This window comes from Cajanus cajan, chromosome 10 (genome assembly GCF_000230855.2).
Source record: "Cajanus cajan strain Asha chromosome 10, NIPB_CcT2T_4, whole genome shotgun sequence".
In the NCBI taxonomy this organism is placed as follows: domain Eukaryota; kingdom Viridiplantae; phylum Streptophyta; class Magnoliopsida; order Fabales; family Fabaceae; genus Cajanus; species Cajanus cajan.
The window spans coordinates 3,980,142-4,052,230 of record NC_138526.1 but is presented as its reverse complement, the minus strand read 5'-3'; the positions used below and the strand labels follow the sequence as shown (position 1 = coordinate 4,052,230).

The following is a 72,089-nucleotide window of genomic DNA, read 5'->3' as shown; positions in this document are numbered from 1 at the left end:
ATAAAAGGGAAACCAAGAAAAAAAAGGGGGGGCATCACGAACAAGAGCGAGAAACAAGATTGAGACCTCAGAGAAGAGAGAAACAGAGCAAGAACGAAGACTTGGGTAGCTGGGTCATTTGGGAACGAAGCCCAACCCCTTGTTTTCATCTCCCACTTTGTAATCTCTTCTTTTACTTCTTATATCTTGTAATGGCCATGTGTGGCTAAACTCATTAAGGATTGGTTGGATGTAACTACTAACTCTTCTTCTTCTTAAATATATGTATTTTGATCTCATTATTTGTGCTTGATTCTTTACTTAATGCTTCTATCGGTTTGATCACCCGTGGTATGATTTTGGTTTTTGAATCTAGTTGGAAAACGTTTTTGAAAACCCGAACTGAATCTTGCACCTAATCATTTCTCGTTCTAGGAATAGACTTGATTTGGTTAGTCACATTGTTCAAGTCACTATTCTTAATGCGAAGTGTTAAACTCAAAACATAGAGGAGTCATGTTTTGAGATTAATGACTTTAGGATTCAACCTTGAGGAATCTTGTTGGATTACTAAATGAACGTGAAAATAATGAAATTAGAATCGCATTTATTTTAAGAAGATCTACGAGTTAGCAAGTACTTCTGAACCAATCCTTGTTTCTTAACCATTGTTTTTACTACTTTCATTTTAATATGTTGTTTTACTCTATCTTTACTCATTTGCAATTATAACAACATTCTCTTTTAAATCATTAGAGCAAGAATTACTAAACTCTCAAATCCCTGAGGACGATACTTAATTACTACATCGAAACTTGGTCCGCTTGCCAAGTGGAGAGATTGCGAAAATCTTCATCAGTGAAGGTTGAAGACCAGTTAGCAGATTTATTTACCAAACCTCTTCCTTTACCTTTATTCAAAAAGTTCAACAACAAGTTGGCATCTATCAATATATATTTGCCAACTTGAGGGGGGTATTAGACTATATTAAGTCTTCATTTTGCTGAGCTGTAAATTAGTTAATTTTTTATAGTTTGTTAAGTTGTAACCTTTAATATTTTTCTATAGCCTCTTATTTCTCATATCTATATATATGAGATGTATTTTATTTCATTGAAATATAACAGAGTATTATCTCTTCTCCTTTCATCAATTTTGCTTCTATATTGTCAATACTTAATAACTCATTTTTAATGAAAAAAATTAAAAATAATAAAAATGATATGACATGAGTAACGTTGTGTTTACTAGGTTACTCTCGTTTGACTACTTCAAAGTGGAGATTAAATTAATAATTTTGTTTTGGAAACTACCCTAATATAGTCAATAAACCTAAATTTCCGGAATATGAATTTAACGAATCAAAATCTGAATTTAATGAATCAAAAACTTATATTACAGAATTTACATATTTGAAGAAGTTACAAATTTCGACATACTTCTCTGCAGCTATAGGAATTTTCAAGAAAAATTATCTAGCTTAGTAGACTATTCCCTATATTTGATAAAAATAAAAAAATGTAATACTCTTGTATATGACATACAACATTGTAGAATGAATATTATTTGTTTAATATTAACCAACTTTAGCAGAGCTAACCCTCAATCTTTTATGTCTTAACCAAATAAATATTAGAATATTATTTATGACTCTACCTTCTAAACCAAAATTGTAAACATCCAAATACTTATAGAATCCTTAGAAGGTGGTCCACCAATCCGTACTCACTAGTGAACTTTAGTTGGCGGTGACAAGATGCCTATATATAGGATGCTATGAAATAAACATACATTCAGCACTTTGAATCAAAGCAATACCAGCAATATCTTCTTCTATTCAACTATATATTCAACTACTTTGCTTTTTATCTTTCTATTTATTTTAAAATTATATTTATTACTAAAATCGTTTTGCATGGTATATATGATTGTCACATTGTTTGTGGGGGATTTCGTTCGTAGGTTCTTTTTGTTCGAACTAGCACGAGTTCACGTTTCAATTTGTGGTGTTCGTGACATGACAGAATCGAAGACTTTCAGTGAAAGAAAATAAAATCGTACAAGCAGCGAATAGAGTTAATTTAGGGTGTTGTTTCAGCACGTCAGAAGATCTATGCTCATTGTTTCGAGCACTTCAGAAGATCTATGCTGGTTTGGCACATCAGAAGATCTATGCTGGTTTGGCACATCAGAAGATCTATGCTCACTATTTCGAGCACGTCAGAAGATCTATGCCAATTTTAGCACTTCAGAAGATCTATGCTTGTTTCAGCACATTAGAAGATCTATGCTAATTGTAAAATCAATTTCATGCATATAATAATTAACGTGAATCGAACAGATGACATGTATATTGACTGCAGAAATCATATCCTTCATTAAATGGTAACAGAATTACAATTCGTAAGGATAACGAAACATGTTTAGAGTGACTACACTACACTAGACTAGATTATGCTATGCTACGCTACTCCTAAAAAAGGAAAAGAAAAGTGGTCGAGAAATCGTACCCAAAGCTATCTCGTATGCACAGTATGCCTTATGCGCGGGCTGCGGAGTGCGTGTGAGAATTGTGGGAATTAGATTTCTGACCCTTTGCTACGAGCAATGCTCGTTTAATTTACAGACAATTATAGATAAAGATTCAGGAAAGTTAACTGTTTCTGACGTGCCCCGGAAGTACATAATCGTTCTAAACTTCCACATCGTGGCTTATTCCCGGGCACGTCTTTGGATAATTCATGAAACTGCTCATTAACTTCCCTAAACCGTTCTGCAGCCTTTGACCCTTATCCCATGCTACTTCGACCACTCTTAGATCGTGTCTCATTTAAGTTCTTCATTTTGAGAGGTTACGAAGTGTATTCGTGTATGTCCTGATTCTTGGGATTTCGAGCAACCAACGAAAACTATACTTGAATGTTCCATGATTTTGCCTGTACTTTTGAGAGGTTGCGGGGGCTGTGAGCCTTTATCCCGAGCAGCGTCCTTCCTGGTTCCATGATTTCGAGAGCTTTACGAAAAGTGTCTTCGTGTGTCTCTTGATTCTCTTGAGGCTTTGTATATCTTCTTCAGAAAACTCCTTTGCCATTTTTTCGATCACTTAAGATTTCGAGCACCCCTGTATTTCGAGTATCTCCGAATTCATTTTCCGGTACTAACAAATGCCCCCTGGAAAACATTTGCTTCGAAGTAACTGAGAACGAATGTTTTTCATGATAAGGCCTTATAGCCACGTGCATCTCTTGAGAATTAAATGCCCCTGGCAATATTAATTTCAAATCTCTCCTTTTCGTACCTACTGCAGTGATTTTGGCGGCACTGATTTCGCTTCTCTGGGATACGCTGATGCAATTTTCAAATTTATCCGTTAGCGAATATTTTCGGTTACCCAAAAATTTGAATTCCCCCTTTTTTGAATTTCACCGCGGGCTTTTACTGCACTTTCGGCCCATTCTGCTCTTTCATATAGCCTTTTACTTCGTTCATTTAAGTACGTTTTATTGTTTTCTAACCCTTACTCATTCATCTCCCTTCGACCTCTTCACCTTCGTCCTGTTCCATGGCCACTTCTGCTGCGTCCGCGTCCACGGCTACACCCGCTACTTCGACGGTTTCCCCTACTTCCTTCGTTCCTTTGCTGACGGAGAATGCAACTATTTCCCATCTGAGTGAAGGGGCTGACCCATTCGTTCCTATTCCTGGCATGGAGGAAGCCAGTCTCAAAATCTTCCAATCACATGTACTTCTCCCTTTTTCGCTTTCTAACGGATCAATGCATGCTTTTCTAGGCCCCTTTTCGAATCCGAGCAGGAAGAAACCTCATAATGATTTGCTTCCGGAAGATGATTCTACTCTCCCTTTCGTCTATTCTCCAACCATCAATCTGTCCCTTTTTTCGGACGTTGCGCGAATGTTTCGGGTTTTTCCTCCTCCTAAGGACAAACACATTCAGTGGTTGGAACGTGTTGAGGCCTCGAAGCAATCTATTTGGAAAGAAGCTGGAATTTTTGATTTCGTTCAACTATCGAAGTACGATCTGAACGTTTTCGATCCTCAGATGTTGTTATTTGTCGTTTTCTTCTAGAACAGGGAAACCCGTGCTTTCGAATTTCCTTGTGGTTTTGTCTGCCCAACTCTCTTGGACATTGCTGCCATCACGGGATTAAAACCCTTAGGGGATCGCTATCTTCCTGATATTCTCGAAGAAGAGATTCCGATGACAGAAACTTCAATTGTTTGGGACAAAAAGACGTATTCTGCCTTCGTCAGTGCACATCACGGCGAAGAAGGTACCCTTGTTACTGATTCTGAACACATTGCCTTCTTGCTCTACTGGCTGTTTGCTTGTGTCTTTTGTACCCCTTCTCTGCAAGTTCCCAAATATTACTACACACTCGCCCAGGCTTTGCATTTGAAGAAAAAGATTTGCTTGAGCAAGTTGTTACTTGCTTATTTTTATAACTGTCTCGACGAAGCGTCGAAAAGCTTGTTTCGAGAAACTGGCCCTCAAAACCTCACAGGGCCACTTTGGCTTTTGCAATTATGGCTTAATGCCATTTTCGAGAAGAAACTGAAACTTCTCCCTCTTCAAGCCTCCATTCGATATTCTCTCGAAGGTGCTCGCTTGACTGCTTTGACTCCCAAGAAACGATCTGTTGATGGCTTTGCCCGTTATGTCCAAGCAATCCTTGAATTCGAGGAGTTCTCGAATGATTTAGCTCCTTTCATCCGTCCTGATTTGGCAGGGCCTTCCTGGTTGATTGGCAACAATCGGGTAGGGCAGATTTCCCCGGAGATGATCGAGGTCTGGATGGGGTTTCTATCTTGGGATCTCATCTTTACTGGCATGAAACAACGGGACGTGAGGGTTTATCCCTATCAACCTCAAATCTTTGCCCATCAATTCGGGCTTTGTCAACTTAGACCAACACCTCTTTTTCCCAAGGACAAAATTGACTATGATGTTTGTGTAGAAGATGTTGATTATGAGGGGTTTCTGAAGTTCATCCTGACGCCTTCTACTCAATTGAACCTTACCCCTTGTTCTTTCCTTCCTGCATGCTTGGTGTCCAAATGCTACCTTCGATGGTGGTGTGATTATTACACCGACAGGATGTTTTCTTTTGAGGACTTTTCTCGGAGACTTACGAATTCTCCCTTTTCTCTGCAGGGCCCAAAGATTTCAGGTATTTATGATAATCGCAACATTATTTCCCAGTTCGAACTATATTACAGAGTTTGTTACCGCCCCGAAAATATGTTTCGAACTATTTTTGATGCTACTTTATCCCTGACTAGAATGGTACAACGGAATATCCGTCAAAATAAAGTCATTGATCCTCAGGGTCAAACTCTTTTTGAAAAGTTTTGTCCTAAGGACATACCTCCTCTTCCTAATTCCCTTTTTGGCCTTGCGAAATGTCTTGATTATCCTCCTTGGGTGAAAACCCTTGATCCCTCGTATGAGGATAATAAGAACATTCCTGTTAAGGATCGAGTGACAAGTACGAGATGTTCTGTGTATGATTTTCCCAGGGATAAATAATGGCCTTTATGCTGGGTTGACAATACTGTTGTCTATCCTGGTAATTAAGCTTTGCCTTTTCTTTTTATGTCAGCTTCGAATTTCACATCTCTACTCATTTTCCTTTTTCTTCTTGTTTAGCTGCCGTTGTCCAAAAGTTCCTCAGCATCCCGAGGATACTCAACAACGAGAGACAGCTTCAGAGGATGACGAAGATGATACTTCGTTGAAACCTCAAAAATGAAAGACCCTCTCTGACCGCCTTCGGTCTCGCTCGAAGGAAATATGTTCCTTCTTCCAGAATTGTACTGAATTTATGGCCGCTCATAAATTTGCATTTTGTTTTTTGTAGGAGGTTGAAGTTCCTAAGAAAAAACTTCGTTCGGATTCTCAAAGTGGGCAATCTGTAAGTTATCTTTCTGAGCGCACTCGAAATATCCATTCGAATGTCATACTGACCCTTTCACTTTTTACATTTTTCAGGTTTCCACTACTCGAAGATCCTCTCGAGACAAAGGGAAACAAAAGGCAATTTCGACTAGGTCTATCCCCAGACCTAAAATTCCCACTAAGAAGCTTATGAAGGATGCAATGAAATCCCCTGTCCAGGTAATGCGCTAATTTTATGGACCTTCCTTACTTTTCTTTTTGCCTTGATTTTATCCTCTGTAATGTTTTTCCCTTTTTTTTTCAGAAAAAGGTGAATTCAGAGGCATCCAAATCTTCCTCTGAGAGCCCTCGAAGTGCCCCACTTCTCCTACTGCTACTCCATCTTCTCGAGATGTTATCGAGATTCGCGAATCAGCCTCTCCTCCTGGACATCATGAGGTATGTTCTGTTGACTCTCGATTTCGCATTTTTCTGATTGCTCTCGAACTGGTGCAATGTCACAATACTTTTTCATGATAGGTGGTTTCATCCAATGTTCTTACAGCCACCATTCCTGTCACTGTGTCAACTATTGCACCTCCCCCTCCTGGTCCTGTGCAAGGTGATGCACCTTCCTTTAATTTTGACACAAGGGTTTCCTCTGGACAAGGTAGGTGATTCTCGAACGTTCTGGTACTCCACCAAAAAATATTTTCTCACTAACATATCCTTTTCGTGCAGGTCTAGAGGTAACTTCTGAGGACCAACAAATTCCTCCTTCCGGTCAACCTGCGAGTTTGACTAACGCTGCCCCTTCCGTTACTCTGCTAGCTTCCATTCCCCCTGACGACATAGACCTCATAAGCTTCTTTGATGACGAAACTGCTCAAGATGACATTTTCGAGGTCTTGGAGAATTGGACTAGTGGGACTTCGGCTTCGGGGAAGACCCAAGAAACCGTGGCGAGTTTCCAGCCTTTATTATCCTCCTTTCGTTCGAAGGCTTACGTGGATCATCTTGACCAAGCTCTCATGGTCCCTCAGTTCAAACTGGAGATCGAGCGGATGGTTGATGATCTCAATTCGTATCCCGATCTTCCTCCGGAGGTAACCGCCGAGCTGAATGAATATGTGCATACCTTTGCTGCAGCCTCCGAATTGCACATCAAGTGGTCTACTTTGAATCAGGAGATGGTCCAGCTCGAGGCTGATACGGAAGAGGATCGAACAAAATTGGAAAATCTCAAGACTAAACTTCTTTCGATCAAGGAATCCACTTCTTGGATAGTTCCTGAACTGATGAAGCTCAAGCAATCTGAGGAAGATACGGAGCGTACCCTTGCTGCCCTGGAACGAGAACTTGACTCGATCAAGTCCAAACATGCTGCTTTGAAGCTTCAAAGCCAAGAGATTATGATGAAGCAAAAAGGTTTGCGGGATGAAGGGAAAGGCATCTCTCTTCGACTTTCGAAGTCGTTGGATCAAAAGAGAAGATTGGAGGCATTGTGTGCTTCGCGGGAAGCAAAGTCTCGACCAAGCCTACCAGGCATATGAAGCACTCACATCCAAATTCTGCAAGTGATCGAAAACCTGATGCCTATTTACAATTTAATGTTTATCCGCTTGTACCTTTATTGCTTATCTCTTTGAACATTCTTCTCAGTACATGCTACTTTCATGGAATTTCTTCAAATATTTTTCGTTGATCATTTTACTTGCATTTCTCGAATTTAACTCTTTGATCAAGTATGCATTGTTCGAGTAGAGTCTTTCGATGATGAACGGTCCTTCCCAATTATAGGTCTATTTACCCCGATCTCGAGATTTTTGGTCCATTGGGAGGATGAATTTTAGGACTAAGTCTCCACTCGAAAATTGTTTGCTCTTAACCTTTTTGTTATAAACTCGAGCTATTTTTTCTTTCTGGTGAATGACATTTTGCATGGCTGTCATTCTTTCGTCATCCAGTCGAATTAGTTCATCATACATTAAATTCCAGTAATCCTCGACTGGCAACTCGTTTTGCCTTTGCACATGAATGGATTGCAAATTGATATCAATAGGCAAAATTGCTTCTTGACCATACACCAACTTGTATGGCGTAGTTTGGGTGGCATTCCTGGGTGAATTTCTGTAAGCCCACAATATTTGTAGCAATGTTTCATGCCAATTTCGAGGTTTCCCCGAAATATGTTTTTTTGATCAACGCTATGATCACTTTGTTAGCAGCCTCGACTTGGCCGTTAGCTTGTGCATAGTAGGGTGTCAAAGTAATCATTTTGATTCCTCTCGACTGGGCATACTGGACCACTTTTCGACCTGTGAACACCGTTCCTTGATCGGTAGTTAATGTCTGGGGTATTCCAAATCGAAATATAATATGGTCTTCAATAAAATTTATCACTTCTTTCTGGTCAACCTCTTTTACAGGAATGGCTTCGACCCATTTCGTAAAATAATCGATGACCACGATTATGTACTTATGGTTTTTTGCTGACGGAGGATGAATCTGGCCAATTACATCAATTGCCCAACCTCGAAAAGGCCATGGTTTAACAATCGCATGCAACTCGGTTGCTGGTACTCTATGTATTGGGCCATGTTTCTGGCACTCTTCGCAACCTTTTGCAAATTTGATACAATCTTTGAACATGCTTGGCCAAAAATATCCTTTTCTGGACAAAGTCCATTTCATTTTCTCCCCCGCTTGATGGGCACCACAAATCCCTTCATGTACCTCTGCCATGGCTATGTAGCTCTCATGATTTCTGAGGCACTTAAAAAGAACTCCATCGAAACCTCTCTTGAACAGTTCATCATTCAATATCACATAATTGAGAGCTCGATATTTAACTTTTCTTTCAGTTTGCGAATTTGGACTTTGCAAATATTCGATTAGCTCTTTCCTCCAGTCCTGAATGGTTGAGGTGTCAATGGTGAGGCATTCGTTCTCGTCACTAACTCATTCCTTATACAAACAAGAGATTCGAGACATTCCCTGCTTATCTTGTACCCAGATGCAATCTGAGCTAGTTCATTCGCAATTTCGTTCTCGTTACGAGAAATATGTTCTAATTGGACCTCATCGAATGAATTTAACAAAGCTGTAGCTCGAGAATTGCATTCGAGTGACTTTTCATTCATGCATTTATATTCTCGAGTTAACTGTTTAATCACGAGTTGCGAGTCACCTCGAATGATTATGTTCCTTGCCCCCAAGTCCTTAAGCAATTTTAGCCCAGTAATCAATGCTTCGTATTCGGTTTCATTATTCGAGCATTCGGATTTCGTTCTCAATAAGAATTTGGTGGGAATCCCACCCGGTGAAATAATCAGTAATCTGATTCCTGCTCCTAAGTCGTGTTTCGATCCATCGAAAAATAATTCCCATGATTTCGTGGTTAAACAATTAACCTGTTCATTTAAATTCGAGTGATCCACGAGAAAATCAGCGATTACTTGCCCTTTTGTGGCTTTGAGGGGAACAAACGTTAACGAATACTCGGTCAATGCAAGAGTCCATTTCCCAACTCGAGAGTGCAGGATAGGTTTAGATAACATATATTTAATCACATTATTTCGACAGAACACGAATACATCATAAGGTTTAATATAATGCTTCAGCTTTGTACAAGCATAATACAAACTCATACATAACTTCTCCAAAGGAGTGTATCTGATTTCTGCCTCGACTAACATCCTACTGATGTAATAAATGGCTCTCTCGATGCCATTTTCGTCATCTTGCGACAGCATGCCCGCAATAGTCGAATCATTGGCCGAGACATACAATTTTAGCTTTCCTCCTTCAGAGGGTGGCACCATCACTGGAGGGTTGATCAAATAATTCTTGATCTCCTCGAATGCCTTTTGATGATTTTCGTCCCATCGAAATTCTTCCTCCTTTTTCAATCGTAACAAAGGGGAAAACACCTTAGTCTTTCCTGATAAATTTGAAATAAATCTTCGAAGGAAATTTATCTTACCTAACACAGACTGCAACTCCTTCTTATTCGAAGGAGGCTTAGTTTCCATGATGGCTCGAGTCTTGTTGTTATCTATTTCACTACCTTTCTGGTGTACGACGAACCCTAGGAAATCCCCGCTGAAACACCGAAAGCACATTTCAATGGATTCATTTTCAGCCCGTTTCCTCATTCTCTCGAAAGACAATTTCAGGTGTTGTATGTGATCTATTTTTTCGTTTCGATCCAATCACTATGTCATCAATATAAACCTGCATGAATTTTTCGATCAAGTCATGAAAAATTAAGTTCATTGCTCTTTGATATGTTGCACCAACATTTTTCAAGCCAAAAGGCATTACTACCTGATAGACTATGGCCAAGGCCAAGGAATCCAAGAGGTGATATCTTAAAAGAACCAAGAGGAATGGGATGATCTTAAAGACCTTTTCATTTGTTTGTACATATAGTAGTCTCTTGTATAGGTTATTTTTGCCTTTGTATTTGTGAGGCACTTTACTTGCTTTTTCTAAGTGTTTGTATATTGATTTTAAGGTAGGTTACTTGGAGAGTTTAACTCCATTTAACCTCCCTAGTTGATACTTTCATTTTCTATTTTTTCAGTAGGAAAAAGGGGGTGACATTTAGCAATGCTTGAGGGTGTGCTTAGAAGTTGGGCCTGAGTTGGGCCTAGGAAAAATTTTGCATATTGGACTCATTTTGCTCCTAATTTTTAATAGATTTGATTTAGCTAGGTTTCATCATCATATGATGAACCTAACTAAACCAAATCAAAGATTTTCAAATTAATTCAAGGAGCATTTTGAACCATGGGCCGCCTAGCTCATTCTTTCTCTTTGGCTAAATTTCTTAAGTAAACCTTCTTGAGTTTTGAAGCTTGTCTTGCAAGCTTCTAAACTCAAGTAAGGTTAGCTTACCTTACCATGGTTCTTAAGTGAACCATGGTCAAGGATTAGCTTCTCCTACAAGCTAGCTAAACCGTGGGAGTTTAATTAACCCTACCATGGTTCCTAGTGAACCATGGTTAAGGTTAGCTTCTCCTACAAGCTATCTTCCCCTATATATTTGATTTTCCTACACTTGTACTCACTTTTGAACATATTTTGAGAATGAAATCATATTTTCCTCTCAACTCAAGAGTCATAAAACCGTAGAGAGTTCTCTCCTAGGTTTTCTAGCAAAGTTTCTCAACTTTGCCTTGGTTCCTCAAGCTTCCTTCACAAGCTTTAGGAAGTGGCCGAACCTCCTCTAGGACTTCTCCTCCATTGAAGGTTCTTCAAAGGAGTTTTCAGAGGTCTCAAGGTGTCAACCTCAAGAAGCATCACGGTCCTTGCATGGAGACTTGAAGAAACAACATTCTTCTCCAAGTAGCTCCATCATTTTTGGTATCTAGAGCCTAGTGCTCTTGAGGTTTTGTTTCCAAACTTCTTCTAATTGAATCCGTCATGTATCTTCCTTTTCTATGTCTCAAATTTGTGTTTGCTGTATGGATCTAGGTTTAATAAATTTTTGATGGATCCTTATGTCACATATGGAATAATTGATTCATGATTTTTGCTTGTTCCTAATTCCTTGAATCAATTCGGTTTGTGCTTTAGGTTCATGTACTTGTGCTTTTGATTTTTGTTTGAGTCTTCTCTATTCCTATACATGAGTCCGTGATTGGACATTGATTTTGTTTAGTGTATGTTTTTGTTTTTGAATCATATGTTTTGTCTAGAGTCATGTGTAGTCCTTTGAATGTCATTGATTCCTAGACTAGCTTGTTTTAACCTAGTTTTTGTGTTGTGTTGATTGAGTCCGAAATTTTTGTGGAATTTTCTTATTGAATCTGTACCTCACCATATGTGCTTTTGTTTTACATCATTGAGTTCTTAATTTGCTATTAGTCCTAGCAAATTTCCTAGAGTTAGGTTTCTATTATGTCTTGTTAAAAGTTTGTCAAAAAAAAAAAATTGTTAAACACTACTCCTATTAGGTTTCTTGTGTCTTGTTGAGTGGCTGAAACTTATTGAAATTTTTGAACATTAAAACAGAACCAAAACAGAGGTGTGAGTGTCTTAAATGCATTAGAAAAACAAGAGAAAGAGTGCTTAAAAATTTGACAAAAAAATAGTACAAAATTGTGTAGCACTAGTTGAAAATTGCATGTGAACACCTCTTGTTTTGTGTCAAATTTTGCTGCAGTTTTTCTACCTTAAAACCGAGACTCCTAAGTGATCAAAAGGCATTTAAAACTCCTGAACATTGAAAGAAAAATAAGAGAAAAATATTTTACTAAAAAGAAAAGAAAGAAAAAGCAAAAGAAAAAGCCAAAAGGAGTGAAAATTTTGCTTAAAATTGCTCTCGGTTTTGATGAATTTTTGCTTACATTTTTAGTTGGTCCAGCCACCTATTTGTGTCTTGTTTTTGTTCATAATCTTAGCTTTTAATTTTGTAATCCATTCTAGTGCCTTTCCTAGGATACTCTTGTGTGTGCTAGCTTCCAAATTTGCCTTAATTTTTGCTTGTCAATTTGTGGAACTCTTTCTAGTCTTGTCTCATTTTCTTCTACCACTTGGTGTAGCCATTCTAAATTGTTCATTTTCAGTTTTAGCACTAATATTCTAGTCTTGAAGGTGGTTGAGTGCTTCTTAAAAGGTGTAGGAGGCCAAGGCAAGGGATATCTACTTGAAGGCTTTGGTGGTTGCTTAGGGAGTTTGTTCTCTCTTGGTGGCAAGGTTCTTGAATACACCTAGAAGTGACTAACCTCAAGGTTACTTCTAAAAAAGGAGTGAAACACCTTTGTGAGGCTGCAGTTGGTGGCTGAATTGGAGCAAGAAAGAACAAAGCTAATTGTGAAATTTTTTTGTGAAAATTTAGAACAAATTTTAGTGACGGAAATTTTTGATTCTAAAACCTACTTCTCCTTACAAAATCCGTGACTAACATTTGCTTCTAATTAGTGGCTAATTTGTTTTTCTTAAAATTAGGTGCAGCCACTAATTTCATTTGAGTGTGAATTTACATTTCATTTAGAGTGTGAATTTGCATTTCATTTGAAGAAAAAAGTGAATTTCATTTTCTTTGTAATTTTGCTTTCTAAATTTTTGTACAAGGCCTTTGTTAAGGAGTGTCTTGGAGTGCCTTTGGTGTATCTCCATCTCTCCTTAAGAACTCTTATAGCTAATCACGTGTAGTACTTGTGAGAGTGGTCCTTGAAGGTCTTTGGTACCTTTCAAGCTCTCACTTAGGTTTACTTGCTTTCAACGTCTAGTTTATGTTTTCTTGTCTTTAAGTTTTCAAGCAATTTATGTTTTAAGCAATTTATGTTTTCAGTCATTTAAGTTTTCAAGCAATTTATGTTTTCATGCTCTTTATGTTTTCAAGCATTTTATAAATTGTACACATAGGCACTTGCTTGTTATTTTCTTTAGAAAAGTTCTTTGTGAAAATTGTTTTGTGCAAGACAAAAGTACAAGGGGGTTTAGAGATTTTTACTTGAAGAGGCTTGGTTATTAAGTGGCTCTTTAGTAGCTCACCTCCCTCCAAAGTTCAATTTGTACTCTTAGACCTCTAAGTGCCAAGTCTAAAGCACTCCAAAACCTTATTTTCATAAAAACTATTTTTGTGTGAAAAATATCTCTTGAATTAAAATGTCTCAAAATTTCTCCAATAGTGAAAGTGATGGCTCTCCAAAAAGTCTTTCTTATATCACTAAAGAGCTCAAATCACTTAAACTATGGAAAAAGCAAGAATCCATTGAAAGAGAGAAGGAAAGAATTGAAAGAGAAGGACATCTTGCTTATCTTGAGGAAGAGTTGAGAATTTTAAAGCAAGAGGAAGAAAAATTGAAAGAAGATATGAGAAAACATAGGAAAAAGAGTAGGAGTTCACATTCACAATACACATCTCCTAATGAAAGCCTTAATGTAGGTAACCATTATCAACCTTCCCCAAGAAGAACTATTAAACCTAGGGAATCCAAGGTGGATCTCCCTCAATTTTTTGGGAAGGATGATGTGGAGGCCTACCTTGATTGGGAGATGAAGGTAGAACAACTCTTTGCTTGCCATAGGGTAAGTGAAGAAAGAAAAGTCCTTCTTGCAACCCTTAGCTTTCAAGGGCATGCAATGTATTGGTGGACTTCTTTGGAAAGAGAAAGACGTCTCCACAATGATCCTCCTATCCAATATTGGAATGATCTTAGGAGTGCATTGAGGAGGAGACACATTCCCTCTTACTATGGTAGGGAGCTTATGAATAAGCTCCAAAGGCTTCAACAAAGAGATATGTCTGTAGAACTCTATAGACAACAAATGGAGCTTTTAATGATGAGGGCTTGTATAAGGGAAGAGGAAGCCACTACAGTAGCCAGATTCATGAGTGGTCTTAACTTAGAGATTAGAGACCAAGTGGAGCTACTACCCTACAGGGACCTAAATGACTTGGTCCAACTTTGTGTAAGGGTAGAACAACAAATATTGAGAAAATCTTCTAAAAAAGAAATCTCCCTCTCTAGATCTCTTAGGAAAGACTACTTGGAGGAGGAAAACCCTTTTGAAAAGAAAATTATTTCAGAACCCTCCAAAGAATTGGCTAAAAGGAAAGAGAAAAATAAAGATAAGGATAAAGATCTCATCACTCCACACACTAGCACAAAGACTAGTGATATTAAATGTTTCAAGTGTCTAGGGAGAGGCCACATTGCTTCTCAATGCCCTACAAAGAAAGTCATGATATTAAGGGGGCATGACACTTATAGTAGTCAAGAAGAAACTACTACTTCCTCTTCTAGTGAGAGTGAGGTTGAAACAATGCTTCAAAGATCCAAAGTGGAGCCAATTTATCCTTATGAAGGAGAGCTCCTAATGCTTAGGAGAATCCTTCATAATCAACCTAGTGGTATCCTATCACAAAGAGAGAACATCTTTCATACAAGATGTAATGTTTTAAATAATGATTGTTCTCTCATTGTTGATAGTGGTTCATGGTGCAACTGTTGTAGCACTAGGTTGGTTAAAAAGTTGAGTTTAATTACTATGCCACATCCTCAACCTTATCATTTGCAATGGCTTAATAAGGATGGTGACATAGTAGTTGACCAACAAGTGAAGGTCAAGTTTTCCATTGGGAAGTATGAGGACCAAGTTTTATGTGATATAGTACCAATGGAAGCTTGTCATATTTTGTTAGGAAGACCATGGCAATTTGAAAAGAAAACTGTACATGATGGTCTTACTAATGAAATTACCTTCACTCACAAGGAAAAGAAATTTGTACTTTATCCTCTCTCACCTCAACAAGTGGCGGAGGATCAAACACAAATGAAAAACAAAAGAAAAAGAGAAAAGGTAGGGAAGAGTAAAGAGGAAGAAATATCCTCTAAGGGAATTATGTCTAAAGAGAATTGCTTTATCACTAAAGAATCTATGAAAACTATTCTCTTTATTCATAAAGACCTTAACTCTTATCCTCATGCTGCCACTAGTCTTGAAGAAGAGATTCACAAATCCATTATTTGTAAAGAAAAAGAATCTCAATTTCAAGATTTTGTGAAGGAGAAGTGGACTTCATTTAGTTCTACTTCTCATGCTACTTCCTTGGTGGTGCCCAAGGTAGATAGTCTTCCTACCTTAGTTGTGTCAATAATGCACCCAATTTATGGAATATATTATTTGTTGGATATAACATATGAACCTTCAAGGTTCCTTGTGACAAATTCTTTTCATGACTATCCAACAAATAATATAATCCAAAATTGTTTAGGAAATTTCTTAGTAGTATTTTCATTATTTTCTAGGAAATGCCTTGGCTACCACATAGGGTACTTTAGGCAAGATATTTTAGTTTTTAGGGTTAAGTCTTTAGTGTGCTATAGTTTTAGTTTTAGCACATTTTTAGGATTTAGAAATATACCTAGTCTATGTTTAGGAGAGGATCCTATTCATTATATTAGTAGGTCTAGTATCATGGATTTCATTAGGTTCAGTGAAAGGATTCCTACTAGGATATACCTTTCACATTTATTTGTTGAGAATATCACCTCTAATGAATTTTATTATATATTTGTAGCTGTGGCCAATAATCATGAAGACACTCGAGATTTGAGGTCAAATCCTCTTCAAGAGGGAGGGGATGATAGACTATGGCCAAGGCCAAGGAATCCAAGAGGTGATATCTTAAAAGAACCAAGAGGAATGGGATGATCTTAAAGACCTTTTCATTTGTTTGTACATATAGTAGTCTCTTGTATAGGTTATTTTTGCCTTTGTATTTGTGAGGCACTTTACTTGCTTTTTCTAAGTGTTTGTATATTGATTTTAAGGTAGGTTACTTGGAGAGTTTAACTCCATTTAACCTCCCTAGTTGATACTTTCATTTTCTATTTTTTCAGTAGGAAAAAGGGGGTGACATTTAGCAATGCTTGAGGGTGTGCTTAGAAATTGGGCCTGAGTTGGGCCTAGGAAAAATTTTGCATATTGGACTCATTTTGCTCCTAATTTTTAATAGATTTGATTTAGCTAGGTTTCATCATCATATGATGAACCTAACTAAACCAAATCAAAGATTTTCAAATTAATTCAAGGAGCATTTTGAACTATGGGCCGCCTAGCTCATTCTTTCTCTTTGGCCAAATTTCTTAAGTAAACCTTCTTGAGTTTTGAAGCTTGTCTTGCAAGCTTCTAAACTCAAGTAAGGTTAGCTTACCTTACCATGGTTCTTAAGTGAACCATGGTCAAGGATTAGCTTCTCCTACAAGCTAGCTAAACCGTGGGAGTTTAATTAACCCTACCATGGTTCCTAGTGAACCATGGTTAAGGTCACTACAACATTTGTTATCTATGGCAACAATAAAAAATCGTTGTTGAAAGTCAAAAAACCGTTCCTAAAAGTTTCGGGAACGGTTTGGCAACGATTTTTCAAGCGTGGATTTATCAACCGTTGCCTATTTCAATATGCAACGGTTTTTTTGGCCTGTGCCCACGATGTCAAAAAAACCGTTACCTAAATTTCCAAGAACGGTTTTCATGATCTTCATTGGCAACGGTTTTTTTTTATTTAAGGCAACACTATTAATTTTTAAAGAACGGTTTTATAAATGTAGTCTATTTTTATAGGAAACACTTTTATGACCGTTGCTAGTGACATCAGGGAACATTTTTTTCAGGTTGTCTATGAGATAATATAGGTAACAATTTAGACTAAATTTAAGCTACAATTTTGTAAATATTGTCTAAATAAACGCCCAACGGTTATTTTTATATTGACTTATAATATTGGTAATAACACATCATTATTTAAGCAATAATCTTCACCATATACTATTTTTAAATGGTTGCAAATGTAATATATATATATATATTAAATTTTACTTTATCCTGTGAAATCATATATATGTAATACGTACCTATAATTATAATACAAATAGTATATTAAACAATTTATATTAATAAAAAGAACTATACATTATTTTGGATTGATAATCCTCTTGTACATCCTCTTCTTCAAGAAGACGTTTCTCATGTGCTCAATAAAGAATTGATTTCACCCTCAAAAAATAATAAGCAAATTATAAAATGAAATCCAAACACATGTAAAATTCACTTGCATTAATTAGTTCCAAGTATATGACAATTCAAAAGCATAAAACTCCAAATAAAATCATCCAAAGATGTCAAAGTTTACATAAAATTTCTAAATTTCATCAAAATAAAGTGTCATCTAGTAATATTATGCATAGCTAGTCATCCATCCATGTAAGTAACATCATTCAGTCTCTTCATCATCATAAGGCTGATCTTCATTATCAAGTCTTTCCTGCACATAAATATATTTTTTGACTTAGAAAACTCATAGAATTAATCCCCAATCAATGTCCAACAATTAACATGAGTTAAAGCTAGTTATACACAAGAAAACTTTCATAACTGGTTTGGTATATGCAAATGAAATGAATTAAAATATAATTTAGAACTTGACAAAGGCATAAATTATACCTTATCATGACCAGGACTATGGGTTGAGGCAGAAGAAGGAGGTGCTACACTATTGTTATTGCTTATAGCATTCTCCATTATATTATCCAAAGCTTGGTCATTCAATTCTGGATTGATTTCCTTTAGCAAGCATCTTACAAGACATTGTAATCCTTGAACTGTCTTAGCCATTGAACCTATCTCAACAGAATGTTGTTTCTTTAAAGCAACAATTTCTTCATTTTTCTTTAACATACTTGGTGTGATCGTTCTTCCCAGACATCGAACTCTACCGGGTTTTTCTTTGCCAAAGATTGATTGAAAAGCTTGTTCAGCAGATTCACTACTTGAGGATTGGATTGATTCTTGAAGTTTTGTCTAATTTATAAGAAAATAATCATTATAGTTAAAATACAATCAAGACATACTACTTTAAAAAATTGGTATTGAAATAGTAGACTTACAATCACAATTTGAGTATCTTTATCCACCTCTTTTCCTTTTCGACTCTGACGAGTCTCAATGAACATTTCAGCTTGAGAAACATCCTCTCCATTCTTCTTTTCTTGCTACATAAATTAGAGATTGAATAATAAGAAATGCACAAGAGGTACAAGAATTTATTGTTTTGCACATATAAACATAAATATAATACCAATTTTGCACGAATCCTTGCAAAGTTTGTAGGACCCATGCGGTGAATATATTTCTGCTTTGCCCTATTGATAGCATTTTTCTGGCTTATATTCTGCATTGCATTGCATAGAAATTTTTTTTAAGTTCAATAATAAAATGTAACATCAACCAAAAAATAGCAGCAAAAAAATAGTAGAAACAATGATCCAAAATAGCATAAATACCATAATTAGTATTCAGAATCAACAACCATAAACAACTAGATACACCATTTGGAAAATTAATAACATAAAAAACTAGCATAAACAACAACTATAAATACCAACTAGAATAGGAATCGAGACTAGTAACAGTAGCCTAGAGCAACAACAATGAAAACAGGTAGAAACAACAAAAAAATATAAATATAATTATCTTAATTACTTGGACAACACTGTTTCTCCAATAAACCATCAAGTGTTTATACTGATTTTCAGGTATATGTTTTGGACGATGTTTCAGCCTTTCTGTCAAAGTTGAGTATTTCAAAAAATAGTTCTTCTTGATGTAATTCTTGTAGCGTCTCCAAGCATCATTTATGCGAGCAAATATTGTTTTTTTTTTCCTTTCTCGGGAATAATGAATTTTTCCCGTAAAATAGAAATATAATTATCAAAATTGATAAGTATTAACCATTTAGCAAATTAAATTTACTATCACTTTTCACATACATTAACAAAATCCCATATTTGTTCTCTTTCATCCATGGTCAAGCCTTTGAAGTTTGTATAAATTAAAGGGCAAAAGTTTGGATTCCTTGCCACAGTGCCTAAGAAATAACTCAAGTCGGATACTACTTTGTCTTTGGGTCCAATTGGTTCTCCATCATCATCTAAGGTAACTTCTTGACGTTCTTCGAATGATCTTGCATGTATTTTCAAACATCGTGTTGGCCCTCTTGTTTTTTTCTTACATGTACCTAGTTTATCATAATAGCCATGAAAGATAATAGCAAATATGGTTACAAATATATATATAAAGGATAGTAAAATAGAATAGACTAAACAATTATATAACCATTTATCTTACCACTTTCGTCTTGTACTGCATTTTCTTCTTCATGACCATTTTTTTCCACGAGTTCTTCATTTTCACTTGCATCTCGCTCCTCCTCTTCTGGACCAAACTCCACATTTTCTTGAAGGAACTGATCAATTAACATAGCTGGACACATTGAGACTTTTCTTGTCTTCTTTTGAGGGTTTTGGAGATTTTCACGTGAGTCATTATTTTCAGCTACTACCATTTTCACAGACTTTCTTCCATGTGATCCACTATGTTCAGCCACTGACTTTCTTATGGGCTCATTTTCTTGCACCTCATTACATTCAGCCATTGCCCTTTCTATGGGCTGCCTTCCATGTGACCCAGCATATTCAACTAGTTTCCTTTTGTTGGTTACCTCTATTGGAAATTTCTTTGGAACTTGAACTTGAGTTTTCTTGCCTTGTATGTTGGTTGCCTCTATTGGTAACTTCTTTGGAACTTGAATTTGTGTTTTCTTGCTTTGCATGTTGGCTGCCTCTATTGATAACTTCATTGGATCTTTAATTTGTGTTTTCTTGCCTTGCACGTTGGCTGTCTCTTTTTGAAACTTTTTTTCACTTACATTCTTTCCTTCTCCTTGGTCACTTTTTTAATGGTTTGCAATGCTAAAAGTACCTTGATTGTGCCCTCTGATTTGATTATCAAACCCTTTAGGTCTTGATGTAACTGCTGCAGTAGTTGGTGGCTTGTTTTTCTTGATATTAGTTCCTTGGACCTTAGTCATAACTCCTTTGCTTTGTTTTGTATTACCCAATACCTTTTCACGCTTAATTTGAAATCTCCTAAGTAATTCAGCACTTGATTTCACTTCACCTTCCAAATTGAAGATATCTTTCTCACGTTTGTCTGTAGTACTCATATTTTACTTTAAAGATATTCCTTCCTTTTGAGTTTTGTACCTACAAAATGAATAATATAATTATTGGATAGTACTCATGCTTGCTGTAACAGATTATACATTCACTCCTAGACACCAAACAATAACTTTAGCATAACATGAGTGATAGAGCTTCACATAGCATGGGATTAGTTTCGTTAGAAAGATAAGACATTAACCTACTTATGATTAAAATTTTATAATTTTAGAGTTTGCCATGCATAATCAGATTTTATTTTAAAACAGTTTAGTACTTGTTCTCCAAAAAGCATGGGGTTAATTTTTTTTGAAAGCTAAGACACTAAGCTTTTCATAATTAAAATTTGAGAATTTTAGATTTTGATATGCAGTACCAGATTTTATTTTAAAACTGGTCAATTCTTGCTATAACAGATTACACATCCTCTCTAAGACACAAAATAGTAACTAATGCATAACTCGAGCTCTAGGCCTCCAAATAGCATGGGGTTAATTTTGTTAGAAAGCTAAGACACTAAGATTTTCATAATTAAAATTTGAGAATTTTAGATTTTGACATGAAGTACCAGATTTTATTTTAAAACTGGTCAATTCTTGCTATAACAGATTACACATCCTCTCTAAGACAGCAAATAGTAACTAATGCATAACTTGAGCTCTAGGTCTCCAAATAGCATGGGGTTAATTTTGTTAGAAAGCTAAGACACTAAGCTTTTCATAATTAAAATTTGAGAATTTTATAGTTTGACATGCAGTACCAGTTTTTATTTTGAAACAGATCAGTCCTTGCTATAATAGAAGTCCATGAAGTCCAATAATTAGTCCTCTAAGATTGTGTATCCATTAGTCCATGAAGTCCAACAATGTGTCATCAAAATCAGACTCTTCTTCATATTCTTCTTCTTGCATAACATGCAAAGGTTTCTCGATGATTGTTGCGGGTATATCTTCCCTTACCCAATTAAATTCACCATCATCATTTGGTGCATTTACACCTCTTGGTTCCAACTGGTCATTCATGTTAAAAACATCTCGTGGCATTGTTTTCATAACATAATGCCTATTTTCATTAAAAGGATCTTGGACATAAAAACATTGGTGGACTTGAGAAGCTAGCACAAAAGGATCATCTTGATAACATCTTTTGTTGAAGTGTACACAAATAAGTCCATATTTGTCTTCTTCAACCTCAAACCAATCACACCTAAACAACACAAAATTGAAGTGGCCATAATAATCTAACTCAATGATATCAGTAATTGCTCCATAATAAGGGATAGATTCTATCTTGGGATTTTCATCTTTAGAGCTTGCAAAACTAGGAGTTAACGAAACCAATGTCACACCAAAATTTTGAGTTTTCCGTCTTGCATCTCGTTTCATAGTGTGGAATCTATATCCATTAATGAGGTAGCCTGAAAACCTCTTTGCAACAGTATTTGGTCCTCTCGACAATTCTTTGAGCTGAAATGGCACATCATTTTTCATGGCCCGATTTCTAAACCATTCACTAAAATCTTGACTCTGCACTTTTGCCTTAGCCCACTTCCGTTTTTTAGTGTGACTATTAATACTATCATCATGCTCTCTACAATGACAACAATGTCATTTGTTAGTATAAAAATAAAATGAAATAATTTAGAGATAATCAATAGATGGAAAATGAGAACTTCTCGCACCGGATATAGACTTGAACTTCTTCACAATTGAATAAGATGTATCGATGGGCTTGGGCTGTAGATTGAAAGTCCAAAGCAAATGGTTCCCCATTTTTCTTCCCCCCTAAAGGACGACCAATACTTGTGAAGTAATCAGCTGCATCTACTTCACACAAATCACTGTTGTCATAATTTCGATTTTTTCTATTCAACCTTGTCTCCACATTTTTATGTAAATATCTTGAGCAAAGAGTCAATGCCTCTTCAGCCAAATACCCCTCAGCAATAGAACCTTCTGGCTGACTTCTATTACGAACATAACTCTTGAGCTTACATAAATATCTTTCTATAGGATACATCCACCGAAATTGAACTGGGCCACCCAATTTAACCTCATTGGAAAGATGAATAGGTAAGTGAACCATTATATCAAAAAAGCTAGGAGGAAAAATCATCTCCAATTGACAAAGTATTTCTACAATCTCTGCTTGTAAGTAGTCTAGCTCATGGACTTGGATAACTTTTTGGCATAAAGAACGAAAAAAACAACCAAGACGAATTAGAGGATGAGCCACTACATTTGGCATTGTGCTTCTTATTGTTATCTGTAGTAAGTAATGTAGCATGAAATGTGCATCATGACTCTTATAACCAGATATTTTCCTTTCAGTAATGTGCACACATCTTGAAATGTTTGATGCACTACCATCTGGTAACTTACTGCCCTTGAAAACACCACAAAAAGTAGACTTCTCTTCTGAAGTCATTGAGAAACATGCTTTTACAAACTTTGCACGACCTCCACAAATATCAATTGGATGAAGATTCTTTCTAATGCCCATCTCTTGCAAATCATAACGAGCCTTAATATGATCCTTTGTCTTGCCTGCGATATCCAATAAAGTCCCAATAATATTATCAAAAAAGTTTTTTTCTATATGCATTACATCAAGATTATGACGCAATAGATTATCAGCCCAATATGGCAACTCAAAAAAAATTGACTTCTTCTTCCACGGGCCATCAATTTTTTGTCTTTTGGTTTTTCCAAATAAATTGTTGAAATCTTTTAAGATTTCTAATATCTCCTCCCCTTTTAACAAACTTGGTGCAGATCTATGTTCTTGTTTTCCATTAAAAGAACTCTTATTAGCCCTCCAAACATGACCCACAGGCAGAAAGACACGATGATCCATATAACACATCTTTCGACTATGCTTCAAATAGATTGAAGAAGTGTTATAATTGCAACATGCACATGCCAACTTTCCTTTTGTGCTCCATCCAGACAACATAGCATACCCAGGGTAATCACTAATTGTCCATAAAAGAGCTGCATGCATTTGAAATGTTTGATTCCGTGAGGCATCATATGTCTCTACTCCTGATTCCCATAACTCCTTCAACTCCTTAATCAACGGTTGAAGATACACATCGATATTATTTCCTGGAGACTGTGGTCCGGGAATCAGTAAAGACAACATCATATACTCAGATTTCATACACATCCATGGTGGAAAATTGTATACCACCATCATCACAGGCCATGTACTATGCGATAAGCTCATAGTCCTAAATGGATTAAATCCATCACTAGCCAAGCCAAGTCTTACATTACGAGTCTCAGAAGAAAACTCAGGATGAAGCTTATCAAAGTCATTCCACACGTGGCCATCAGCAGGATGTCTGAGCTTCCCATCCTTCGAGCGCTCTTCTTCATGCCACCTCATTGAGTTGGCTGTCTTTGAACACATAAACAACCTTTGAAGCCTCGGAATCAATGGAAAGTGTCTCAAAATTTTTGCTGGAACTTTGTGCTCATTTTTTCGTTGCTCAAGCTTACTGTCAACTTGGGGGAAGTCTTTCCATCGTGAAGCTTCACAAAATCTACAAGAATTTTCATTCTCATAGTCTCCCCAATATAGCATGCAATCATTTCGACGTGCATGAATCTTTTTATAATCAAGGCCAAGGTCTCTAATCATGGACTTTGCTTTATTAAAAGATTCAGGAATATTTAGATCAGGAATAGCTTCTTTGAGTAACTCCAAGAGAGCAGTGAATGATGCATTGCTCCACCCATGTAGACATTTCAACAAGTACTAATGGAATCATGCCTAGGAAGGCAAGAGGTGACATATTGAAGGAGCCAAGAGGAGTTGGTTAGACATGAAGGTGTGGGTCAGTCAAGGCCCATTGGGCCCGATGGGCCTGGGAAGGCCCAAGTTGAACTTTTCATGGGCCATATTTTGTTATAGCTAATTTCATATGTTTTGTATACATGATGTTAGTATAGGTATCATATATTTTGGTCTTGTATTTTGGACCACATAGAATAGCATTTTAGGTTTTAGGCTAGTTAGGCCTAGTTTTGGGCTTCATGGGCCTTTGGGCTTTTGGTACCCAATATTGGGCTCATTTTCATTCTTGTAATTTTTCCTTTCCATTGTATTTGTTTGACCATTGTATTTAGGTCATTAGATTAGGAATATACAAGAATTACTTAAATAGGTAAATTAGGTTAAACTAGGTTTAATTTGGAAGTCATTTAAGTTACATTTGAGTCACATGTTTAGCACCATGGGTGGCTGAACATGTGCCACTCAAATTAACCCTAAATAACTCTCAAATCAAACCTAAATGCATGTAGACACCTAAATTTTCGGACTAGCACATGGGAGCCAAAATTTGAATTCAAATTTCAAGTTTGAATTCAAATTTTGGGCGCCACATGTAGCCTTGGATTTAGGCGCCCAAATTTGCACACTTGGAACCCTACTTAAGTGATTCTTCCACTCTTTGTATTCACTTTTGAGATTAATAAAATTGGAGAGCTTATTCAGCCCAATTTTCTCTTGAGAGTCACCGAAATTTCTCACATCAAAAGCCATAGGAGAGTTCATCTTTTCCTTCTCTTTGAAGTGAGGAATCCTTTGCTCCTTAAGCTTGGATGCTTCCATCCAAGGCTTAAGCCTATTCCAACCGAGAATCATCCTTCTTCAAGTGTTCATATCTGCGGATTCAAGTCTCCTTTGAAGAGATCCAAGCCTAGGCAAATCCAAGGAGAAGAACATCCCTCACTTCTCCTAGTATTTCCATCAAGTACATTCGAATTATGAAAGATAACGTAGAGAAATTTTTACATCCTGGGTAAAGTTCTTGTTTTGCCTCATCAATCAAATTGTAGAATTTCCTAGCATCTTTATTAAGACCTTTGTTAACTCCCTCTACTTCTACCACATTTCTAAAAGTGTCATACAATAAGCAATCAATGTCATCACGTGAGTCCTCTTCATCTTCTATGTCTTTGTCAATTTCCATTGGCCTTGATATTCGTTCGCCATGGTGTACCCAAACATTGTAGCCTTCCACAAATTCGATAGCTATTAAATGATTATAAACCACATTTCTTTTTTCCCAACAACAATTTCCACACTTGGCACAGGGGCATAGAATCTCTTCTCCTTGAGGTCTTCCTTTACTATAGGCAAACTCTAAGAATAACTCAACACCATTGATATAGTCTCTACTAAACCTTGGTAGTTTTGTCCACTTTTTATCCATCACTTTTAATCTAATCCAAATGATAAGTTCACATATTATAATAATTATAATGACATAAAATAATATTATGCTACTTAAGTAATTTTCTTTAAGTAATTTAATTAATATTATGCTACTGAAAGATTTAGAAAAAGGCTATATTAATTTTAAAATTAAATTCAAAATAAAAAACAAATTTCAAAGGAATAACATAAACATCAGAATCAAGCCTAAAAATAATGTTTAAAATGCATTTTATATTCCATGGTAAAAAAAAATACAACAAAATACTTTATAAAATTTAGCCAAATCAAATATATTACTTCTAAAATAATTAAATAACTTAAACTTACCGGGAGTAAGACAAAGAACTTGACTTGATGAACAATTGTTATGTTATAATTTCCTCCACAACACCTGTGACAAATAACAAAGCTTTTTTATTCACATATTAAATAAATATTATTCCTTCTAACTGATATGAATAAAAAGGTTTTTAATTTTCTTTTATTTCTTATTGATATGGAAGTAAGTATCATCCTAATTAAGAGAGAAAACACTAATACTTTTCCATTGTTCCGATAACAGAATTTGCTTTCTTATTTTCCTATTCACTTTTAAGTTAATAATAAGGATAATAGGATTCAAATTCTATTTAAGTCTAATGTTTTATTATTTATATTTAAATTCATAGGAAGTATATAAATGAAAAATGTGAAATATGGCAACAAAACACAACCTCAAACAAGAAAGCACCAACTCAGGGTTAGTAAGAAAGTTTGATCCATCTATAAAGTAAAACCACAAATGTAGACCCCTAAAATTGTCCGGGTCGGAAATAAAGCTTGAAGACTCTCGAAGACTGAAGGATAATCAGCCAGAAGGACTCCTCGAAGGCCCTAGGAGGGTTCTCTGTAGGTCTAGAGGTCTTAGAATAGCTAAAAATAAGGAAGTGGAGGGAAAAAGCCCAATACGGCCGTACTGAACTTAATACGGCCGTATTGAAGCTTCAATACGGCCGTACTGAAGTCAGTACAACCGTATTGACACTTCAATACGACCGCTGCGAACTCAATACGGGCGTATTGAAATTTCTGACTTTCAATACGACCGTATTGAACTCCAATACGACCGTATTGAAGTTCAAAAATTTCAATACGGCCGTATTGGCCCTGTAGGCCGTATTGCGCCTATTCCCTATAAATATGACGTCAATTGGACGTCATTCCACACTTTTTCACTCAGTTTTGACTCCCTCCTTGAGTATTCTGGGGTTTTTGAGCAGTGTTCTGCCCTAGAAATCTCTCTGGGAGTCGATCCGACGAAGTTCTGGAATTCTGAGCACTTAGCTTGGAGATTCGAACCTAGTCGAAGGGAAATCCTCCGGATTTCCATAGTCAAAAGTTTTTAGGAAGGAGCGAGCGAGCTTGTAGAGCGAGGGAACGCCAAAAAGCTTCCCAGTTTTACTCAATATATAAAAGCACGCTTCAAGAGGTTTCTTCTTAAATCCTTCCTTTTACTGCTTTCTGTGTGCATATTTAAACTGTCATCATGTAGATAGTTAATTTATAATCGCTTATAATAAATAGGGGTAATTTAGTAATTTTACACTGTTATTTTAGAAAATAATCTGTCATAGGGAACCCGAAAGGGGCGCTGTGGGGTGCTAACACCTTCCCCACGCGTAACCGACTCCCTTACCCAACTCTGGTTGTAATGGCCAAAGTTGATTTATAAAATCAATTGCCTTATCTCTTTTTCCAATGTTTTGAGTAAAACATTGGTGGCGACTCCACGAACCCTCCTTTTACGAAAACCACTAATCCATGGAGGGTCCCGCTTGGGATTAATATGGATTGGTGAGCCTTTTAATAAAATTGTTCGTTTGACAAGGTCTCAGTTTGAGAATAAGTCATTCTAGCAATCCATATTTTTAAACAAATAAAAGAGTCTAACCATCCTTCGCGAATGCCGAAAGCCCGTTCGGGCCGGGTGGCGACAGATGGCGACTCCACTGGGGAAGCTTCGAGAGTCAGTCCCATTTAGTGACAGACTATTTTTAACAAATAATAGTTAAAATTACTTTATTACCCCTTGCTTGTATAAAAACATGATTTATTATATGGCTTTAAATAACTGTTGTATGTTTAAATTCCGCAATTGTTTGAAATACAAACTGTACACAAACCTTTGCACACAACAGTTCCCTCTATACCCGGGGGCATGAGTGATTAACCATAGGGAGTGGATGTTAGTACGGCCGGTTGTCGAATGGGTCTATAGGTGCCCGTAGACCGTTGTCGGAAAACATCACTCAAGGTGATAACCATGAACTTGAGTCCGACGGTGCGTTGGAACTTTCCATCGACCTACGATAAGAGGAATTGGGTCCCTATAATGGGGGCACCTTGGGGGCCTCAGACCGGTGAGAACAGTTAGATCCACCTTGAATATGCACTTTTCTGCAGGAGACCCCTACCTCGTGATTCGCTCGTGACTGTTCGTGGATGAGTGAATTGTTTGTGCATTGATTATGTGACATTGTATGAGCATACATTGCATTATTTAAACATACAACATTCCCTTTTTTAAAAAATAAGAATAAATGGGGATAAGAATCTTCCATTGCATGGTGTTAACATCTACCTTCATCACATTCATATAGGTAGTTTCCCTTTTCACCCAAAAATACAAAAAAAATAATAATAATAATAAATAAAAATACCCAAAAAAAGAAAAAAGGGTTATTTATCCAAACCAAGCAATATCATGCATCATCTTAGGAACATCCTAAAAACATGATAATGCTTAGTTGAATAAACACTATGCATGCATATTCAAACTCATCATCTCATATCATGCATATAGATCATGGAGAGATCTAGGAGTCATTCATACATCTCTCCTAGTAATCCATTAATAAACATTAATAAAAAGAAAGAAATAATCGATGCGTATATTCAAAGAATGGATCACACGCCGTTCGTTATCAAGTGTAAGCCAACAACCGCGCCAAGCGAGCACACGTCAACTCCGTTGTTGGTAATCAAGACAAACAAAGGGGAAGGTCCAACACCATTAAGGATCACAGTTCCAAGGCCTTTCCCTTACAAATCAAATAAGGTTGTGCCGTGGATATACGACATCCACTCTTCTGCCGACAGCGATATCTCCAACATCGCTGGACTTGGGGGCATGACTAGGAGTGGAAGGATCTACACTCCCGATGATCTTCATAACAAAGCCCCCAAGAATAAAGAAAAAGAAGAAAAGAAAACCGAGGAAAAAGAATCCGAGGAGGAGACTGACAAGCTGTTAAAATTTATCCGACAGAGCGAGTACTCCATCGTGGATCAACTTCATAGGACGCCAGCAAAGATTACGCTGTTGTCATTGATCCTATGCTCCGAACCGCATCGGCAAGCTCTGTCGAAAGTCTTGAACGAGGCATATGTGTCGCACACTATCTCCCAAGACAAGTTTGAGGGGATTGTTAGTCACATCACGGCTAGTGATCACCTCACCTTCACCGATGAAGAAATCCCCGCCGAGGGACCGAATCATAACAAGCCCTTGCACATCTCTGTAAAGTGCAAGGAGTATCACATCGCTAAAGTCTTGGTAGATAATGGATCTTCCTTGAATGTGATGCCAAAAAGAACGCTCAAGCAATTGGCAACAAGGGAGTCCAAATGCGCCCGAGCAACATGATCGTTCGAGCCTTCGATGGCTCTAAAAGAGAAGTGGTGGGAGAGATCAATCTTCCAATCCAAATTGGACCCACTATCTTTAATGTCGAATTCCAAGTGATGGACATTACTCCCGCATACAGCTGTCTCCTCGGCCGACCTTGGATTCATGATGCGAAAGCTATTCCTTCTACGCTCCACCAGAAAGTCAAGTTCATAGTGGATGACAAACTGGTGACTGTACAAGCTGAAGATGACATACTCATCAGCAAGCCATCCAACATACCTTATGTGGATGCAGCAGAGGAAGCTTTGGAAACCGCCTTCCAAGCATTGGAAATTGCCAATGTTGAAACGTTTCCCCGAGAAATGAAGAAGGTAGCTCATATGCTCACCAAGAACGGATACTTGCCAGGACAAGGATTAGGCAAGGACTCCCAAGGAATCCCGGAGCTACCCATTATCAAGGATAATCCGGGGAAACAAGGGTTAGGACACAACCCTAACAAAGATCAAAGAACGAAGAGGAATCAAGATCCTTCTCGACGTTCTTTAAGCCAGATCTTTAGGAAGGCCGGTTCACAAGCGTCAAGGCCGGTCGTCGTCGTCAAAATGTTTTTCTCCTTCCGATAGGGATGTATAGACTCAGTGACTATTAGAGATCACTCCTCGGGGACAGCCCGACCCCCGAGCCTCGATAGGGCACATGTTTCCATTATGATTATAATAAAATCATTCTTCATTAATTGCTTCTTTTCTCGCTTGCAATAAAATTCTAGACCACATTATTTTAACCCTGTTTGAATAAACATGAATGAGGTTAAAATCATCTTAATAATAATAAACCCACATCATTTTTATGTGGAAGTGTGTGTGTCAACTTGGAGCACCTTTTCTTGGCATCAATAAGTGCCATCATGGATAAAAGAAATCCTAAAGATAATAAGCTCGGCAGGAAACCCAAAAAGGGGACTGCGCAAAAATAAGAGCAAAGGACCCGCTAGGAATCCCACAAAAGGGTGACCTAGGCAAAAGTTAGGGTTACAAAATGAAGACAAAAACCCGCTAGGAATCCCACGAAAAGGGTGACCTAGGCAAAAGTTAGGGTTACAAAATGAATACAAAAGCCCGCTAAGACATCACAAAAGGGTGTTTTAGGCAAAAGTTAGGGCCGTCAAAAAAAGAAAAAAACAAAATAAATCCATGATGGTACCATCAATTGAATTCAACAAGGGGCTCAAGAAAAGCTATCCAAGTTGTCAAAGCACAATCATTAATAACAAAGATGTGCTTAACCTCATAAGTGTTTAAACAAACAAACCTAAACACATAAGCCTACCATGGCCAGCCATTCTTACAAAAACCATTTTTCAAAAATAAAATAAACCCCTCTAAAACACAAACTTTCGAAAAATATATACCTTTCCTTTCTTTTCTCTCTTGTCCCAACGATTTTTGAATAATCTAGTGGAAACATGGAGATATAGTGATCAATAGGAGGGTTGACACATCTTCTAAAGAAAGGGAAGAATCATTTGGTTGATGACACCAAAATCAAATACGCATCATTCCTCGGTAACAGAAATCGGCAGCGCACAGTCCGTCTGGAGGAATGGCAAAATCCAAACACAAAAACGCATCGGTTAATTCTTTTGAAAAAAGAATCAAATAGAATTAGGTGCATCATACTGCATACATGCATACAGATGATAGGTGTACTGGAAGATCACTTATTCTCTGTTTATTGAAAAAACAAAAAAATAAAATATATAAACTTCAGAAAAAACAATGCGCCCGTACCATGTTCAGTACACCCGTACCAAAATTGGGGTTATGAACAAATTTTTAACTCAAACATGGGCGTACTGAAATGGATGCGGCCGTATTGGCCATAAAGAAATTTTCAAAGACCTCGTCATGAGGCAACCACACAAAAATAGAAAAATAGAAAATTGCTTGTGTATGACAGCAGCAAACAAAATGCAAAGATTCAGAAAATCAACAGCGTCATACAGAATAACTGAGCCTGGAGAGGCTTGCCGAAAGAATACTCTCAGAATAACTGAGCCTGGAGAGGCTTGCCGAAAAAATACTCTCAGAATAACTGAGCCTGGAGAGGCTTGCCGAAATAATACTCTTTAAGAATAACTGAGCCTGGAGAGGCTCGCCAAAATAATACTCTCAAAATAATTGAGCCTGGAGAGGCTCGCCGAAATAATACTCTCTCATAATAACTGAGACATTTCTATACAGAAAAAGCCAAAACCAATAAAGAAAAGGCAAAAACGAAAAAAAGCCGTAACCAATAAAAAGGCAAAACATAGAAAAAGCCGAAAACGAAAAAGGCAAAAATACAGAAAATCCAACAAACAGCTTGTACAGAATAATCGAGCCTGGAGAGGCTCGCAGAAATAATACTCCCCAAAGGGAACCTCAGCTCATGAAGCCAATATCCAACAAGAGCTTTCAAAGCAAAATTGTCAAAATCTCCCAAAGGAAGTACGATCATCCAAGTAATATATCCAAGTCAAAGGACCTCAGACTTCCTCAGTGGAAAGTAGCTCTCCGACTCAGGCATTGAGTGAGGCTAAGCCTGTAGAGGCTTCCTAAATAATACTCTCCCGATCAGACAGAATAATTGAGCCTGGAGAGGCTCGTAGAAATAATACTCCTTCAGAATAATCGAGCCTGGAGAGGCTCGCAGAAAGAATACTCCCTTCAGAATAATTGAGCCTGGAGAGGCTCGCCAAAATAATACTCCACATCACAGAATAATTGAGCCTGGAGAGGCTTGCTGAAATAATACTCTTACAGAATAACTGAGCCTGGAGAGGCTAGCCGAAATAATACTCTTTCATCATAACTAAAGCCTGGAGAGGCTCGCAGAAAAGATACTCCCTCAGAATAATTGAGCCTGGAGAGGCTCGCAGAAACAATACTCTTCCTTCAAAATAGTTGGGCCTAGAAAGGCTCGATTCCCCAGAGATATCTCAAGCTTACACTCACGGGCCAAATCCCCCAGCGAGAGCTATCAAAGCAAAATCGACGCAATCCCCAATGGAAGTGCGATCATCCAAACAGTATATACAAGTCAAAGGACTTAACACTTCCTCAGTGGAAGATAGCTCTCCGACTCAAAGCGCTGAGTGAGGCTAAGCCTGCAGAGGCTTCCTAAATAATACTCTGGGATACATAAGATCCCTCATTCCCCAATCGCCTACTCAGAGGCATCCCTGCAAAAGAAGAAAAAAAAAAAAAAAAAAAAAAAAAAAAAAAAAAAAAAAAAAATCAATAAATATTCCCCAAGCGGAATCCGGCACTCAGCCGAACACTGAACCCCAATTCCTCAGTCGCTTACATAAGAGGCACTCCTTCAAAAGGAAAAATCATAAAAAGATCAATAATCATTCCCCAAGTGGAATCCGGCTCTCAGCCTATCATTGAACATCAAGATGATCTGCCTAACAGAAGAGGCCAATCACAACCAATGACAAAATCCCCTGGCGGATAACAGCCTACACAGAGGCAACAAAATCCAGAAAATCAAAAAGAGATACCCGAACAAGGATAAACCGGGATACTCCACCAACGTCGAAAGGACGTCAGCCAATCATAAGGCATCGCTCAACTCAGAGAGAGAGCATCTGTGTCTATACCCCAAGGAGTCAGAAATTCCCCAAGGGTACCAACAATGCAATGCAAGTTGGGGCACAGGGACCTGTGAATGATTGCACATCCCCTAGACGGATCCCTGCGTTATCCAGCCCTCAGTGGCACAAAAATCAAAAACAATCGTCGAAGCAGCATCGTGGACTGTGGAGACAAAATCAACATCCAGAATCCCCAGCGGATAACAGCCTACACAGAGGCAGCAAAATCAGAAAACCAAAAGAGACACCCGAACAAGGATAACCGGGATACTCCACCAACGTCGAAAGGACGTCAGCCAATCATAAGGCACCGCTCACATCAGAAAGAGCATCTTTGTGTCTGCACCCAAAGGAATCAGAAATTCCCCAGTGGGAACCAACTACGCAATGGAAAGTTGGGACACAAGAACCTATGAGTAACTGCACATCCCCTAGACGGATCCCTGCGTTATCCAGCCCCTAGTGGCACAAAATCAAAAAACAACCGTCGAAGCAGCATCGTGGACTGTGGAGACAAAATCATCACAAATCCCTGGAAAGGAGATATTCACGCTACCCCGTCGTCACAAACACGGAGGTATGCAGCTTCCGGCTCGGGCAATGAGCGAAGCTATCTCTGGAAAAGGGGTACTCACCGCTCACCGTTATCACAAGGGTACTTAGCTTCCGGCTCAAACAAAGAGTGAAGCTAAGCCTGGAGAGACGGTACTTACAGCTTCCAGCTTGGGCAACAAGCAAAGCAAGGCCTGGAGAGGCAAAACTCACACTGCTCACCGTCGTCACAAAGGCGCTTGGTTTCCGGCTCGAACAAAGAGCGAGACTAGGCCTGGAGAGGCGAAACTCACACTGCTACCGTCGTCACAAGGATACTTAGCTTCCGGCTCGAACAAAGAGTGAAGCTAAGCCTGGAGAGGCGGTACTCAACCATCAGCGTCATCAGAGGCGCGTTGATGTCCAACTTCCGGCTCGAGCGTCGAGTGAAGTTGACCTTGGAGAAGGTAAACTCAGCTACCGAGGATGTCAAAAGCGCCGAGGTATGCACCCACCTGGAGAGGCTACTCAACATTTTTCCACCGGAAGACGCTACAAGTCAGAAGGTCGGCGCAATACCCGGACAATTGGGTCAACTCCTTTACTTGTCAGCCGATACACCAAAAGGCCGTCCGACTAAGTAAAGGGGGGGCAGCTGTAGACCCCTAAAATTGTCCGGGTCGGAAATAAAGCTTGAAGACTCTCGAAGACTGAAGGATAATCAGCCAGAAGGACTCCTCGAAGGCCCTAGGAGGGTTCTCTGTAGGTCTAGAGGTCTTAGAATAGCTAAAAATAAGGAAGTGGAGGGAAAAAGCCCAATACGGCCGTACTGAACTTAATACGGCCGTATTGAAGCTTCAATACGGCCGTACTGAAGTCAGTACAACCGTATTGACACTTCAATACGACCGCTGCGAACTCAATACGGGCGTATTGAAATTTCTGACTTTCAATACGACCGTATTGAACTCCAATACGACCGTATTGAAGTTCAAAAATTTCAATACGGCCGTATTGGCCCTGTAGGCCGTATTGCGCCTATTCCCTATAAATATGACGTCAATTGGACGTCATTCCACACTTTTTCACTCAGTTTTGACTCCCTCCTTGAGTATTCTGGGGTTTTTGAGCAGTGTTCTGCCCTAGAAATCTCTCTGGGAGTCGATCCGACGAAGTTCTGGAATTCTGAGCACTTAGCTTGGAGATTCGAACCTAGTCGAAGGGAAATCCTCCGGATTTCCATAGTCAAAAGTTTTTAGGAAGGAGCGAGCGAGCTTGTAGAGCGAGGGAACGCCAAAAAGCTTCCCAGTTTTACTCAATATATAAAAGCACGCTTCAAGAGGTTTCTTCTTAAATCCTTCCTTTTACTGCTTTCTGTGTGCATATTTAAACTGTCATCATGTAGATAGTTAATTTATAATCGCTTATAATAAATAGGGGTAATTTAGTAATTTTACACTGTTATTTTAGAAAATAATCTGTCATAGGGAACCCGAAAGGGGCGCTGTGGGGTGCTAACACCTTCCCCACGCGTAACCGACTCCCTTACCCAACTCTGGTTGTAATGGCCAAAGTTGATTTATAAAATCAATTGCCTTATCTCTTTTTCCAATGTTTTGAGTAAAACATTGGTGGCGACTCCACGAACCCTCCTTTTACGAAAACCACTAATCCATGGAGGGTCCCGCTTGGGATTAATATGGATTGGTGAGCCTTTTAATAAAATTGTTCGTTTGACAAGGTCTCAGTTTGAGAATAAGTCATTCTAGCAATCCATATTTTTAAACAAATAAAAGAGTCTAACCATCCTTCGCGAATGCCGAAAGCCCGTTCGGGCCGGTGGCGACAACAAATTAAGCATATTTAGCAGATGAAGGAATAAAATCTTGACTTCATGACTTATTTAATATTTAAGTCTAAGTTGTTCATAGCCTAATTTGAGTTAGGCTAACCTGGAGACAAGACAATTATAAAAACACACATATATAAAAGCTCAACATAGGCTCAATTACAAAACATAAAATTTGTCTAGGTATCAATCCATTTGCATATATAAAACAGCCTAATAATTCTTCTACTACCATTTGTCTTTCCAGTAAAATAAAAGAACCTTATAAATCTCTAATCTATCTATAAAATATGTGAAAATAGTATATTCCTAAAATTTCTTTAAAGACTATGTTAGTTGTAAAGGTTTCTTATGGTTCCGCCTTAGCCACCACCATAGTACGTGTATATCTTTTAAGGAAAAAAGCTTATGTTTAATCCAGATTTTTTTTTAAGAACATCATACAAGTAGCATAGAAAAAAGACAAGAAAAAAAAATGATTACTAATTTTGTGAAAATCATAAAAGAAAATGCTCTTAATCATGGTTAGAAATCTGATGCATGGATGTTTATGTGATACAATCATGGAGCTGAATATTCAAGAACAAAACTCAAATTCATGTCACTTTTACTCAACTTATCAATTTCTATCAATTTGTCTTTCTCACTTAAATGCCATCACTAAAGAATTAATGTTATATTAGAAATTCAAAAAAAATCTAACCACCAAACCTGTAACATATTAAAGTAAATCACCACATTGTCTACACCATTCTAATGTTAGAAATAGTCCCTAGGCCTAGTTTGATTGAGCATTCAATTCTATCTTGGTACCTTTTGACATAACAAGTTATAAACTTGGTCACTGTACCTTCTTCATTCATTCATATATGTGCCAAATTGTTACATTTCTAACATAATTAATTTAAATGAAGACATTTTTTTTCTTTCATTTTACTAGCTACATCTAACAATCGAAGTATTAAAGTATTGGTAGATAGATTGTGTTTCTAAAATGATGAGAAGTGAATTGCAGGAAAATGTTGGGTTTGGAATTTAGTACTGGAAGTTCCATGGCATTGAATAAGTGCCCTATTGTGTTTTGTTTCTAATGTATAATAAGGAAATGCATGTGTCTCATATTTGACAAATTAAGTATGCAGCAAAATCCAAATCAAACTTCCATTTGTCACAATATTAGTTCTCTCCACATCCACGTGTGCTCACGCCTTTTTCTCCATGTGCATAATGAACATACGCTATTTTTCTCATGAAAGCTAACACAATAATAAATGGGGAATTTGAATTGTACAAGAAAAGGTTCGAATCGATGTGAAATCTAGAAAAGGAAGGATTAATTGTGAGGTAGTATAATGAGACAAAAACAATTCACCTCTTCAGTGCAGCTCAAAAGGAAGGGCCCCTCACACCATAATGCAAAATGTTGAATTTACTGTGATGTACATAAACAGTCAGAAATAATTAGTGATACATGAATTGCAAAAATGCTTGAAATTTGTGAAAATAGTTTTGAGGCCCCGGTTCCAATTTTTTCTTCACGCACCTACTCTAAACCCTCTCACATACCCAAACGAAACCCATAACCCATAATCGCAATGAACCCATAACCCATATAGGCATAGACCTATAATCGTACACACACACACGTACACTTATGAACCCCATAACCCACACACTCAATGCACAACATTTACAGCCTCACGGAATGGAAGAGATAAAAATAACAACAATCACACACGGAATGGAAGAGAATCATACCTGAGAGGTGCCCAAATAGCAAGCGTAGAACAAATTGCTACACGTGACGAGAAAGATGATGATAGGGAGCAACGTTTAGGAGACGAGAACACACAGAGAAGCAAGCATGCAAATTTTAGGGATTCTATTTTTTGATTTTAGGAGAAGAGAAGTCCTTTGTTTCCCGCGAATTAATATTTTCAGAATTAAAGGGAGAAGTTTAATTTTTTTAATTAATATTTCCCGCGAATACGAAAGGGTGGGTGTAATCATTAAGCAACGTTTATAAGTGTTGCCTATTAACTTTAAAGAAATAAACTTTCTATTTTAATAATAAAAATGGTTAATAATATATTTGGGAACATTTTTTATTGTGTTGCATGATATAAAATAAGCAATAATTTATAAATTGTTGCCTATTATCAATTTTAAGAACAGTTTTTAAACTGTTGGGTAGAGAAGTGGCCACGATTAGAAATTTGTTGCTTGTTTCATATTTCAAGAACAGTTTTGTTAATATTGAAAAGAGAATAGTGCACGCTTTGATCAAGTGTTGTCTATATGCACTTTTGGGAACGGTTTTATGATTGTTGTCAAACAAAGTGCCAACAGTTTACAAAATTGTTGCCTATTCCATATTTCGAGAACACTTTTTTAGGCGTTGCCTAAAAACTCGTTGCCTAATATAAAAAATGTTGTAGTGGGTTAGCTTCTCCTACAAGCTATCTTCCCCTATATATTTGATTTTCCTACACTTGTACTCACTTTTGAACATATTTTGAGAATGAAATCAGATTTTCCTCTCAACTCAAGAGTCATAAAACCGTAGAGAGTTCTCTCCTAGGTTTTCTAGCAAAGTTTCTCAACTTTGCCTTGGTTCCTCAAGCTTCCTTCCCAAGCTTTAGGAAGTGGCCGAACCTCCTCTAGGACTTCTCCTCCATTGAAGGTTCTTCAAAGGAGTTTTCAGAGGTCTCAAGGTGTCAACCTCAAGAAGCATCACGGTCCTTGCATGGAGACTTGAAGAAACAACATTCTTCTCCAAGTAGCTCCATCACTACCCATTCGTAAGTTCCCAAGGCACCTACGCATCTAAAGGAAGTTTTCGACACATCATTTTTAGCAATATAAATCTGGTTGTACCCAGAATATCCATCTAATAAACTTAAAATTTCATTACCTGCGACGGCATCAATCATTGTTTCCGCAATAGGCATGGGATATGCATCCTTAGGCGTGGCTGCATTCAAATCTCGAAAATCGATACATACCCTCATTTTTCCATTCTTTTTTATAACAGGCACAATGTTTGATACCCAATCAGCGTACCTCGAAGTACGAATGAATTTTGCCTTCAGTAGCCTCTCGATTTCTTCTTTGATTTTTTCGATCACCTGCGGAGCAAACCTTCGTGGGTTTTGTTTCACTGGTTTCTTCCCCAAAATCATAGGCAACCTATGTTCTACCAAATTTTGATCCAAACCAGGAATTTCTTCATAGTCCCAAGCGAAGCAATCTTTATATTCGTGCAAGACCTGCACAATTTGCTCTTTAACACTCTTCTCCACTAGTTTGCTAACATAGGTGATTCTCCTATTTTCGATTGTACCCAGATTGACTTCCTCGAGAGGATCCTGAGATTCCACTTTAAGCCCATCATTTTCCATTTTCTCGAATCCTAGAGGAGCATCGTCAAAGACACAATCAAGTCTTTCTTTGATTCCTTCCGAATCCCTTTTCTGCTCATCCTCGAGTCTTACTCTTGGCGACTCTTTCGCAGCTGTTTCGATTACCTCTTTTTGGTTTTTTGCTTTTTTGTCGACCTGCAGAGTTGTTATAGTTTTGATATTCCTCGAATGTGTGCCCCCTTGGGCTCTTTCAACTTCACTACTTTCCTCGACCTCATTGGCTGTTCTCTCGGCCATGTAGGCCAAAACTCGAGCTAAGAAGCTCGAACAAGGATCTTGTCTCATCATTCTTGCACTTGAGACGATTCAATTTCAGCTCTATGGATAACAAATCCTCTTCGAACATCCCAACAGAAAGTCTTCTTAACATCCTCTTCAGCCTCCAAGACATCTGGGTCTGTGGCATCGAAAGGCTTAGTTCTCGCGAATGCAGTAATTTGTTGATCCGCGAAATACATTCCCGTCTCATACTCTTTCTGATCTACATCCAAAACTTTTAACTGTTCATCATCATTCTAGAAAAATATTTTCTGGTGCACTATCGAAGGTACTGCTCCTATTCCGTGGATCCATTCTCTTCCTAGCAGCACATTAAAGTTAGCTTTCGAGGGAGTGACAATAAACATGGTGGTCCTTCTCACACTACCAATTTTCACATTTAACAATATCATCCCTTCTGGTTGAGAAGATTTTCTAGCATAATCATAAATAAGGATATTGTGAGGTTTCAGATCCGCCAAAGTTTTCCCAAAATGTTTCAGTAATGTCTGTGGGAGTATGTTTATAGCAGCACCTCCATCCACTAGGACTTTGTTGACTTCAATTCCTTCAATCATAAGGGTCACTGGGGTAGGTGAATCGAATACTGCTGAATTGAACTTTGGAATGACTCGAGATATTTGATTCATCCATATTATTTTTGACTCATAGTTAGGGTCACCGAAAAAATCTTCACGGTGTATGTCTTCCTGTTCATTCACAGATTCCATTGCTTCAGCATATTCGGAAGGTAAGATTAATACCACTCCGCAAATATCTTCGAGAAAGTCCTCGAAACCACTTTCAAAACAGTCCGTGATCAAATCTTCCTCATCCTCTGCAAATTTCTTAGATACCCCACTTTCGTAAGGTACATGAATCGAAAATTGATTACCTTTGTGTCCCTCTAAATTTTCCTTTCTCATTCTCTGTTGCCTCCTCCATTGAGTCTTGGTAAGGCCATTAAAAGGATATTTAATTCCTCTTCCAGAACCTCCTTGCATGTTTGACTCGAATCGGGGGCCTCCAGAAAATAGGTTTTTCGAGTAGTTCACAATTTGCTTTCCTCGACCCATTCCAACATTAGGCCTTTGTGGAGAAGTCCACTTCCCAATGGGAACATGCGCATTTGGTAGGTATGTATTACCAACTCGGGAGGAGTTGTATATCTCCATCTTTCCGATGGGAGCCATAAGAGCATTTCCTTGTGGCATGTGAACTTGACGCATCACTATGCTAGTGTTCACTTTCGACTTTCCTCGAGCCTTCTCAGATTTATAATTTTTCATAAGTTCAGATTCCTCGAAAGCCTTAGCCGCTGATCTATCGAACATAGCGCTACATCTCGGGCAAAGCATAACTTCCCGATCATCATCTTTCTTCTTCGAAAGGAAATCAAGCAAATTGTCCCCCTCTTTCGGATAAATGGGTTCCTGTTCTTTCGCGAACTCCTCTAAGAGCTCCTCCAGCTTTTCATCCGTAATAGGTTTGACAACTTCCTCTTCGTTCACAACCAGGTCCACCATATTAATTTCAAGCACATTAATCCCCATAGGGAGAGGTTCCACATATCCTGCTTGTGCAGCGAATGGATCAGTATCAACTTTCATTTCTTTCTCCTCGAAAGCCAAGCGACCCTCAGTAATCGCTTTCTCGATCATGTCCCTGAAACGTACACAATTGTTAGTCCAGTGACCATACATGTTGTGATACTTACAAAATGTTTTCCCTTTTCTTTTTTCAAAAGGAGGGATTTTGTGATTTTCCGGAAGTATAATTTGCTTATCTTTCAATAAAATATAGAATATTTTATTAGCTTTCGTAATATCGAAACTATATTTTCTATTCGATCCGGCCTCTATATTATTTTCCCCAAGTTTTAATAATTGGCATTGATAGGTTGGCTCGGGTTGTAATTCAGCTAAGTTAACTTTCATTTCTTCATTTAGACATTCGAAATTATCATCGTTAAAGTCCATATTGTCTAAATACGTCACTTTTTCTTTTCGAACAAACTTGTCAAATTTTCTCAACCTTTCTTTCTCTGCTCGAATTTGTTCAATTCGTCTCACTTTCTCTGCTAGTTGATCCATGTCTCTCAATTGTTCATTTACAAGTTTCTTTCGAATCGAAAAATCCAACCCAGTGGCTGCGATTTTTACCAACTCATGCTCTGGAATATTCGGTAACATCGAGACTTCAATTATCTAAATCTATTCAAATATTCGTCTAGTGTCTCATGATGTTTCCTCTTTATATTCATCAAATCAACTATGCTCACCTTGGTTTCCTCTCGAAAAAAGTTTTCGTGGAAACTCCTTTCTAGTTGTGCCCAAGTAATAATCGAATTAGGTGGCAAAGTCGTAAACCACGTAAAAGCATGTTTGGTTAGTGAACTTGGAAAATATTTCATTTTCAAATGTTCATTACCCACTAGGTCTCCACACTCGACTAGATATCTCGCTATGTTTTCTACGGTGGATTCACCTAACTCTCCTGAAAATTTCGAGAATTTTGGGACTTTCATCCCCCTGGGTAGCTCGGATTGTGTAATATAGTCAGGAAAGGCAGATACAAAGTATGGGTGCTCATTTCGCCCCGTTTCAAATCCTTGCCTATTCAATACCCTCTCGACTATATGATCTAAATTTTCCTCGACATTTCTCAGAGGTCCCCCTTGATTGAGATTGATACGATTTCTAATCTCTCGAATATTCGTCTCATTGACGGTTGGATTTTCGAGGCCGTTCAGATTTACACTCGTATCTCTCGAGAGCCGATTATCATTAATTTTATCTCCTATTTTGCCCACCAGCTCGTATAGGGGTGTGAGTATGTTGTGCATTTGTGTAGACAACAAATTCACCATATCATGGTTACTATGATCCATTTGTTGTCGAAGGGCTATCATGGCTTCATTGCTTATACCCGTGGGTAGATAATTGCTTTGTCGAACCAACGACCCTTCTTGGCTTGTGCCAACATGCTGGTGAGGATCGTGCATGATAAAGCCCATCCCATTTGGGGCTGCATTATACCCATATGATGATATTTGCATTTGAGGATTGTGCCCAGAATATGGTATTGGCATTTCTACACTCGTGGGCTGGGTACTTCTCCAATTCAGAGGCATCCCCCATGGGTATTCGCGGGTAGCGTTCACCATTTCTTGTGACGCATTCAGAAATCCCGCGGAGTTCGGAATATTTACAGGAGGTGGAGACATTGCCCCCTGGTCTCATTTGGCACATTTTCTTGATTGGTATTCCGATTTTCTCCATTACCCTGTTCTTCATTAAGCGCATCTCTTCTGCTGGATGTAGACATAGTTCTCCCACTTCTAAGTCTCATAAAAATTAAACACACACAAAACTAGTTCACTTAGTTCGATTAAGCTCACCGAACGAGTCCCACCGGGCGTGCCAATTTGTTTGTAGGGGATTTCGTTCGTAGGTTCTTTTTGTTCGAACTAGCACGAGTTCACGTTTCAATTTGTGGTGTTCGTGACATGACAGAATCGAAGACTTTCAGTGAAAGAAAATAAAATCGTACAAGCAGAGAATAGAGTTAATTTAGGGTGTTGTTTCAGCACGTCAGAAGATCTATGCTCATTGTTTCGAGCACTTCAGAAGATCTATGATGGTTTGGCACATCAGAAGATCTATGCTCACTATTTCGAGCACGTCAGAAGATCTATGCTAGTTTTAGCACTTCAGAAGATCTATGCTTGTTTCAGCACATCAAAAGATCTATGCTAATTGTACAATCAATTTCATGCATATAATAATTAACGTGAATCGAACAGATGACATGTATATTGACTGTAGAAATCATATCCTTCATTAAATGGTAACAGAATTACAATCCGTAAGGATAACGAAACATGTTTAGAGTGACTACACTACACTAGACTAGATTATGCTATGCTACGCTACTCCTAAAAAAGGAAAAGAAAAGTGATCGAGAAATCGTACCCAAAGCTATCTCGTATGCACAGTATGCCTTATGCGCGGGCTGCGGAGTGCGTGTGAGAATTGTGGGAATTGGATTTCTGACCCTTTGCTACGAGCAATGCTCGTTTAATTTATAGACAATTATAGATAAAGATTCAGGAAAGTTAACTATTTCTGATGTGCCCCGGAAGTACATAACCGTTCTAAACTTCCACATCGTGGCTTATTCCCGGGCACGTCTTTGGATAACTCATGGAACTACTCATTAACTTCCCTAAACCTTTCTGCAGCCTTTGACCCTTATCCCATGCTACTTCGACCACTCTTAGATCGTGTCTCCTTTAAGTTCTTCATTTTGAGAGGTTACGAATTGTATTCGTGTATGTCCGGATTCTTGGGATTTTGAGCAACCAACGAAAACTATACTTGAATGTTCCCTGATTTTGCCTGTACTTTTGAGAGGTTGTGGGGGCTATGAGCCTTTCTCCTGAGCAGCGTCCTTCCTGGTTCCATGATTTCGAGAGCTTTACGAAAAATGTCTTCGTGTGTCTCTTGATTCTCTTCAGGCCTTGTATATCTTCTTCAGAAAACTCCTTTGCCATTTTTTCGATCACTTAAGATTTCGAGCACCCCTGTATTTCGAGTATCTCCGAATTTATTTTCCGGTACTAACACACATATACACGGTTTATCCTGGTGAACGACTGATGATTTTCAGACGCTTCATTCCTTTATAGTGTGTTTGGATGAGGAATTTATATAGGATAATTCATTTATTTGAAGAATTTCAAATTCCTTGAGGTGAAATGCTTTGTTTGGATGAGGAATTTACAAAGAATTTGAAATCCAAACATTTGTAAAAAATTCCTCGTCATATCAATTATCATATTCATATTTAATTTTACTCATTCTCTCTTTCTCTATTAAGTGTCAAATAATTTTTGAGTGTGAAAAATCGTTTTATATTTTAGAATATGCGTGAAAGTTCAAACTTATTCTTCAAGCCTAATGTTAACAATTTATGTGATTTACACAAGAAAACTGTAATATAGTAATATGCATCCTATAATGACATAATATGTGTCACTAAAATTAATTTTATCCATACAATAAATATAATATAAGTTGATATATTATTAAAAGTGTAGGTTTAGGCTTTAGAGGCACATAAAATATATTGTTAAATTTTATTTAAAATTAACATTAAAATTGTGTGTAATTATATGTTAAATGAATGTATACCTACATATATTGTACCTATAGTCAGAGACGAATGCATTTGTAGTGTAGTGGGGGCACTTGACCCACTATCATTTGATACATATATATTTTTTTTATAAAAAAAATGTATTTAAAAATAAAAGTTATATTCAAATAAAATAAATATATATTTTAAATTATCGTATGTATAAAATATAAATTTGGAGGAGATGTTCATTTATTTGATGTCTGTCAAACTTACAAAGGAAATTAATTCTTATATATGATAAAGAATACTTCTTAATAACAAATCAATTTTTTTAAATGTTTAATTAATATATATATATATATATATATATATATATATATATATATATTAATTCTCACATATATAATGTAATATATTAAAAAAATTGATAAAATAAAATTTGTAGTATACGATATACTACAAAAAAAATACTCATTACCAACGGACTTTTTCCCACGGATAAATATCCGTCTGAAAAATGACACTACCGACGGATTTTTCCAACGAATATGTATTCGTTTGAAACATAAACAACTCCGATAGATATTATCCACAGATTTTTTCTGTCTAAAATTTTAGATGGATATTACACACACATATTTTTCGTGGGAAAATTATGATGTTTTAGACAGATATTTCCCACGGCTTATCTGTCTAAAACATTGTTTGTCGAAAATGCAAAAACATTTGTCAGTAACTTTAAAAAATATCATGATAAAAGATTAAAAATTAAATTCTTAAATACTTAACTAATTTTATCATACTAATTAATTTTTCATACCAATTATTATATATATATATATATAAATTATAATTAAATGATGATATAAAATAATAATTTACTATCAATATATTTTAATATTATATATAGTTAATTTTATTTAAATTGAGAAATATATATTTAGTGAAATGACATTGATGCATGATACTCTAAAATTAAAAGGTAATTTCTTAACATTTATAATAATTTTACCAATTTTGAACTATATTATTTTTAATAAGTCAAGGTTTTTATTTAATGCAATTTTGAAATGATTTTTTAAAAATATTATCAACAATACCCACGGAATTATCGACAAATGTATCCGTGGGTAATTATCGACAAATGTATCCATGGATAATTATTGACAGATGTATCCGTGGGTATTTATTTTTATTAATAATTTATTTTAAAAATAATGAAATTAATTCATAAGTAATTATGATAAAGAAAAACTAAATTAGATAAGAAGTTAAAAATATATATAATTCTTCTAGTCAAAGAAAAGTTTCTAAAAATGCTATGACACAAGAAAGACATTTGTGTTTTATATATAGAAGTTAATTATTCTTTGATTAGTTACTAATTTTAATTTAATATATATTTATTTAAATTTTAAATATGAATATAGATTTTTTTAAAAAATATAGATTGAGATTACTGTGAAATACCGTGGAGTGGAGACATTGAGTGGTCAAATCTGAAGGGTGTTGCATTAAACAATGTTGTTATTTAATACAATTTTGAAATAATTTTTTAAAAATGTTATCAACAATACCCACAGAATTACCAATAGATGTATATGTGGATAATTACCAACGGATGTATCCCTGGGTAATTATTTTGTATTAATAATTTATTTTAAAAATAATAAAATTAATTCATAAATAATTATGATAAATAAAAACTAAATTAAATATAAAGTTAAAAAAATATATAAAATTCTTCTAGTCAAAGAAAAGTCTCTAAAATCGTTGTGACACAAGAAAGACATTTGTGCTTTATATATAGAAGTTAATTATTCTTTGATTAGTTACTAATTTTAACTTAATATATATTTATACAAATTTTAAATATGATTTATTGATTTAAGTATAATATTTATTTATATATAATTTGTTATAAATTTTAATTATATATAATAAAAATATAACTTGTGAAATACACAAACTAAAATACTAGTATTTTTTAATTTACATAAAAGTTATAATATTATATTATATTGTAACTTGTGAAATATACTAGAATGAGAAGGATCCAAAGATTGTACAAGTATGAGATTGTATAGTTGAGGATGGCTTAAAGGAATTAATTTGTACTATTTATACCAATAAGATGTATATACTCTTTGGAAGCTTATTTCATAAGAATTTTACAATTAAACATGCTTGAAATGGAGTAATTTAGGGATGTGTGACATTCTAGGAAAGGGCTACCCACGAAGGGTTTGGACTGGTAAAGGATTCTAAATAGCGAGGAGTTGCGTGAAGTGTCTGTCGGGGTTATTTCATGATTTTTATCTGAGGGGATATTTTATGAGGGTTATTTTTATAATGTTATTACAGAAACATACTCCACAATGATGAAATATTGTACATTTTGAGTCTAAGCTCTCACGGTTTTGCTTTTGTTCATTACTCAAAAAGGCCTATGTAACATAGGACTTGTTTGTATCCCAACAACACTCCCCTCAAACAAGGGAGCTAACCTTTCATGCAGCGGAATCTGTCTTTATATATCACATTATATGTTATGAGTTATGAGGGTTGTTATCGCATCCAACCTTGCGGCTGTGATACCACTTTTGGGATTATTTTATGATATTTTATAAGGGTTATTTTTATAAGGTTATTACACACACAACTCCACAATGATGAGATATTGTCCGCTTTGGGACTGAGCCCTCACGATTTTGCCTTTGGTCATCACCCAAAAGGCCTCTATATCATTGGAATATGAGTATGTTTTATAAGTTGTTATTTTTTCCCTTATTTTATTGATGTAGGACTAGTTTGTATCTCAATAGTGTCGTGGAGTGGAGCTGCTGACAGGTCAAATCTTAAGGGGTGTTGCACTAAACAAGGGTGTTATTTAATACAATTATGAAATGATTTTTTTTAAAGATATTATCAACAATACCCGTGGATATATCCATAAGTAACTACCCATGGATATATCCGTAAGTAACTACCCACGGATATTTCCGTCTGTAATTATTCACGGATGTATTCGCCGGTAAAGTCATTAAGAAGTTACTCATGGGTGAAAATTCATCGATAAATGTTTTGTATGAGCAATTTACCGACAAATTATTATTTGTTTGTAATCCGTCGGAAACAAAGTGTTACCCACGAATTTTTTAGGTTACCGACGAATTTTGGTCGTTTGTAATTCTGAAATTTTTTGTAGTTAACGTGTTTACCTTTTGTACTTTTTATTTATTGTATAAGTTGATTAAAAAATCAAAATAGGAAATATTGAAAGATTTATGTTCTATTTAAAATTTTTATTATAAAATATATTTTAAAATAAATTATCATCTAAAACTTTATATTAGATATTAAAAACATGTTTATATCATAAGTAAATTAAATTTGATTTTTAAAAAATTTAACATATTTATTTTTATATTTTTTATTAGTGTTAAATTATTATAAAGTAGGTTTTTAGGGTTGTAGTTCTAACCAAACATTTAAAAAATGTCTATGAAAAATAAATAAGTCATATTTAGAATATGTATTTTTAAAAAAGGTTAGGTTCAAACTTACTAAATTATAATATAATCTAGTATGACCTAGTTTATTTTCATTTTTAATTGTAATCATAGATATAAAAGTTTATAAAAAAATAATTATAATATATATTTACTTTTAAAAGTTATATGTAAAATTTTAATACTACAAGTATATGAATAAGTATTGTCCCCACTATCTAAAGTTTCTAGATCCATCACTGCCTATAGTGACATTTTTCTAGGGATGGAAAAATGGGCCAGCCCGGCCTGCCATTGGCCCGCCAAAAATGGGCCGGGCTGGGCCAGACCGCCAATGTAAAATGGGCTGGGGATGCTGGCCCGCCCCGTCTAAGGACAGGCTGGCGGGTTGGCGGGCCAGCCCGCATACAAAAAAATAAATAAAAATGGAAAAAAAATATAAATTTTATGTTCAAATAAATTTTTTTTGCTACAAATAAATAAATATAACCATATGAAATTAAAAATGCATACATATTGTACAAAATATATGTTCAACAAAAGTAAATTATAAACTTAGAACAAAATCAAATAGAAATTAGTCCACTTACACCAAAAATCAAAACCAAATTATAAACTTACAAATTACTTATAAATTAATTTTTTGGATAGTCCACAAAACAAGTTTAAATAGAACTAATTAACTTTGAATTTTCATTTTAAGAATATTAGAAACTCTCTTGGAAGAAGTTGTCTCTAATTTTTTTCTTGATCATCTTCATCCTCATCTTCTACATCAAAATAAAATAAACATAAAAATAATTAAATTAAAAAAAATATGCCGGCCTACTATTTGGCCCGGTGGGTTGGCGGACTTGGTGGGACGGGCTTGGCGGGTTGGCGGGTTGAAATGATGGGCCCGATCCACCAATTTTTAGCAGGCCAACGAGCCAGCCCGCGGACCACAACCCACTTTGCCATCCCTAATTATTTTTATGTCAATGTGTGTAACATTTCTTATTGTGATACCAAATAACATTTAATATAAGTTTAAAAACTTACACTAAATTTTATACTTTTAATATTTTTTGTGTTACATAATTTTAATCAATCGAATCGTTGAATTATATGATATTATACTTAAGATCATGTATATCAAATTTCACATGATTCCATGATTCCAAAATTATTTAATATATTATACTTAAGATCATGTATATCAAATTTCACATGATTCCATGATTCCAAAATTATTTAATATAAATAATTTTAAATTATGTGAAATTTGATATACATGATTTTGAATATAATATCACCTAATTAAACGATTGGATTAGTTAAATTTACATTAGATAAAAAGTTATTAAAGATATAAGTTTTTAAACTTATACTTACTTTCAACGATTCATATATTTGTGTATGTATATGTAACACACACACATACACACGCACGCACGCTCACACACACACACACACACACACACACACACACACACACACACACACACACACACACACACACACACACACACACACACACACACACACACACACACACACACACACACACACACACACACACACACACACACACACACACACACACACACACACACACACACACACACACACACACACACACACACACACACACACACACACACACACACACACACACACACACACACACACACACACACACACACACACACACACACACACACACACACACACACACACACACACACACACACACACACACACACACACACACACACACACACACACACACACACACACACACACACACACACACACACACACACACACACACACACACACACACACACACACACACACACACACACACACACACACACACACACACACACACACACACACACACACACACACACACACACACACACACACACACACACACACACACACACACACACACACACACACACACACACACACACACACACACACACACACACACACACATATATATATATATATATCGATTTAGATAAGTTTATTTATATTTTATAAAATTTAATAAACCTTGTTGATGAAACTAAATGAAAAGGAATTATCCTAACCAAGCATCAAGATTAGTGATATGAAACATGAAACACCATAATTTCCTTAATGTCTACTTTGTGTAATAAATGTTCTATATAGGTTTATATTTCTTGTTATGGAGAAGAGTTAGTAGTGATGAGATAACCCTCAAGTAAAGTAAATCTTGAGTAGGTTAAATTATAAATAAGAAAACATATATATATATATATATATATATATATATATATCGGTTTAGATAAGTTTATTTATATTTTATAAAATTTAATAAACCTTGTTGATGAAACTAAATGAAAAAGAATTATCCTAACCAAGCATCAATATTAGTGATATGAAACATGAAACACCATAATTTTCTTAATGTCTACTTTGTGTAATAAATGTTCTATATATGTTTATATTTCTTGTTATGGAGAAGAGTTAGTAGTGATGAGATAACCCTCAAGTAAAGTAAATCTTGAGTAGGTTAACTTATAAATAAGAAAACATATATATATATATCGTTTTAGATAAGTTTATTTATATTTTATAAAATTTAATAAACCTTGTTGATGAAACTAAATGAAAAAGAATTATCCTAACCAAGCATCAATATTAGTGATATGAAACATGAAACACCATAATTTCCTTAATGTCTAATTTGTGTAATAAATGTTCTATATATATATGTTTATATTTCTTGTTATGGAGAAGAGTTAGTAGTGATGAGATAACCCTCAAGTAAAGTAAATCTTGAGTAGGTTAAATTATAAATAAGAAAACATATATCTATATATATGTATATATATATATATATATATATATATATATATATATATATCGGTTTAGATAAGTTTATTTATATTTTATAAAATTTAATAAACCTTGTTGATGAAACTAAATGAAAAAGAATTATCCTAACCAAGCATCAATATTAGTGATATGAAACATGAAACACCATAATTTCCTTAATGTCTACTTTGTGTAATAAATGTTCTATATATGTTTATATTTCTTGTTATGGAGAAGAGTTAGTAGTGATGAGATAACCCTCAAGTAAAGTAAATCTTGAGTAGGTTAAATTATAAATAAGAAAATGAAAATTGAGATTTTATCAATTTCAAATTCATAAATTAGAAAGACTATAAATCCAAGATTACATGTTGACTTTTGATCATCCCACAAGGCCAAGATCTTCTAGCTGGAGTTTTGAGTTTCATAAAGCTAAAGGAAGATCATTAGAGTAGAGATCTGTAAAGATTGAAGTTGAGGAAGTTAGGCTTTGGAGAGTTTTGGAAACATCTTCCTAATTTGATATTTGTTTTTAGGAAGAAAATTTGAGGTAAGGGAATCTTCATCCTTGTTTATGTTGGTTGAATGTGTGAATTTGAAGTTGTTTGGAGCTAATTTGTATTAACAATATCAAGCAAGACACAATCAATGGGATTAAATTGACAGATAAAGAGCAAACAGAATCAACTATTATTAAGGAAAGAATCAGCTATTATTAAGGAAACAAATTTCTACAAATCAAAAACAAATTAGCCACTATTAAGGAAATCTAGTGCAGCAAATCAATCATAATTAGGATTGTTTTATTTCAAATAATGGAGCATCATTTGCTACCTTATTTAGAAATTAGCCTTTATCACTATTTGTAATATATTTATCCTCTCACCCTCTGTTTTATGTAGTGTTCACGTTTCTATTTTACAAAAGATTAAATTCACCTTCCAATTTTCTTCTTGGTATCAAGAGCCTTTGTGAACACCATGACATCCTTATCTCTCAATGTTGACAATTTCATTACCCTCACACTCACACCAGCAAACTACCCATTGTGGCGTGAACAAGCTTTAGCACTTGCAGAAAGACAAGATCTGGTGGGACATCTCACAAATGAAGATCATGCCCCTACTCAACACACCACTCCAGATTCCAATAACACTACAAACTCAGAAATATTTACCCCAAAATTAACTAATGAATTTTTCACCTGGCGCAAGGCAGATCGTCTTCTCCGAGGATGGATAATCGGAACACTTTCTGAAAAAGCTCTTGGCCTCGTTATTGGCCTAGACACGTCCCATGCAGTTTAGGATGCACTTAAGGATGCATACATGGAAGATTCTCAAGAACGTGAGTTCACGCTCCGTCAACAAATTACATATCTCCGCAAAGAGGATGATCGCACTGTTGGAGAACACATTCACATCTTTAAAGGCCTATGTGATAACTTAGCAGCTATTGGGAAACCTATCCCAGACAAGGAAAAAGTTTTCTATCTCCTCACTAGCCTTGGTCCTAACTATGAAACATTCACAACAACAATGCTAAAGCCTCCTAGGCCATCTTACTCTGAACTAATCTCGCAACTCCAGAGCCTTGATCAGTGACGTAGTTGGTTCTCTAGCCACACCAATATGCAAAACTCACTTACTTCTCACATGGCTTTCTATGGCCAACACCAACAAAGATCTCACCAGTCTTCCTCACAAAATCGTGGGATTTCTCAATCTTTCACATCAACCAGGCGAGGATTTCATGCCCAAACACCAAGTAATCAAACTCAAACTCACTCTATCGTGACCACTCAGCAAACACGTCCCCTGCCACCAGGAGAACGTCGTATGACATCTACAGAACGCGAGCTATATCGAAATGAGAAGTGTCAGTATTGTGGCAAGATGGGTCATATAGCAAAAATATGTTGGTGGGTGGCTAAGAAACCAACTCAATCTGATGATATACCACAAGCTCTAGCTGCACTCACCCTAGATAACACAATAGCTGAAACAGAATGGACCTCTAACACTGGAGCCTCCAATCATATGACAGGTAAACCGAGTATGCTTAATAACATCCAAAAATATTCAGGTACAAATTCTGTCCTTATTGGTGATGGTTCTTCTCTACCAATTCTTGGTACTAGAGACTCATTCATCAAGCAAAGGAATGTTACTCTACCCCTTCATGATGTCTTACTAGTTCCTTCCTTAACAAAGAATCTACTCTCTATAAGTCAATTAACTAAGCAATTTCCTGTTAATTGTGAATTTTCTAATGTTGATTTTTGTGTTAAGGAATGAGAAACAGGGAAACCAATGATCACAGGGAGGCGCAAAGGTGATCTATATGTACTTTCTCCCTCACCTGAATTGCATTACTCTCATCGTTTCAAATCTGGATCAGCAGACACTTGGCATCAATGCCTAGGACATTCTCAAACTATAGCTCTATACAATTGTTAAAGAATAAAGGGTTAATTGATGTAGTAGGAAAAGTAAAATCTGAACATCTTTGTGATAGTTGTCAATTGGTAACGCTTAATAAATTACCTTTTTCTTCTTCTAAACACTCTAGTTTTGCTATCTTTGAAAAAATACATTGTGACTTGTGGGGACCTACCCCAATTTTATCTATTGGTAAATTTCGATATTATGCATGTTTAGTTGATGATTTCTCTAAGTATACGTGGATTATTCCCTTACACCAAAAATCTGATTTTTTTCCTACTTACATATCCTTTGAACTGTATGTTAAAAAACAATTTAACAAAGAGATCAAGATTTTTCATTCTGATGGAGGGGGTGAATTTATCAACTCCAAATTATCAAATCATTTTAATTACTTTAACAAGTACTGTTCATCAAGTTTCTTGTCCATACACCCCCAGAACAAATAGGTATGGTTGAAAGGTGACATAGAATAATACGCGAACTAGGTATGACTATGTTGTTTCATAGTGGTGCTCCTTTGTTTCTATGGGTTGAAGCTTTTACTACAGCTTTCCACTTGATTAATAGGCTTCCATCATCTTCCCTTAATTTTGAAACTCCATATTTTGCTTTGCATGGAACACACCTTGACTACACTTCACTTCGAGTGTTTGGGTCTAAATGTTTCCCTTACACCTAGGACACACGATGCCACAAATTTGATCCAAAAACTACTCTATGTCTTTGTTGGATACAGCGATAAATATAAAGGATATAAGTGTTTTCATCCTCCTAGTAAGAAATTTTTCATCTCTCGACATGTTGTTTTTGATGAATTAATATTTCCATATAAGAAGAATATTATCCAAAATAATGCTCCACCTACTACAAAACATGTCATTAGTATTTTTGACTCTTGGTTACCTCACACTAACTCTGACTCTTGTGCAGATTTGTCAACCTCTCCGTCTACTTCACCATGCTTAAGTCCACTACCCACAACCTTGATACACTCTCCTACTGCACACCTTCCTGTTGCAGCTTCTCTCCCATCTATCAATCCACTACCATCCTCTCTGGATCAACTTGGCACCACACATGAGTCAATCACTCAACCGGAACAAACCCTACACTATGAAGTTGAGCACCATGAGTACTCCACACAACCTTCACAATCTGAACATGTGCTTGAATTTGGGTCTCCCACCTCACCTTCTTCACATGAGCCCGTCTCATCAACACAAACCCAACAACCACAAGATCTACCTTTGCATCCGATGGTTACTCGTTCACAACGCGGAATAGTAAAGCCTAATCCAAAATATGCATTACTTTCTACCTCGTCTGAGAACATCCCACAAAACCCACACAACATTCGTTCAGCGCTATCCCATCTTGGGTGGAAGGCTGCCATGGGTGAAGAACTTGAGGCTTTACACAAAAATCAAACTTGGCAAATAGTTCCCTAAACTTCTAATATGCATGTCATTGGCTCTAAACGGGTTTTTAAATCCAAACTCAAACCAGATGGATCTCTAGATCGCCTCAAAGCTTGAGTTGTTGTAAAAGGATACCACCAAGTTGATGGAGTGGATTATATTGAAACCTTTTCTCCAGTAATTAAGCCAGGAACCATCCGATTAATCATCACTGTCACTCTTGCTCAGAAATGGCATATTCATCAACTTGACGTCAAAAATGCCTTTTTACATGGTGTTCTCTCTGAAAATATATACATGGAACAACCTCCTGGAATGGCTGATCCTAACTCCCCAAACCATGTATGCAAGCTCCAAAAGGCTCTTTATGGCCTCAAACAAGCACCTCGGGCCTGGTTTGATCGCTTCAGTTCATTTCTTCTTAAATATGATTTTTTTTTGTAGCATGGCTGACCCATCCTTATTTATTTCTCACACTAATTCTGGATCTATTATTCTTCTTCTCTATGTTGATGACATACTTATCACAGGATCCTCCACCACCCTCGTTTCTAACTTTATTAATCTCTTGCAATTTGAATTTTCCATGAAGGACTTGGGGCCTCTTCACCACTTCCTAGGAATTGAGATACTTCCAACAGATGATGGCCTTCATCTATCTCAATCACATTATGCTCTAACTATCCTTGAACGAGCTAACATGATTGATTATAAACCGATGAGCACACCTCTTGAATCTAAGACCAAGTTCACATCAAATCACACTTTGCTTGAGGATCCAAGTCACTTCCGTGGGCTTTTTGGAGCTTTACAATACCTCACTCTTACCCGTCCTGACCTTTCATACAGTGTTAACTATGTGTCTCAATTTATGCATGCTCCAACTATTATGCATTTCAAAATGGTTCGGCGTATCTTGCGATATGTCAAAGGCACTATTAATGTAGGTTTACATTTTACCTCTAACACTACACTTGATCTTTTTGCCTTTTCAGATGCATATTGGGCAGGTTGTCCTACCACTCGACGTTCTACCACTGGCTATTGTACTTTTCTTGGAGGCAACCTCATATCGTGGTGCGCAAAGAAATAACCCACCGTCTCTTGCTCTAGCACCGAAGCTGAATATAGGGCTATGGCTAATACTACAGCTGAACTCACATGGCTGACATTCCTTTTGAAAGACCTCCGCATCCCGCTTACTTATCCTCCCACTCTTTATTGCGACAATATTAGTGCTCTTCATCTCACCATCAATCCTGTCTTTCAGGCTCGAAGCAAACATATTGACCTAGACTATCATTTTGTTCGTGAACGAGTTGCTCTTGGACTTCTTGTCACTCGCCACGTCCCCACCAATAATCAAGTTGCATATCTTTTTACTAAACCTATGTCAAAGGCTACACTAATGCATTTTTGTCCCAAACTCTGCCTTCAACCTCGGCCTCGTTTGCGGGAGGGTATTAACAATATCAAGCAAGACACAATCAATGGGATTAAATTGACAGATAAAGAGCAAACAGAATAAGCTATTATTAAGGAAACAGATTGCTACAAATCAAAAACAAATCAGCCACTATTAAGGAAATCTGGTGCAGCAAATCATTTATAATTAAGATTGTTTTATTTCAAATAATGGAGCATCATTTGCTACCTTATTTAGAAATTAGCGTTTATCACTATTTGTAATATATTTATCCTCTCACCCTCTGTTTTATGTAGTGTTCACGTTTCTGTTTTACAAAAGATTAAATTCACCTTCTAATTTTCTTCTATTTGATGACCTAATATTGAGATTTTTGGTGATTTCCTCTTGTTGGGGTTTTGGATCCTACCTAGAGGGAATAATTTTGGGTTGGTTCGTACTGGCATGTGTGTTTCCCCGTAGGATTTGATGTTTTGGAGTTATTAAGTGTGATGTTTAAGAATTGTTAGATGTGGCTTTGGGCACTCGAATGGCCCTAGATGTTGAATTTGATGGATTTTTCGCTCAACGAGATGGGTTCTCGCTCAATCAATGAGCCTTCGTGGGATGAAGGACCAAGTATAAGACAAGAAGTTTTCACTCAATGAGATCAATTTCACTAAGAAAATGAAGAACATGTTTAATCTTGATTAAGCAAATCAACGTTCGTTGAGCCAAGAAGTTGTGTGATTTGTGATCGTTATAGTTTCACTTAGCAAAATGGTTGGCTAATCAAGTTTTAGCCCCCTATGGTTCAGAAAGAGAAATTCACTCAACAAAAGGGATTCAACTCAACGAATTTTGGCCTCTATGATAGGTACCATTTGGATTGCTTAGCAAAGAGATTTTGCTTATTAGTGTTTGGTCTCTATGGTAAGACATGTTTATACTTGTGTTGCAACATGTCAGAAAATAAAACTTGTGAAAATCTATTTCAACATAAACAGGAATGTATAAGTCTATAAGATAACCTGTAAGAGCATGAGTGGACAGTCAATGATTCCATCTGAACCAGGAATATTGTAAAGGAGCTCATCGAAGCAAGGGAATGGGGGCTTCAAATCATCACCAAATTGGTCAAGTGTCACATCTGCATCAGCCTCAATGAACAAGACACCTTCCCCAGTGCAATCCACCATTAGTTTGCCATCAGGACCCTCCCTAATTAAGCCTTCCCGCCAATGGATAGTAAAACACAAGTGCTTTAGCGAGTGCTTGTCTAATGACTTCAACAGGGTCTTTCCCTTTCGTTAGAGGCTGGTAGCGATAAAATTGTATCAGTGAATAATGAGCACGTAAGATATGATGGTTATCTATGTTAGATAACTGCTTAAGCTCACGAGGAGTGGGGTTAGCTGGGGCCAGGGTTTTAAATTGCGGACCGCATCCCGCATTGCGGCCGCAATATTGCGGTTGCGGCCTTGTCCGCAACGGCATCGGACCGCAATTGCGGTGAGACCGTAAATCACGGTTTTTTCCATAGCGTAACGGTGTTGCGTCCGCAACACCTCCGTTTTGAATCCGCAAACAACAAGGGGAACAGGAAATCGTTTTGAATCCGCAAACGACAAGGTAAAACAGGGAATCGTTTTTAAAAAAGTTAACTTTTTTGGGAATCTTTTCAGAACGCAACAGAGAACACAGAAATTATTCACGAGATCGTTGAAACTTTAACTTAAAAGGTGAAAAACAAACATAGATTCATAGAACTTACACTTTCATTCGGAACTCCCTTCGTATCTCTACCAAGAAGCGGAAGCTTGGTTGTTAATGGTAAGTTTTCTGACCCCTGTTTGTCTTTGTTGTTGTTCGTTGATAGCCTTGCCATTGTTGTTGGCTTGATTTTTGCTTGATTGTTGCTTGATTTTGGCTTCATTTTCGCTTGATTTTGGCTTCATTTTCGCTTGGTTTTTGCTTGAAATGCTGCGGTGAGGTTTGGGGGCTTAACAGCAGCGGCGACGCATTCCAAAAGAAAACCTAAATTTCTTTTAATATTATTTTTTATTTAGTGAGTTGGACAATGGAGACCCAAATTGAATGTTTGACACTTGGACTTGGACTCTATCGGCGTTTGTGTTTAGGAATTATCTGAGCATGAAAAAAAGTAGAATGCACGTGGGCTAGCTTTGGGCTTCTATTTGTGGGCTTTAATTAAAATTTGAAATGGCCTTTAGTCATCAAATTAGAATGGACGTGGGCTAGCTTTGGGCTTGTGTTTGTGGCCTTTAATTAAAATTTTAAATGGTCATTAATCATCAATTAATTTAGTTTTTTTTTGTTAACCGAAGCTATTTAATTTCATTAAAAAGCATAATAACTGTAAACTAAGTACACATGCAGTTGTTTTATCACATGGATGAAAATCTTTCTTTTATTATTATTTAGCCAGTAAAATGCAAAAAAAAAAAAATGCTTTTGTTAGTAAATGTTTTCTACCATGATAATCACCACCAAATATACAAATATTGTAATAGTAAATTAAAAAATATAATTATAATTATTATCTAATTTAAACGAAATGAAATTAGCATATCTTTAAAACTAAACTCAACTTATTTTATTTTTACAGAAAATAATGTATTTTTGTTAGTCAATTAGTTTTAAGTTTTTAAATTTGATAAAAGAAAATATTTTTTTAATTTTTTAAAATAGAAGGGTATAATGGTTAAAAAATGCAAAGACCAAAGTGGTTACCGAAAACGGTATCCCTTTTATATATTAGTATAGATGTGAATGATTATTAGAATATTTTGCAATATTTTTATATATAATATGCTTAGCCTAATTATATGTATATCAATATTAGGTTGTTTATATTTATTTTTATTATTATGTTAATTTATTAGTCATTGTTCTGAAGTTTGAAATATAATTTAATTAGATTGATATTATATTTTCAAAATTTTATACAGATATAATACATAATGACATCAAATGAAGAATTTCCTATAGGAAGACTAGAAGGTGCTCCAAGCGACGATATTGGATGGCATTTTGGAGTACCTATAGCAGGAAATCGCAACAATGTCCAATGTAAACTTTGTCAAAAGATAATAAGGGGTGGCATTACAAGATCGAAGCAACACATAGCACATGATAAAGGTCAAGTAGCAGGTTGTCCAAGAGTCACGTCATTTGTTAGGGAGAATATGATGAAACTTCTCAAAGATAGAAAAGAAAAGAAAATTGACTTTAGAAAAAGAAAAGAAGAATTTGAATCTCGATTAAGAGAAGATGATGAAGAAGATAGTGACGAGGAGATGATTATAGCTTCGTAACAAAGCATTAGATCACAACGTGAGTGGGAAGATAGACAACGATTCAGACAACAAACAGAGGGATCTAATAACATCTATGAATCAGGTGGAAGCTCTCGCATGAGTGTTAGTCAAACTTCAAGAAAATAAGATGCTACTTTTGCTTTAAGGTCTACAAATGTGGATCTTGTGAGAAGTAAAAGTATGAAACAACCAAAAATAGGTGGGGGTCTTATGAAAACATTAAAGAAAAAGCTCGGAGAAGCGGTAAGCAAGTTTATAATTTATGAACGCTTACCTATGAATTTATCAAATTCTCCATGGTTGCATAATTTGATTATTGCAGCAGCTGAGGTAGGTCCATCAGTTAAATGCCCTACACCTTATGAAGTTTCTGATGTGTATTTAGAAGCTGAATATAAAAGCATGCAAGAATGGATAAGCAAGTTGAAAACTACATGGAAGGAAAAAGGAGTAACAATAATGTGTGATGGTTGGACAGATAGTGTAAATCATACACATATTATGAATTTTCTAGTGTATTGTAGCAAGGGAACGATTTTCTTGAAATCTATTGATGCTTCTAATGTTGACAGTAGAAATACTGATTACTACTTTCAGTTATTGGATAAGGTTGTGGATGAAGTGGGAGAAGAATTTGTAATTCAAGTTGTTACAGATAATGAAAAAGCACTTAAAGCAGCTGGTCAAAAGTTGATGGAAAAGAGACAACATTTATATTGGACTGCATGTGCAGCACATTGTTTGGATCTTTGTTTGGAGGATATAGGGAAAAAAAAGAATGTGCAAAAGTTATTAAGTGATGCAAAAGTAGTAACAACTTTTATCTACAATCACACATGGATTGTAAATCTCATGAAAAAATACACTGGAGGTAGAGAAATTGTTCGTCCTGGTGTTACCCGATTTGCAACACAATTCTTACAACTTCAAGCAATTGTGCAACAAAAGCAAGGCTTGAGGAACATGTTCAACTCAGAAGAATTTAGACGATCTAAATTTGGAAGAGACAAAAATGGATTGGCATTTGAAGCAAGACAAATTGTTATTGGCAATGATTTTTGGAGCAAGGCTAATGATATATTGAAGGTATTTGAGCCTTTAGTAAAAGTTTTGAGGCGAGTTGATGGTGATGAGAAACCAACAATGGGTTTTATATATGAGGCAATTGATCGAGCAAAACAATCAATTCAAAAAAGTTCTCGTTATTATTCTCAATACCAAGAAATAATTGACAAGCGTTGGAGATTCATGCATTCTGATCTTCATTCTGCTGGTATGTCATTGTAATTTTACGTTTATTATATAGAGCAATACATTAATACATACAATTATAGATACATATTTATTAACTATTTATTTTTTAGGGTATTTTCTTAATCCACAATTTCAATATGGAGTTGAACATGGATCTGATGTGTATCGAGAGACATTTGAAGGAACCAAAAAGGTCATTATGAAATTGGAGAGAAACATGGATGATCAAATTAAAGCTTTAAACTCGGTTAGTAATAAATAATTATATTTTGTTTTTTAAAATTATTGTTATATAACTATGTATTGATATATTATACAATATAATGTTATATAGTTGGTATTGTTTAAAGACATGGGTGAAACATTTGCTACACCTCAAGCTCAAAGAGCTTGGTCTAGAATGAATCCAGGTAAATATAGTTTCTTCCTTTCTCAATAAATAAATGTATTTTTTTATAAATAATAACTTTTTTTTTCTTGATCTCTTAAAAAGCTGAATGGTGGTTGATGTTTGGTTCATGTTCTCCTGAACTTCAACGTGTGGCTATTAAAGTTTTAAGTCAAACAACTTCAGCCACAAATTGTGAAAGAAACTGGAGTACGTTTAGCTATATTCATACAAAGACAAGGAATAGGCTTAAGTACAAAAAGTTGCAAAAACTTGTCTTTACACATTACAACATGAAATTGAAAATGAGGCATCAAATGAGAAAAAGTCAAGAAGAAATTGAATCAAGTTTCAATCCAATTAATCTTGATTATATATTTCGAGAAGATGATCCATTATCTGCATGGATAGAAGAAAGAGAAAATACACTTTTAGATGGAGTTCAAAATTCAGAGTGGTTGCCTCGAATTGATACAGATGATGAAGATGTGGAAGGTGGAGATAGTGATAATGATGGGGGTGACTTAAGCCCACCAAGTAATAATAGTGGTGATGATGGTGTTGATATTGATGGTGAAGAAAATGATGGTGAGGATGATGAGGATGAACAAAGACAAAATGATCCATATCAAGAGACTCCATATAATAGGCGTGACACAAATCTGGTAAATTGATTTCACTACTTCTATGCCAGGTATGATTCCTCCTGTCGCCACCGGCCCGAAACGGGCTTTCGGCATTCGCGAAGGATGGTTGGACTCTTTTATTTGTTTAAAAATATGGATTGCTAGAATGACTTATTCTCAAACTGAGACCTCGTCAAACGAGCAATTTTATTAAAAGGCTCACCAATCCATGTTAATCCCAAGCGGGACCCTCCATGGATTAGCGGTTTTCATAAAAAGGAAGGGTTCATGGAGTCGCCACCAATGTTTTACTCAAAACATTGGAAAAAGAGGTTTAAGGCAATCGATTCAAAAATTGACTTCGGCCATTACAACCAGAGTCGGGTAAGGGAGTCGGTTACGCGTGGGGAAGGTGTTAGCACCCCACAGCGCCCCTTTCGGGTTCCCTATGACAGATTATTTAAAAATAATAGTGCGAAATTACTAAATTACCCCTATTTATTCTAAGCAATTATAAATTAACTATCTACATGATGACAGTTTAAATATGTACACACAGAAAGCGGTAAAAGAAGGGACTTTAAAGAGATAAACCTTTGAAGCGTGCTTTCTTATATATCTTGACAGAAATTGGGAAGCGTTTTGGCGTTCCCTCCCTCTACAAGACCGCTCGCTCCCTCCTATAAAATTTTAACTATGGAAATCCGGAGGATTTCCCTTCGACTAGGTTCGAGACTCAAGCAAATGGCTCGTGACTCAAGAACTTCGTCGGATCAACTCTCCGAGTGATTTCTAGGCAGAGCACTGCTCAAAAAAAACCCAGAATACTCAAGAAGAGGGTTAAAACTCAGTGAAAAAGTGTAGAATGACGTCCAATTGACGTCATATTTATAGGGATGAGGCGCAATACGGCCTCTGGGGGTCAATACGGTCCGTATTGAAGTTTTGAACTACAATACGGCCGTATTGAATTCAGTACGGCCGTATTGAAGTTCAAAAATCCTCAATACGGCCGTATTGAGTTCAGTGCAGCCGTATTGAAGTTCAGTGCAGCCGTATTGAGTTCAGTGCAGCCGTATTGAAGTTCAGAAACTTCAATACGGCCGTATTGAGTTCAGTGCGGCCGTATTGTAGTTTAAAATGTTCAATACGGCCGTACTGAACTTTTGGGAGGCCGTATTGGGCTTCATTCCCTCCACTTTCTTATTTTTTGCTACTCTAAGACCTCTAAACCTACAGATTGTCATCCTAGGGTCTTCCAGGGTCTTCCAGGAGTCCTTCCGGCTGACTTTCCTTTGGTCTTCGAGAGTCTTCAAGCTTTATTTCCGACCCGGACAATTTTAGGGGTCTACAGCTGCCCCCCCTTTACTTAGTCGGACGGCCTTTTGGTGTACCGGCTGACAAGTAAAGGAGTTGACCCAATTGTCCGGGTGATGTGCCAACCTTCTGACTTGTAGCGTCTTCCGGTGGAAAATTGCTGAGTAGCCTCTCCAGGTTTTGCTTCGCTCGTCGCCTGAGCCGGAAGCTGCATACCTCCGTGCTTCTGAACACTCTGGTAGCGTGAGTATCGCCTCTCCAGGCTCAACTTCACTTGACGCCCGAGCTGGAAGTTGTGAGTACCCCGCCTCTCCAGGCTTAGCTTCGCTTGCCGCCCAAGCTGGAAGCTGTGAGTACCCGCCTCTCCAGGCTCTGCTTTGGTGCTTCTGACATCCTAGGCAATTGAGTTTGCCCTCTCCAGGGTTAACTTCACTCGACGCCCGAGCCGGAAGTTGAACACCAACGTGCCTCTGACGACGCTGATGGTTGAGTACTGTCTCTCCAGACCTTGAGTACCGTCTCTCCAGACTTTGAGTACCGTCTCTCCAGACTTTGAGTACCGTCTCTCCAGACTTTGAGTACCGTCTCTCCAGACTCTGAGTACCGTCTCTCCAGACTCTGAGTATCGTCTCTCCAGACTCTGAGTACCGTCTCTCCAGACTCTGAGTACCGTCTCTCCAGACTCTGAGTACCGTCTCTCCAGACTCTGAGTACCGTCTCTCCAGACTCTGAGTACCGTCTCTCCAGACTCTGAGTACCGTCTCTCCAGACTCTGAGTACCGTCTCTCCAGACTCTGAGTACCGTCTCTCCAGACTCTGAGTACCGTCTCTCCAGACTCTGAGTACCGTCTCTCCAGACTTTGAGTACCGTCTCTCCAGACTTTGAGTACCGTCTCTCCAGACTTTTCTTCGGTTGTCTCTGACGACCTAGGCAACTGAGTTTGCCCTCTCCAGGGTCTGCGTCCGTGTCTTCTGATCACTTCGGCAATGCGAGTTTACCCTCTCCAGGGATCTGAGATGATTTTTTGTCTCCACAGTCCACTATGCTGCTTCGATGGTTTTTCTGATTTTGTGCCACTGAGGGCTGGATAACGTAGGGATCCGTCTAGGGGATGTGCAGTCATTCATAGGTTCTTGTGCCCCAACTTGCATTTGCATAATTGGTACCCATGGGGAATTTCTGACTCCTTGGGGTGTAGACACAGATGCTCTTCTTGAATTGAGCGATGCCTTATGCTTGGCTGACGTCCTTTGACGTTGGTGGAGTATCCCGGTTGTCCTTATTCGGGTGTCTCTTTTGATTTTTTTGATTTTTGTAGCCTCTGTGTAGGCTGTTATCCGCTGGGGGATTCTGTCATTCAATTCTTGACTGGCCTCTTCTGTTAGGCAAATCATCTTGATATTCGGTGTTTGGCTGGATGCCGAATTCCGCTTGGGGAATATTTATTGATATTTTTTATTTTTCTCCTTTTGTAGGGGTGCCTCTTGAGTAGGCGACTGGGGATTTGGGGATCTTATGTATCCCAGAGTATTATTTAGGAAGCCTCTGCAGGCTTAGCCTCACTCAGCGCTTGAGTCAGAGAGCTATCTTCCACTGAGGAAGTTTCAAGTCCTTTGACTGAATATTTTGCTTGGATGATCGCGCTTCCATTGGAGATTTTGACGATCTTGCTTTGATAGCTCTCGCTGGGGATTTGTTCCATGAGCTTAAGCTGAGGTTTCTCTGGGGAGTGTAGACCCCTAAAATTGTCCGGGTCGGAAATAAAACTTGAAGACTCTCGAAGACTGAAGGAAGATCAGCCAGAAGGACTTCCAGAAGGCCCAAGGAGGGTTCTTTATAGGTCTAGAGGTCTTAGGATAGCTAAAATAAGAAAAGTGGGAGGAATGAAGCCCAATACGGCCTCCCAGAGGTTCAGTACGGCCGTATTGAACATTTTGAACTTCAATACGGCCGCACTGAACTCAATACGGCCGTGTTGAAGTTTCTGAACTTCAATACGGCTGCACTGAACTTCAATACGGCCGTATTGAGGTTTTTGAACTTCAATACGGCCGTATTGAATTCAATACGGCCGTATTGTAGTTCAAAACTTCAATACGGACCGTATTGACCCCCAGGAACCGTATTGAGCCTCTTCCCTATAAATATGACGTCAATGGGACGTCATTTCACACTTTTACACACAGTTTTGACTCCCTCCTTGAGTATTCTGGGGTTTTTGAGCAGTGTTCTGCCCTAGAAATCTCTCTGGGAGTCGATCCGACGAAGTTCTGGAATTCCGAGCATTTAGCTTGGAGATTCGAACTTAGTCGAAGGGAAATCCTCCGGATTTCCATAGTCAAAAATTATTTTTAGGAAGGAGTGAGCGGGCTTGTAGAGCGAGGGAACGCCAAAAAGCTTCCCAGTTTTACTTGATATATAAAAAAAGCACGCTTCAAGAGGTTTCTTTTCTAAAAATCCCTTCTTTTACTGCTTTCTGTGTGCATATTAAACTGTCATCATGTAGATAGTTAATTTATAATTGCTTAGAATAAATAGGGGTAATTTAATAATTTTGCACTATTATTTTTAATAAATAATCTGTCATAGGGAACCCGAAAGGGGCGCTGTGGGGTGCTAACACCTTCCCCACGCGTAACCGACTCCCTTACCCAACTCTGGTTGTAATGGCCGAAGTTGATTTATAAAATCAATTGCCTTATCCCTTTTTCCAATGTTTTGAGTAAAACATTGGTGGCGACTCCATGAACCCTTCCTTTTTATGAAAACCGCTAATCTATGGAGGGTCCCGCTTGGGATTAACATGGATTGGTGAGCCTTTTCATAAAATTGCTCGTTTGACGAGGTCTCAGTTTGAGAATAAGTCATTCTAGCAATCCATATTTTTAAACAAATAAAAGAGTCCAACCATCCTTCGCGAATGCCGAAAGCCCGTTTCGGGCCGGTGGTGACAGATGGCGACTCCACTGGGGAAGCTTCGAGAGTCAGTCTCATTTAGTGACAGATTATTTTTAACAAATAATAGTTAAAATTACTTTATTACCCCTTGTTTGTATGATAACATGCTTTATTTATATGGCTTTAATAACTGTTGTATGTTTAAATTCTCGCAATTGTTTGAAATATAAATTGCACACAAACCTTTGCACACAACAGTTCCTGATGGAATCATGCTTTGGAGTGCAAGAGGTGACATACTCAAAGAACCAAGAGGAGTTGGCTAGACATGAAGGTTTGGGTCAGTTAGGGCCCAATGGGCCTGATGGGCCTGGGAAGGCCCAAGTTGAACTTTTCATGGGCCATATTTTGTTATAGCTATTTTCATATGTTTTGTATACATCATGTTAGTATAGGTATCATATATTTTGGTCTTGTATTTTGGACCACATAGAGTAGCATTTTAGGTTTTAGGCTAGTTGGGCCTAGTTTTGGGCTTCATGGGCCTTTGGGCTTTTGGTACCCAATATTGGGCTCATTTTCATTCTTGTAATTTTTCCTATTGATTGTATTCACTAGACCATTGTATTTTGGTCATTAGATTAGGTTTTTAGGAGGATTACATTAATAGGAGAAATAGGTTTCATTTAAGCATCATTTAGAAGTAATTTGAATTGAATTTGAGTCACATGGATGGCATGGGAAGGATCCGGCCATGTGAGCCTCAAATTCACTCCAAATCACTCCTAAATGACACTTAGATGAGGGTAGCATCCGTGTGAGTGTGTGAGTTGGCCAAAGTTTGAATTTCAAATTCAAATTTGAAATTCAAACTTGGCGCCAACTTGTTTCACCAAGGTGCCGTCCAAGTTAACCTAATTTTCCCTCCTATAAATGTCACCTTTCTCACCTTGTAACACACTTTTGATATATGAGAATTTTCTGAATATTTCTTTAGCCAAATTCCCTCAAGAGTCACCGAATTCATCCAAGAGAGAAAACCAAGAGAATGCCTTCAAAAACCTTAGGAAAACCTAGTTTCCTTTTCTTTGAAGTGTGCAATCCCTTGAGTACTTGAGCTTGGGTGCTTCCATCTTCTAAGTTCAGCAAGAGTTCATCATCTTCATGAGTTCTTCAAGAGTACTTCTACCTCCATTGAAGAAGATCCGAGCCTAGGAGGAGTTTAGGAGGAGATTGTGTTTCACTTCTACTACTCACCTCCATCATTTTTGGTATCAGAGCCTGGTTTTCAAGGAGATAAGTGTTCTTGAGTTTTGGTCCGAATAGTCTTGTGATATTTTGTGTTCTTTGTGTTCTTATGTTTGTCTTAATTGAGTTTCAATTTTCGGATCTATATTTTAATGTTCTTTTGTTCCATAGATCCATTGGTTGATTGTTTTTGAATTTTCTTCCACAATCAACATGTTTAGGACCTATTAGCTTGTGCTTGTTTTGATTTAATTTGAGTCTCTCCATTCTTGTATGTGTCCGTGATTGGACTTCATGCATTTGCATTAGATTTTGGTTTTTAATCCATGTTTTTGTCTTAGAGTTTGTGTGAAGTCTTTCTATGTCACAAAATTCCTTGAATAGCATGTTGACCTAATTTTTTTTTCTTTGAGTATATTGTTCATATTTTGCTTTCGGTTTGTGTTCATTTGTGCCTACCTATATGTGCTTTTTCTTTTACCTTATTGTGTTCATGATTTGCTATTAGTCCTAGCAAGTTTCCTTAGAGTTAGGTTTCCATTGTGTTCTTTAAGTTTTCAAATCACATTCCCTTGAAAATCTTCTAAACATTTTGTGACTCAAAATTTCAAGTGTAATCCTACTTCTAGTGCACTCTTCTTGTGGATTCAATTTAAAAAAAAAAAATGATGATTAAGAGGCTGGAAAACAGAGTTTAAAACAGAGCCTAAAAGACCTAAAAAAAATTTGAAAAGAAAATAGTTCAAAAAGAATCCAAACCAAAACCTAAAACTAGTGCACTAGTTTCACATTTTCACTTGAAATTTGACCTAATTTTTGGCTGTTTTGTTGGTTCGGTTTCTATAGCTTGGAATCATAGAAAAATTTGAAACAAAAGGCAATTATACTCTCTGGACTCTTAATTTGATACTGGAAAAAGAAAGAATTAAAAAAAAAAATTAGAGAAAGAAAATTAAAAGGAAAAAGCCGAGAGGTATACAAGTTGAAAAACCTACTTGATTCCTTGTTATTGTTTTGACTACTACTTTTGCTATACTTGTCCAATTATCTTCAAATTTTTTTTGTTTTGTTCATCTATTCTAGTACCTATCTAGGAACTCTTCTCTCTGAGTGCTAGCTTTTATTTGGAGTCTTAATTTTCAGTTTTACTTGTTGAACCTCTTTGAGTCTTGTCATATACATCTATTACTCTTAATTTTGGTATAAGCTTTTCAAATTGTGCTTTGTTGCTTGTCTAGTTTTCTTTCAATAATTTCCTGTGCTGGAAGTGGCCTTAAATCCTTGCTCAAGGATCAAGCATTGCTCAACAAAGAGTAGGAAAAATTTTGGACACTATAATCACCAAATTTGACCTAATTTTAGTGACCAAAATCATCCTAAATCTCCTTCACTTGAGTGACCAATTCCTTCACCTTGTGAGGCAGCCACCTTAACCTCTTTGTTGTGTTTCTTTTGCAGGTCCAGGAGCAGCATATTGAAGGATTAGTGGTGGATTAAACACTTGGTTAAGTGTTAGAAAAGTTGAACACAAAACCGCCACTAATTGGTCTTCAAAGCCGCCACTTTATTGCTTTTTAGGCTAGTTTAATTTTTGTCAATTCTCTTGTATTTTTAAACCAATTTGTAAAGCTTGGAGGGAGTATTAAGAAGCTGGTCAGGTATATCTACATCCTTGATAGACTCTCACGTGTAGTACTAGTGGAAGTGGCTTGGAAATTTCATATGTTTCAAGCTTCCACTTAGGATATCCGACTAGTTGCTTAACTTGCTTCTTTTAAGTTTTCTTGTACTTAATTGCTTTACTTTGTTGCCTATAAACGTCTAGACTTGTGTAGTTTTATTTGCTCACGTTTAGTTAAGTGTCAAAAACAAACAAATTGTGAAAAAGCATACAAAAATTTTTGTGAAAAGTTTTGAGGAATTGGAAATACCACAAAGGAGTTTAGTGATTTCCACTTGAAAAGGCTTGGTTATTAAGTGGCTCTTTGTAGCTCACCTCCCTTGATAGTGCAACTTGTACACTTAGACTTCCAAGTGCTATTTTCATTCCTAGAAAAGACCAAAAACATTTTATAACTTTTTGCATAGCATACAAAATCTTTTTGCTTAACCATGAGTCATCATTCTCAAGGTAGTAGTGACTTTGATACTCCTAAAAGTTTTGAAAGAATTGTCAAGGAGGTTGAAGCACTAAAACTTTGGAAAAATGATGAGATGCTTCAAAAACAAAAAGAGAAACTTGAAAAAGAAGTACAAATCATGGCTTTGGAACAAGAAATCCAAAAGATTAAGCAAAGAGAAGAAAAACTTTTAAAAAGTTTAAATAAAAATAAAAGTCCAAAAGGTTCTTCTAGGAGCTCAACCAAGAGCTCCAATGACTCTCAAAGTCAAAATATTGATGGTAGTATGCATATGGATGCTTACTATCAACCAACACCTAGGAGAGTCATTAAAGAACACAAAGTGAGGGAATCAAGGGTTGATCTCCCTTACTTTCATGGAAAAGATAATGTGGACACCTACTTGGATTGGGAGATGAAAGTGGAGCAAATCTTTACTTGTCATCAAGTAGGTGAGGAAAGAAAAGTTCCTTTGGCCACCCTAGCTTTTCAAGGACAAGCCATGTATTGGTGGACATCCTTGGAAAGAGAGAGAAGACTTCACAATGATCCTCCCATCACTTATTGGAATGAATTGAGGAGTGCTATGAGAAGAAGGCACATTCCTTCTTATTATAGTAGGGAGCTTATGGATAAGCTCCAAAGACTCCAACAAAAGGGTATGAGTGTTGAGGAGTATAGGCAAAAGATGGAGTTATATCTCATGAGGGCTGGCATAAGGGAAGAGGAAAGATTGACCATTGCTAGGTTTTTGAGTGGTCTAAATTTTGACATAAGAGATAGAGTTGAGTTACTCCCTTATAGGGACCTTGATGATTTGGTCCAACTTTGTATAAGGGTGGAACAACAAAATTTAAGGAAAAATTCTTTAAAAGGAAAAACTCAAGCTAACTCTTATATCAAGAATGACTACAAGAGGGAGGGTCAATATGACTCTTCTAAAAGCTCTAGTAAAAGTCAAGAAAAAGAAAAAGAAAATGATAAAAATGTTGTCACTTCTAGTAGTAAAACTAGTGACATCAAATGCTTTAAATGTCTTGGGAGAGGCCATATAGCTTCTCAATGTCCAACTAAAAAGGTCATGATTTTGAGAGGACAAGACATTTATAGTAGTCTTGATGAATCTAGTTCTACCACTTCAAGTGGTAGTGAGACTAGTGAGGAAGATCCTAAAATTGAAAAGTTATATCCTGTGGATAGTGATCTTCTTATGATCAAAAGGCTTCTTGGAAGCCAACCTTGTCCCACTTCACTATCTCAAAGAGAGAACATCTTTCATACAAGATGTTTGGTTTCTAAAAGAACTTGTTCTCTCATTGTTGATAGTGGATCATGTTCTAATTGTTGTAGTACAAGGATGGTTAACAAGTTAGCCCTTACCACCATTCCTCACCCTCACCCTTATAAACTTCATTGGCTCAATGAAGGTGAGGAATTGGAGGTGAATCAACAAGTGAAGGTCAAGTTTTCTATAGGGGATTATAAAGACAAAGTTTTATGTGATGTGATCCCTATGGAAGCTTGTCATATTTTGCTTGGTAGGCCATGGCAATTTGATAAACAAACTATACATGATGGCCTCACTAACAAAATATCCTTCACTCATAAAAATAAGGAAATTGTTTTTAATCCTTTAACACCATCCCAAGTGTTTGAGGATCAAAAGCAAATGAAAAAGAAAAGAAACAAAGAAAAGAAAGAAGGAAAGAGTGTGGATAAATGGGACTCCACTAAGACCTTTATGACAAAAGAGAGTTATTTTATGACCAAACAAGACTTAAAAAGAACTCTCTTTATTCACAAAAGTCTTGACTCTTATCCTAATGCTGCCACTTATCTTAAAGTTGAGAATGAGGAACAAAATGAATTTCAAGTAAAGAATTCTTCTCAACTTCGAGATATAGTGAAGAAGGAGTGGACTATACCTAGTGTTACTCCTTATACTACTTCCTTGAAGGTGCACAAGGAAGGAAGTATTTCTTTAGATTTCATAAAGCACCCAATTTTCGGTTTACATTGTTTAGTAGATATAACTTGTAATAATCTATATTCTATGTTTGATCTTATGGGAAGTTCTTATTTTTTTGAACTTAATATGTTTCCTTCCCTACAAGACAAAAATAGATTATATGACTATGAGTATCTAATAAACAATCAAATCCAAAATTGTTTAGGACGTTTTTTAGTAGTATTTTCTTTATATTTTAGGAAAAGCCTAGGATACCATTTAGGGTACTTTAGGCAAGATATTGTAGTGTTTAAAAATCAGTCTTTTTATTGTCTTAGTCATAGTGTTCTTACATTTTTAGGTTTTACTTCTAGGTTATGCTTAGAAGAGGAGCCTATTTCTAGAGAGTCTAATATTTTATCTTTCTTTGTTAGGTTAGATACTAGGACTCCTCTTAGGATCCATGATCTTTTATCTTATCATGTTACTTCTTATTCCTTGCATGTTTTATATGTAGGTGTTAATTTTTCTTCTTCCATTCATCCTCGAGATTTGAGGACAAATCCTTTTCAAGAGGGAGGGGATGATGGAATCATGCTTTGGAGTGCAAGAGGTGACATACTCAAAGAACCAAGAGGAGTTGGCTAGACATGAAGGTTTGGGTCAGTCAGGGCCCAATGGGCCTGATGGGCCATATTTTGTTATAGCTATTTTCATATGTTTTGTATACATCATGTTAGTATAGGTATCATATATTTTGGTCTTGTATTTTGGACCACATAGAGTAGCATTTTAGGTTTTAGGCTAGTTGGGCCTAGTTTTGGGCTTCATGGGCCTTTGGGCTTTTGGTACCCAATATTGGGCTCATTTTCATTCTTGTAATTTTTCCTATTGATTGTATTCACTAGACCATTGTATTTTGGTCATTAGATTAGGTTTTTAGGAGGATTACATTAATAGGAGAAATAGGTTTCATTTAAGCATCATTTAGAAGTAATTTGAATTGAATTTGAGTCACATGGATGGCATGGGAAGGATCCGGCCATGTGAGCCTCAAATTCACTCCAAATCACTCCTAAATGACACTTAGATGAGGGTAGCATCCGTGTGAGTGTGTGAGTTGGCCAAAGTTTGAATTTCAAATTCAAATTTGAAATTCAAACTTGGCGCCAACTTGTTTCACCAAGGTGCCG

At 36.8% G+C, this 72,089-nt stretch overlaps 2 protein-coding genes across 5 annotated transcripts; one reads left to right on the top strand and one right to left on the bottom strand.

The window, feature by feature from the left end:
- Positions 1–17,471: 17,471 nt before the first annotated feature.
- LOC145952839 (uncharacterized) lies at positions 17,472–57,769 on the bottom strand. 4 transcript variants are annotated; one of them, XM_083065877.1, is made up of 7 exons: positions 36,689–36,756; positions 25,951–26,014; positions 19,523–20,439; positions 18,474–19,412; positions 18,283–18,387; positions 17,840–18,196; positions 17,472–17,660 (listed from the first exon to the last, which is right to left on the bottom strand). In XM_083065877.1, exons 4-7 carry the CDS (start codon positions 18,570–18,572, stop codon positions 17,610–17,612), a joined length of 612 nt encoding a protein of 203 aa, XP_082922003.1. In that variant the 5' UTR covers positions 18,573–19,412; positions 19,523–20,439; positions 25,951–26,014; positions 36,689–36,756; the 3' UTR covers positions 17,472–17,609. The 4 variants fall into 4 exon arrangements, 2 of the variants coding, with proteins under 2 accessions (XP_082922003.1, XP_082922001.1); XM_083065875.1 differs by lacking the exons at positions 19,523–20,439; positions 25,951–26,014; positions 36,689–36,756 and adding an exon at positions 57,530–57,769 and having other exon boundaries at positions 18,474–18,566; XR_014430330.1 differs by lacking the exons at positions 17,472–17,660; positions 17,840–18,196 and having other exon boundaries at positions 36,689–37,005.
- Positions 57,770–59,220: 1,451 nt separating this feature from the next.
- LOC109806220 (uncharacterized) lies at positions 59,221–61,394 on the top strand. Its single transcript, XM_020368596.3, has 3 exons — positions 59,221–60,369; positions 60,461–60,597; positions 60,685–61,394. The coding sequence occupies exons 1-3, from the start codon at positions 59,277–59,279 to the stop codon at positions 60,787–60,789; spliced, it is 1,335 nt and encodes a 444-aa protein (XP_020224185.3). The 5' UTR covers positions 59,221–59,276; the 3' UTR covers positions 60,790–61,394.
- The last annotated feature ends 10,695 nt before the right edge of the window (positions 61,395–72,089 follow it).

What these genes read in the sequence shown, in the direction of transcription:
- LOC145952839 (XM_083065875.1), bottom strand. Translation starts at nt 57,691, where the DNA reads ATGAAGCCAAAATCAAGCAACAATCAAGCAAAAATCAAGCCAACAACA. An exon ending in AAGATACTCAAATTGTGATT is followed by an intron (nt 18,197 to 18,282) that starts GTAAGTCTACTA and finishes CTTATAAATTAG; the next exon opens with ACAAAACTTCAAGAATCAAT. An exon ending in ATAGTCCTGGTCATGATAAG is followed by an intron (nt 17,661 to 17,839) that starts GTATAATTTATG and finishes ATTTATGTGCAG; the next exon opens with GAAAGACTTGATAATGAAGA.
- LOC109806220 (XM_020368596.3), top strand. Translation starts at nt 59,277, where the DNA reads ATGAAACAACCAAAAATAGGTGGGGGTCTTATGAAAACATTAAAGAAA. An exon ending in TTCTGATCTTCATTCTGCTG is followed by an intron (nt 60,370 to 60,460) that starts GTATGTCATTGT and finishes TTTATTTTTTAG; the next exon opens with GGTATTTTCTTAATCCACAA. An exon ending in AAATTAAAGCTTTAAACTCG is followed by an intron (nt 60,598 to 60,684) that starts GTTAGTAATAAA and finishes AATGTTATATAG; the next exon opens with TTGGTATTGTTTAAAGACAT.